General features: G+C 38.7%; 3 protein-coding genes across 3 annotated transcripts; all 3 read left to right on the forward strand.

The window, feature by feature from the left end:
- Positions 1-15,990: 15,990 nt before the first annotated feature.
- On the forward strand, positions 15,991-21,193 carry LOC107824290 (ribonuclease 3-like protein 3). The gene is made up of 4 exons (XM_016651038.2): positions 15,991-16,289; positions 18,123-18,511; positions 19,625-19,771; positions 20,888-21,193. The coding sequence occupies exons 1-4, from the start codon at positions 16,217-16,219 to the stop codon at positions 21,167-21,169; spliced, it is 891 nt and encodes a 296-aa protein (XP_016506524.1). The 5' UTR covers positions 15,991-16,216; the 3' UTR covers positions 21,170-21,193.
- Positions 21,194-25,781: 4,588 nt separating this feature from the next.
- Positions 25,782-26,948, forward strand: LOC142165476 (ribonuclease 3-like protein 3). Its single transcript, XM_075224022.1, has 4 exons — positions 25,782-26,031; positions 26,153-26,334; positions 26,711-26,857; positions 26,910-26,948. Exons 1-4 carry the CDS (start codon positions 25,782-25,784, stop codon positions 26,946-26,948), a joined length of 618 nt encoding a protein of 205 aa, XP_075080123.1.
- A 92-nt stretch (positions 26,949-27,040) lies between these two features.
- Positions 27,041-29,341, forward strand: LOC107824288 (ribonuclease 3-like protein 3). The gene is made up of 4 exons (XM_016651037.2): positions 27,041-27,536; positions 27,652-27,833; positions 28,542-28,688; positions 28,901-29,341. The coding sequence occupies exons 1-4, from the start codon at positions 27,365-27,367 to the stop codon at positions 29,198-29,200; spliced, it is 801 nt and encodes a 266-aa protein (XP_016506523.2). The 5' UTR covers positions 27,041-27,364; the 3' UTR covers positions 29,201-29,341.
- The last annotated feature ends 42,748 nt before the right edge of the window (positions 29,342-72,089 follow it).

Consider the following 72,089-nt stretch of genomic DNA (forward strand, 5'->3'; position numbering starts at 1 on the left):
GATTTGCCACTTGGCTAGCTTGCCAGTGGGCATGGGCTCCTAAAAGATGTACTTCAAAGGATCCATCCTTGATATGAGATATGTAGTATAGGCATAGAAGTAATGCCTCAGCTTCTGAGCTACCCAAGTCAAAGCACAATAGGTGTGCTCCAACAGAGAATATCGGGCCTCGTACAGGATGAACTTCTTACTAAGATAATAAATGGCCTGCTCTTTCCTCCCCGTTTCATCATGCTGCCCCAAAACACAACCGAAAGCTCCATCCAATACTGCAAGGTAGAGTAATAAGGGTCTCCCTGGCTCGGGTGGGACCAAAACTGGTGGTGTTGACAGGTACTCCTTTATTCTGTCAAAGGCTTTTTGGAAGTCATCGGTCCATTTGGTAGCGGTGTACTTCTTCAACATCTTAAAGATTGGCTCACAAATAACTATAGATTGCGATATGAACCGGTTGCTGTAGTTGAGTCTTCTTAAGAAACTTATCACATCCTTCTTGTTCTTTGGTGGTGGTAGTTCTTGAATAGCTTTGACTTTCGACGGATCCAGCTCAATCCCTCGGCGGCTCATAATAAACCCAAGCAATTTCCCAGCAGGAACCCCAAATGCGCACTTTGTGGGGTTCAGTTTTAGGTTGTACCTTCGCAATCTATTGAAGAACTTCCTCAAATCTTCCATGTGATTAGTGGCCTTTTTGGACTTAACGATGACATCATCTACATATACCTCAATCTCCTTGTGTATCATATCATGAAAAATGGTAGTCATTGCCCTCATATATGTGGCCCCTACATTCTTTAGGTCGAACGGCATCAGCTTGTAACAGTACAATCCCCACGGCATAATGAAAGCCGTTTTCTCAGCATCTTCTTCATCCATCCAGATCTGATGATAACCAGCGAAACAATCTACAAAAGACTACAGCTCATGCTTGGCACAATTGTCAATCAGGATGTGTATATTTGGCAAAGGGAATTCGTCTTTTGGACTGGCCCGGTTGAGATTCCGGTAGTCGACATAGACTTTGACCTTTCCGTCCTTCTTTGGCATTGGCACGATGTTCGCTAACCATATCACGTATTCCACTACCCTGAGAACCTTAGCTTTGACCTGCTTATTGACTTCTTTCTTGATCTTCAAACTCATATCATGCTTCAACTTTCTGAGCTTTTGTTTTACCGGCGGACATGTCGGATCGATTGGTAGTTTATGAGCCACAATAGACGTACTCAGACCAGTCATGTCATCATACGACCAGGCGAATATGACCTCATATTCCTTTAGAAATTCTGTGTATTCTTTCTTTTCTGATGGCGATAAGTAAATGTTGATTCGTGTTTCCTTGACGTTTTCTGCATCTCCCAAGTTAACAAATTTTGTCTCATCTAGGTTAGATTTAGGTCTGTTCTCAAAGTTCTCAACTTCTCTAACAATTTTATTAGGTATGTCATTGTCCTCTGAATCAATATCTGTTTGTTGCATTGTCTCATTGCATGTCACAGTCATTAGTTCATCAAGATAAGTAATAGTAATGTTGTATAAGTAAAGTAATGAGAGAAAACGATAATGAGAGTTGATTCATAAGAAAGGTCAAAATGCTTTTATAAATTGCATAACTGTTTTGAGCATTGAAGATCTTATTGCGGGAATTAAAATGCAAAAAATCATTTAGTAAAAAATAGTGCATGATGCTTGTTTTAGCCTTGCTACCCCGAGGCTCGTCGGGCTCTAGTTGTCCTGATGGTCCAATTATTGAGGCGTACCCTTCAACTCACAGCCTGTACGGAAGGGCCTTCCTCCCCCTCCTCCTCGAGAACAACACAACAATCCATGTTATTGTCTTCTAGGAACAAGCTCTTCATTGCGGCCAGTGCTTCTTCTTCGTCTGACCTAAAAACAATGTCGTCCTATTAGAAAGTCTGCTCCAAACACGGTATTGGCTGCTCTAGTGGATAGTAAGGACCGCGCCATGGTGGCGACCAGTTATTGAATTCTTCCCAGGTGTAATCATATCCCAGACCGAAAGTAGTGCCATGTTTCTTGAGTTTTATGGGCTTATATATTCCTTGAAGGTTCTTGCCGAGTCCCTTGCCAGGTTCGTATCCACTCTAATTCAGTATACTCTCGATTTTGTTATCCTACCATTTATCTTTGTTAACAGCATTTACCCGTTTGATGTGATGGTAAGTCTCTCCACCTAGCTTCATTCTTCCTTCGATTGCCAGAATGGTCTGGAGACTGTATATAGGGTTGCTACCGTCGCCGTGAATGATCACCTCTTGGTGATTCCATTCAAATTTTATTGCCTGATGCAGTGTTGATGCTATAGTCCCAACAGCTTGAATCTATGGCCATCCCATTAGCAGGTTGTAAGATGTTGGCACGTCTATCACCTGGAAATCGACATCGAACCATGTTGGTCCCATTTGCAAGCATAGGACAATCTCACCATTGGTGGACCTCTGGGAACCATCGAAGGCTTTCACATTGATAGCTCCATCTTTTATCTCGTGTAGTCCTCTACCCAACTTCTTGAGTGTTACTAGCGGACAAATGTTGAGACTGGAAGCTCCATCGATCAGGATTCTGGTGATAAAATAGTCCTCGCATTGCACGGTGATGTGCAGTGCATTGTTGTTCGCCAAACTTCAGGTGGCAGCTCGTCCTCATGAAAGGTGATCTTATGGCTCTCCAACACTTTTCCTACCATGTTAGCCATTTCCCTACCAGTGATGTTTCTTGGTACGTATGCTTCACTCAGCACCTTTATCAGAGCATTCTTGTGTGCCTCAGAATTTTGTAGCAAAGCAAGAATGGAGATCTGCACTGGTGTTTTATTCAACTGGTCGATGACCGAGTATTCCTTGACCTGTATCTTCCTCCAAAGGTCGTTTGGTCTTGTCTCAATGATGGGTGGCCGGTTGGAGGCCTGCTTGCTAGACTCAACTAGATGTTCGGGGGTATAGACTTTACCAGTTCTTGTCATACCATGTGCTGCAACGGTCTCTTCGAACCTGACCTTGCCTTTCCTCCTTGCCTCGGCTGTATAATCCTAGGGTAAAGCCTTTGTATGGAATGGTGTCATGGTCGATATTGCCACTAGATTCGGTGTGGCTATCCTTACTCCGAACGGAGCATGTGCCTTGGGTGGTAAAACTGCAACCTCAAATGGTGCGGGTGCATTTGCCGGAGACACGAATTCAACCTCAATTGGTGCTGGTGTTTTTGAGGACGATGTTTCTTCAAATTCAAGTTGTACAAACAAGTTCACCTCAGCATCCTCAGATGGTTAAATCTGGACTATGATTAGATTGAGAGTAACTATTGGCTTTTTTGGTTCATCACCTCATGCGATCAACCTGATTGATCCCTCGGGATCCCAATCATCATCTATTTCAATCACGTGGATACCTCCACACTTATGGTCTGGGAGGGGGTTGTTGCAGATATTTGGAGCGGGTGCCTTTGCCACATTAATCTTGTTATCAATTAAAGACTAGATCTTGTCTTTCAAGGAACAACATTTATCGATGGTGTGCCCTTTCATGCCGGAGTGGTATGCACAAGATTTGTTTGGGTTAACCCACTGAGAAGGGTTCTCAGGGGTCGCAGCAGGGATGGGGGTGACATAACCAGTATCTTTAAGTCTCTCGTACAACTGGTCAATGGGTTCAGCAATGGCCGTATATTGTTTTAGAGGTCTGCGATCAAAATTAGGTCGGGGTCTAGGGAAGTTTTGACGTGTAGGAGGTGATTGATAGTAGGATGGTTGAGCATTATAGGTTTGGTAGACATGAGCGGGTTGGGAGTATCTGGGTGAAGTAGGTTGATATGTGGGAGGTGGAGGTGATTGATAAGTTGGTGGTGGAGCTTGGTAGGAGGGTGAGGGTGATTGATAATTCGGAGTTGGATGATATGTGAGTGGAGGTGTTGGGTAAGTTTGGTATTTGAGGAGAGATTTGGTCCTTTGTGCAACCATCACGGCCCCTACGTCCCTTTCTTGGAAACACCGCCGAATTGTAAAGCCTTATTTGTAGCTTGCAAGGCCTCGAAGTTTGTAACCATACCACTTTTGATACCCTCTTCAATTCTTTCACCCAATTTGATAATGTCGGAAAATTTGTGGCTCTCAATCATCATTAGTCATTCATAGTATTGTGGGTCATGAGCCCGGACAAAGAATTTGTTCATCCGTTCCTCTTCTAAGGTAGGTCTGACATTAGCAGCTTCAGACCTATAGCGAGTAGTATACTCACGAAACGTTTCTGTAGGTGTCTTCTTTAGATTCTGAATATAGAACACATCCGGTGCATTTTCTGTATTAAATCTGAACCTGTCCATAAAATCGGAGGCCATGCCTACCCATCTTGACCACTTCTTTGGATCTTGGATGATGTACCAGGATAGAGCATCTCCTTTCAAGCTCCTCATGAACAGCTTCATGCGGATTCTCTCGTCTTTCCCTACTCCAACTAGCTTGTCGAAGTACGTCCTCAAATGGACCCTTGGATCACCTGTACCATCAAACATTTCAATCTTCGGAGGTTTGTACTCCTCGGGCAGTTCGACATCGGGCTGTATGCAAAGATCCTCATAGTTCAGCCCTTCAATTCCCTTACTTCCCTCAACGCCCTGAATCTGGCTAGTCAATTTCTTAAGTTCCTCAGCCAGGTTTCTGATAAGCAGATCTTTTTCATCAGACTCAAATGTGCTTGAGATAAGTTATGTGGAGTGTGGCATGGTCTCCACGTAAATATGGGTGTTATGGTGGGTGTGAAAGTGGTCATTTGTGGATTTTTGGGGTTTCGAGATGAGTAACGGAGTATTGTTTGGGGTATGGCAAGTGTTGCATTGGGTCTTTGGTGGAATAGTGTGATGGTGAGGAACGGGATGATTCTGTTGCTTTGGGATATTTTGAGGATGTGTGGGGTTTTGAGTGTTGGGAAAGTTGATATCTGGGGTGCTGAGGGAAAATTACAGGCTTGCCAGATTTCGAACCTGATCGAGATCTTCTTGGAATTTTAGTAGTTTCTGTTCAAGTTGAGATACATTCTCCTTAGAAACCTGAGTACCATGGCCATTAGTGGCCTCTATCCGTTCAGTTGAATTCTCTTTTCTGACGTTGTTCAAATCTTCCATCTGGCATTTGTTCTTGTTTTTGACAGGACTAAGAGGAGGAGTGGGTGGAGGGCCCCTGGATCTCATGGAATAGGATGATGTTGCCAGAGTGCACGAACTAACCTTTGGGGAGGGGAATAACATAAACAAAAATAAAAACAAAAGGTAACCAAGTTAGTGAGGATTATAGGAAAGTATTGCAATATTTAAACACATAGTGCGGGAACTTAAATCGTGTCCTAATTGGGGGACCTCTTTGTGCCCAAGGTAGGCCTAGCGACAAATTAATTTGGAGAGCTTAGGATGCTAAATGCCTTATTTTATTGATAAAATAGACGAATCCCAAATTGACACTAAATAAACAGGAAATAAAAAGTCACCAATGGCTATTGACCTTATTACAATTTATAAAGCGAAAAGATAAACTCATATCTACTTGATCCTCAAAGGATCTTCCTCAGGTTGAATGCTCTCATTGATTAAATCTTCCAATTCACGTAGGTTCACCAGTAAAAATGCCTTTGCCAGGTGTTCTTCTTCGTTTCCCTTAGTGTTCTGGCAGTCGGTAACTCTCTTCCTCACTTTTCCTTCCAATTCCAGCAAGTTGTATTCCAGATATTCTAGCTTTTTTCTAGCTTTGACAACCCTCTCTTTCCACTTATTGATTTGGTTATTTGATGGAAGACTCCTCCACCAGTCTAACAAGAGTGGGGGTGTGCTAATCATACCAAAACTGGGGACCTCGTGCCTCATTTTTCTGCAATGTAAACAAGGTTAGGCCCTTACCCCACCAGACTCGGCTATTAATATCAACAATTAGCATGAAGCATTTAGTTCTCTAAATAAATGCACAGAACGTGATGACGTCCGTTTGGGTACCCAGTGGACTCCGGACAAGGCTATCTTAAAGGATCATTATGTGGACAACATAAATGACCGGGCTAGGTTTGACCATGATGCATGCACAATTTGAACAGAGTAATATTTCTATGGGATTTTAGACTGGTACCCTTGAGCGGACAACTCAAGGGGGAAGGCACGGAACTGTCGACTGCACCGCTGATCGACTAGTTTTACCGCAAATATGCCTTTCCAAATTTAGGGGGTAATGATATAGGAAGAGCGCGAACACTCATTATAAGCATTGCTATAGTATTTGTTTAACACGAGTGGAGTATGATGTTAAGCATGATTATGCAATAATTAAAACATGTTGACATGTATTTTCACGTTAAGAAAGCGATAAGTACAACAATTTTATAATTTAAAGCAGCAATAAAGGAAGGAAACAAAGAAGATGTGTCAGTCTTGCTTTTGAAAAGAAAAATTAAACTCTTAAAGAAATTTAAACAAGTAATTGCACATAAGGAGGTACAAATTCACAAGAACAATCTGAAACGGTAAAAGCCTAAATATCCCCAACAGAGTCGCCACACTGTCGTGCCCCCCTTTTCCCTCTTTGCATCGAAAATTGGGTTTATAACATTTTGGGATAGGACAACTCATTCTTTTGGGAACTGGGTTTGCATTTGAAGAGTCGTCACCTAATGATTTAAGGTGCATTAGGACACCTATAGGGTTCATTTCTAAGTTTATTTGATAACCGGAGATAGGGTAAGGGCTTGAAATTATCTTAAGGGGAAGGTGTTAGGCACCCCTCAGAATCCGCTAGCGTGGTTCCCGGCCAGACAGTTTTGTGAATTTTGTACAATTAGCAAATAGACAAGTATAGGCTCAAATAGTAGGGGATTTAAGTTTGAACACATAAGAGTTTGAAAGCAATTACTAAAAGGCGAATTTTGAAAAGGAGTTACAGTTCTACAAATACTTGAGAATGTAAAAGGAAAGGGGGTCCTAGGTTTATTTATAATATGGATCACATCAATGCGATACCCGGTATGACACTCCTTAGAAGAGGGGATACACGTGGTATTAGTGCACTGGTCATCATATCCATATCTACCCTTCCCACCCTGTTAAGGTATTAAAGCGCGAATTGGTCTCGGTCTCTATTGCATGCTATTACTTGTCCCATTCCTATCAGTCCCGGAGGAATTTAGGACTACTATTCCTATGAGAGGGAGTTTTTTTAGGTTGACTCTTAGGTTTAAAGGTAAAAAGACTAGGCGACATACAAAATACGTAGGACTGCATTTAGAGGGAAACATATAAGCAGTTATAAGGCTCATGTATACCTCCTCAAATAAAGCACATAAACAGCATGACTTAAATACATTTAGGGCCAGAATTTAAAGGTACTAAAGCAGGGTGTTTTAATTGTTGAAGCAGACCAATTTATTATATAACTCAGATAAGAAGTTTGAATCAAGCCTGCCTGCTGGTTATTGCAGTTGCTAATTAACAAAGGCGGATTCCGTTTTGTCATTATTACCTAAGGCTTGCTTAAGTGTGTGTTGGTGATGTCCTATAAGCATGATATTTATCACTGATTAGGAATGCAACAGAACAGTAAACAATTTTAAACAAGCGATTTGGATCCTATAGGCATGCTTTCTAAATTGTATTAATAAAAAGGTTAGGTTGTTTAAACTGATTCAGAACAGTACGAGTCAAACTAATTTTTAACTAAACTGGTTTCAGATCCTATAGACATGATTTCTATTATAGCTGATTTTAATTCCTACAAGCATGGTATCTAAATATCAAAGGCTGTTTTGGGTCCTATATGCATGGTATCTAGTTGAATGTGAAATGAAGCAGGCATGATTTATTTGATCGCAGTTAAATTCCTATAGGCATGATTTCTATGAAAAGTCGATGTTAATCTAATAGGCATGACATCTAATTTAAAAGTCGATTCCAACCTTGTAGGCATGATGTCTAATTATGGCCATTTAGATCCTATAGGCATGGTGTCTAAGTATGGAAATAAAAACATGAAATATTTATTAGACAGATCCTATAGGCATGTTATCTACCCTTTTAATAGCTAAAGCATGCATAATCACCCCATCCCTTTTCACTAGCCAACCCTAATATTTGTTACAAATTATTACAGACCAAAAATGAATAAATTACATCAGAAAAGTGCCAAAAAAAAAAAGAGTTACAACTATATGAAGCCTGATTCTTGACTTCCTCTCTGAGTTATGGAATAAACTACCTCAAATGCCAATGTTCTCAAAGCCTTTCTCAGACCTGGGTGTGTCAAAGTTCCCTAAGGGTCTCCAGGGACCCTGGGTAGTACTTACACCCAGTTTGCATAACCAGACAGAGATGAGTGCAGTGTGGAAGGGCCAACCCTTATGTGTCCAAGTTCAGAGGGAGCTCAAGGGTCCCAAGGCAAGGCTCACATAAGAGGGACAGAACCTAGGTTCTAAGAATATAGTGGAAGTGCAGAACATAGTTGAAAGAGATTTATTTAAAACTGGGTTGGAAAATAGCAAGTGGTAAGGGTGATTTGAAAACAGCAGTAGTAAAGCTCAAACTACACAGAATCAGTAGTTACATAAAGGGGTCAAGGGGTTTTGGGAATACATTGTATGAAGCATATGAACCCCAAAAAGGGTCAGGTTTGGGTCATGCACAACAATAGATGGTGCTGGCATGCCCACAAACCGACCAAAGAACACAAACACATAGAGGGGATGTGGGGTTTGGGATTCATACGCATAGGAGAGCATTAATTTAAAAGGGGAAGGGAACATATTTCAACATGCTAGTAATGTAACTTGATTGTAGAAAGATAAGCAAAAGTAGACAAGAATGAGAGAAATTGGAACAATTAAAGAAACATGTTGTTGTTTATTCTTGAAAATTAACTAGGACATACCAGTAATGAAGCAAAGTGCAGAAAGGAAAAGTAAGCAAATTTCCACAGCCTAGCATTGGCTTTCAGCCGGCTAGACAAAGTAGTAACACAGGTAGTAATAGAGAAAAGAGATTAAGTTTTGAGTGTAAGTGTGTGTTCTTGAACTCAAATTGTTTTAACATAAACATGGAAACAATCACAAGTCAGAATCAATTAATACAAGTGATTCCCTTTAATTAAGGAATCATTGTTTAACGGGTAGTAGCAGGTTTAATTAAGGAAAGAAATCAGTTTGGGGACAGATTGATTATTGTCATATAAGGGGCAGTAAAAGTATGAAGTAAACAATCAAGTCTAAGTACGAAATATGCTTATTTTGGGAAAGGATTCAGCAAGGTAAAACATCACAGTAAAGGGAAAGGAATCAATTAATTTTAAACAGGCGAGTGAAATTAGGGTTCATAAAAGAAAAGCTTTTGCAATTAGTCCCAAGATCAAGATCAATCACGGAAGAAACATAATTCTGCACTTTAGTATATAAATAGAGTGAACAGAAGCATCAGACATGCGAGGCCAAGCATATTGGTAAAAGAGATAACACAAACATACAATAGTGGCAGAAATAAGCTAGGATTCAGTAGTAAGAAAATATTCGAAGCTCAGTAGTCAAGTAGGTCAAGTAGTCACATAGAATTAACAGTGAAGAAGAACATAGTATCAGGTAAGATAAATCAGAAACAAGTAAAGGTCTCACAATAGTAATACGTGAGAAAAAAAACCCTTTTAAGAAATTAGGGCTTCGACAGTAATCGAGTTTAAGAGATGAAAAGAACTCAAATCAGATAAGTCAAACAAGGAGAAGATAGTCAGAAACAAAGAACTTAAAATAAGCACACATTAGGCAAACAATTTCAGAACTCGGATAAAAAAGGAACTAAGGTTTTTAACATGCTGAAGTAGATAAAAGAACAACATGAGCAGGTCGTTTTAAACATAGCAAAATCACCAACAACATTAAAATCAGAGAGAAGATCTTTAAAGAACTTAAAGTAAACCCTAATCATTGAAAAATGAAGAGTTGTTTTGAAAGAAAATCGAGAGACCTTCACGAAACACTTAAGAAGTTCGTAGTAAGCACAAATCTAAGATAGATCTGAAGAAAATTGAAAGATCTTAAAGATTAGGGTTTCGAAAACTCAGAAAAGGTGAGAAAGACCTTGAAAGTTACCGATCTAACCAGGAAGGTCAAGGATCTACCTTGAAAGGCCATGAATGGCCGGAAAAAGGTCATGGATGGCCGGAGAAAGGCCATGAACAGAAGTCGAGCAAGGACTGGACCAGATCCCTTCGAGGTCTGGACATGAGACCATAAAAACAAACACACAGGAGCCATAGGAGGCTGATACACATCTCCAATGGCCATGAGAGGCCATGGATTAGGTAGGGGTTGAGATGGATTAGGGTGGGATTAGATGGCAGTGGCTAGGGTTCGTGTGAGGTTTCAGAGAGAATTGAGAGAAGAGGGATTCAAGGGCGGCGTTTGGTGAAGAATGAGGTAGGTTTAGGGGTCGTTTAAGGTTAAAAATGGAAAGGACGAATATTGGCCGTTGATCTGAATGATCAATGGCCTGGATTAAAGAGGGTAGATGGGGAATCCGGGTTGGGTTGTTTAATTGGGTTAGGGGTCGGGTTTGAATGAGAATTGGGCCGGGGAAATTGGTTTTAATTTGGGGTCAAATTTAGGCTAAAATTGAAATGTAATTGGGTTATTATTTAAATAGCCAATTTTCCATTTTTTAAATTATAAAAAATAGTAAATTAATTTCTAAAAATATATTGAAAGCACAAAAATGATTTATGACATATAATTAACAATTTAAAAATATAGGACTTAATCTTATGAATATAAAACACAATTGAATCTTAAAAGGGCTAACATTGCAATTATGTGCAATTTAGTTTAAAAATATTAAATAAATTTGTAAAAATATGCAAAAAATTACATTAGCTATATTTTAGCATAAATATAAAAGTCCAACAAATGAATTACCAAAATAATAATTTTTGAAGCAATTATTGGGTTTTTATGGATAAAAAAGGGAAATAAATTAGTTTAAAAACCTTTAAAAATTATGAAAAAATAATAAAACACTTGGATATGCTTACATATGCATATATATATATATATATATATATATATATATATATATATATATATATATATATATATATATATACACACACACACACACACACACACACACACACACACACAAAATATATAGGGAAAAATTGGGTATCAACAGGTGCACGCCGCAGCGAGATATTGAAGATGCCTTCATTGGCTTGTTATAGCGCTTGGGCTAAGAGATGCCCCTCTAGAGTCTTTACACCCCTAGTTAGCATAGTTGATATTATTGAGGTATGGATCTTCCCTAGACATGGATCTTGTCCGAAGTACTTATTATTTGGAGATGGATCTTTTCTATGATGGCTGGATTGGCCTATTCCTCGGTATTGGAGACTATTGGTCTGTGATGTGTATATATTCTGGGATGGATCTTCCCCGGTCCTTGTGAGTCATATACAATACCGAGTGATTGTAAGGTTGTTATTGATATTATCTGGAGATGGATCTTCTCCATAGGCTTGAATGGCCTTCCTCAGTATTAAGTGACTGTTGTCAGAGATGTATATATTCCGGGATGGATCTTCCCCGGGTCGTACGCTCCATACACAGTACTGAGGGGGCAAGCATTTGAGATTTCGGGCACATGAGGCACTCATCATGGTGCATTTCATACAGTATGTGCATTGACATGTAGATGTAGTAGAGTCACACTTCTTTACCTTGTTCATACTTGCTTTATTTTAGTGTTCGAGCTGTTCTATTTAATTGAAAGAATGCCTATGTTTCTGTACATTATTTTTGTTATCCTTGAGGAGGTTGAGTTCGTCACTACCTATTAGTCCAAAGGTTGGACTTGTTACTAACTGAGCTGGTGTACTCTCGTTACCCTCCGCACCTCGTGTGTAGATTCAAGCACTTTGGATTCAGTGGCAGTGGTTGATCGAGGCTTCTGACTTAGGAGATTATTGAGGTACCTGCATGGCATTCGCAGGCCTTGGCTCTCCACCTTACTTTCTAGTTGTATTTCAGTTGTTTTCTTAGACATTTATATTAGACTATGTATTTTCCTTAGACGCTTATGCACTCAGTGACACTCCAGTTTTGGGCTGGATTGTATCTATTTCAGTAAATTTCTTATGTTCCAAATAGTTCCTTAACTTTTAAAAGATTCTGTAAATGTTTTCAAACTTATTATTATCGTGTTGATTGTTGAGTTGAGGCTGACCTAGTTTCACGATAGGCGCCATCATGACGGGTCGGGTTTTAGGGTCGTGATAGTAATACTGAATATGATAACCACAGGGTAAATGTAAAAACTATAGCTTCTCACTTTAAGACAGGGTTGCAAGATAATCCTAAAATTAAAATTAAGGAGATGATGGCAACTGTAAAAGCTGCATTTAACATCAATGTTAGTCATTCAAAGTATAAGAGAGCCAAGAGAATGATCTTGGAGAAAATGGAGGGTAGTTTTGCAGATGATTACAACAAGCTTGAGGCTTCTGCTAATGAATTAAGGTCTAGTAATCCAGGAATAGATATGGTGATTAACATATCAAAGGATGCACTTAGTGAAGGAAAAAGGAGATTTTTAAGAATGTATATATGTTTTCATGCATTGAAAATGGGGTTTAAGAGTGGGTTAAGACCATTTATTGGCTTGGATGGAACCTTTTTGAAAGGGAAATACAAGGGTCAACTGTTAGTAGCTGTTGTTCAAGACTCAATAAGGCACTTTTATCCCCTAGCTTGGGATGTTATTGATAAAGAAATCAAAGTGACATGGAGTTGGTTCTTAAGACTGCTACAACATTCATTGGACCTCAAAATGGGAGAAGGGATCACATTTATATCAGATATGCAAAAGGTATGAACCTAACAGTTTAATTGATTTATCTCTTTTACTGATGCATCTCTTTTTATGTTTTCTCATTTTCAGGGTTTGATTGATTCAGTCCACTTGGTTATTCCTGAGGAACACCACAGATATTGTGTAACACACATAGAGACAAATTGGTGCAAAAGATGGGGACATGGGCAATATAAGAAGTACTTTTGGTGCGCTGCATGGAGCACATATGAAGAAGATTTAAAGACCAATTAAGAAATATGGGACAAGTGGATGAAGATGGTAAGGATGTTATTGAAGATTTGATGAAGTACCCACCCCAAAGTTGGAGTAAAGCATACTTTGACACTGTTTGCAAGAACTACTCAGTAGACAACAACCTAACTGAGTCCTTTAATTCATAGATCACAGAAGCAAGATTCAAGCCAATTATCATGGTGCTTGAGGATATTAGAGTAAAAGTTATGAACATGCTAAGGGAACATGAATATACTGTAATGACATGGAGCAATGACTTCAGTCCCCAAACTATGCAACAGTATGGCCAATACTTGAAGATTGCAAATAAGTGTCATGTTCATTCCAATGGTCAAGAAGGCTGTGAAGTGAGTGAAGATGGTGACAGACACACAGTGAATATGGTGGTGAAGAGATGCACATGTAGGATATGGGACCTTAATGGAATCCCATGTCCTCATGCAATCAAAGCAATACAACACAACAAGATGAATCCCGTGACTGAAATACACTGGTGGTACACCTATCTCCTAGCCTATTCACATAAGCTTCAAACAGTAATGGAAGAAAATTTTTGGAAGGTAGAAACTTCTCATGCAATAGAATCACCAGAATTTGTGAAGATGGCCAGCAGGCCTAAAGTCAAAAGAACAATAGAAAAAAATGAAACAGTCAACAAACAAGGTGAATGGATGCAGTCCAAGAAGGGGAGGATAATGAAGTGTTCCACATGTGGTAAGCCTGGACACAATGCTAGGGGCCGTGCAAGGGTAAGGTTCTTTATTTTCAAATACTGTCTATTCTATTTTTTACTTATTTACTCCAACTATGTCTATTTTGTTTCTTTTGTTAAATAACATTCTAAGGGAAAGCAACCAATGGAAAGTAAAAAAAAGGGCAAGCAAGCAAAGAGACAAAGATGTTTAAGAGATGAAGACGGTAATGATGAACAACCTATGTCACCACTTGCTACAAATACACTAGCTGAGAAGGAAATGCAACTTTCAGCACCACAGTTAAGTCAAGGAAGTCAATCAACTCATCCAGTTCAAGACACAAACTTTCGGTTTATGCCAACTCCTTCAGTGCAAAGGAAACATCCCAACAACAGTGTCATTTCAGATTTTGAATTTCCTGATTTTGAATCAGATTCTGCCCCAGATATTAGGCCAAGGAGTTTCTCTGAAGAAAGGACAAGATTGCTTATGAGACAACAAGGAACCTTACCAGCTTTAACAAGGACTATCAATTTTGTTGGTGACTCGTCTGGTGTGAGTGTGCCCTCAAACCTACCATACTCAGCTAAGAATCTCACCTGGAATGGTAAGAAAGCTATAACATGAAATCAGCTTGACAAGATGGCCAAAATGAAGACAAGAAAAGGTAATGGCAAGTCGCAAAAGTAATGTGACTTGAACTGAAGGTGGAAAGTCATTTAAGTGGTGAAAGTTTTTGTGAATTTTAAGTTTAAAAGACTTGTAATTACTGCTATGACAGTATAATTATTATTTTGCTGGTTGATGTAATTACTACTATGACAATACATTTATTTTTGTGGTTGGTGGTATGGACTTCTATGAAATCCATTATGTGAATGTTATGACGGCTGATGTTATGAAGTAGGTGATGTACTATAACAGTTGAAGTTATGATTTCTGTCAATGTTAATAAATTCTGAATAGTTTGTGGTAAGAATTTTCAAGTTCGTCTTGTTCCCTTTATTCTAATGTACTATTACATTATCTAATTGTTAATACAGATTGAACACATAAGGATATGGTAAATATGTAACTGCGGCTATAGCAAGTATTTGTGCATATTAACACCTACTAATTCAAAGTGGAGAATGATAAAAATCAAAGCCTCATATTCATTCACCATTTCATGCCAAAAACAGAAGCATCATACTATTACATCTCCAATTGGAGTATCATTCTAATTGGAGATACTCCAATTCTTAAGAAACTAGTTCCTTACTTCACTAAGCAATACATGTCAATTCACTACACAAAAAGAGGGCTGAATTAACACAATGTTAATCAACTAAATAAGGAAGAACCATAATGAAATGTACTTCGTTATCCAGGCAACAAAGAATCCAACAAACAATGCCCAAAAGCCAATTATCATCATTATTAATTGTACAACTCTTTCTTCCAACTTTTTGACTTTAGTAGCTTCATATTTATTCATGGCTTCCATGGCAATTACTTTTTTCTCTCAATTTGTCTCTTTCAATCGTAACCACATTCAAAGACGACTTGAATTCTCTTATTTCAAGCTGGGAACCATCCGCGGATATTTCATCTTCCAATTCGAAATAACCACATGAATTATTCTGCCAAAGAACCATTTAAAAGATTTAATTTTTAAATCAAAACATCCAGATATAGTAGAAAGATTAGATAAATTCACATATAATACTTACCTTAGGCCGTGCATATTTATAAAATTTCCTACCGGGGTTAGCGAGAGTGGTTGATGTGAAATGGTTGACAATAATACCATATCGACACATTATTTGAGAGGAAACTCCGCGGCATTGAATCTCACCTGAGAGGACAGAGTAGAGCAAACGAGAGAAAAAGGAATTTGTGCCTGAACCCTAGTTTTTCATCGACTGAATAACGTCTTATTTAATCGATGAAGGAGACTATTTAACGGGTTATAAGGGTGGGGCAGGTTTCTAAAAGAATGGTCAAGAATTACCTAGTTGGCAAATTATTATGGGTCCCGGTGCCACATAGCAAATCTGTTAGGGTTGGGGACAAACTTATATACTATACTAACGGTAGCTATGATAAGTAGAAACGGGTATAAACAAGAATAACTTTCGATAGTATATGTACAATTTTGGCCTTTTTGGCAATGAACATAGTATTGTATTCAATTGGAACAAAGCTAAGTTCAAGTGTTTAAACGACATTTTCTGGCAACTTTAAGGGTGTTAATATGTATTTGGCCAATTTACAAAGAGAATTCAAAGGCTCAAGCTTGAACTTCTTCAACCAGATAGTTAAATTGCTACCATTCCAGTCTACGGCGTAGAAGTGGAAGGAAACGAAGGGAAGAAATGGCTCAAAGAACAAATCAATAGATGCTCTAATTACAAATGGGATCTTGGTTACGTTCCTTTTTCACTCCAGCCGTGAATTGGGTCCCCGTTCAAAACCTCCAAAAATACGGTTAGCAATTCTAATATGTGTTTCCTTTTTTTTATTTTTATCGAATATGCACAGAGATTTTAATCTGCCTTTTAAAATGTATATCTGAGCTTAGAAATTGAATCTTCACGGCAGGTTTAGTGTTTCTTGTTTGATTGACGGGTGTCTAAGGATATAGGAGCAATATGGAAAGTTAATTGAAAATTAAAATTTTGTTCAAAGCTCTTTGGATTTTTTTTTTTTTAATAAAATTCCCTCCCAAGCAATATTTGAATGCTATTGTTTCTAGTGCTGAAATGTAACTTTGGAAGCTGAACCAATCGATAACTGGAATTTTTTTTGGTTGACGGTGGTGCTAAGGCCAGCTTACACGCGCCTTGACTGACCACAAGCACAGTTGTAGCTACAATCCATATTTTGAATTGTCATGAAACAATGACTTATATTCATAAATTTGTTTTTGTACTAGAAGCGTTTGCAGCACTTAGACTATTTGAAGTAATATCTGATTAAGCAGAATGTGAAGGAGCTATGCAGATGTTCCGATATTTGTGTTTTGGGTGTCACAGTCCGTAAATTAGATGGTATGATCAGTTTGTGAAGCTCCAACTTCTTCAAAAGTAGAGTAGAACGAGAAAAATGATATGTATATTATGGCAATGGTTTCAATGCCCGACTTGGGTTATCTCATCATTCTCTATGCTGTAGGCTCCTCTCTGTCTTTAGGAGAGAAGGATGTTATATGAGTTGCTAGTTGCAACTATAGGTTTTTCAAGCAGTTAGTTAAGTCATTCATTGGCTTTGTTTAGCATAGCATAAGTTTTAGAAATTTCTACTTTTACTAGCTTATGCCACTGCTCCATTATTATTAGTTTTACCATTTTTTTTTTAATATAAGACAAAAAAGTTTAGGTAGTTACTAGTAGTTTGGGCGTCTCATAAGGCCCAAACGCTAAAAGATGGTTTTGATTCGAATCAGGTGCAACTGCTGTACTAGTAGTATCAGAATGATTCATGAACCTGATACATTCTTCAACAGACTAGTTAGTTGCAGTGGAAAAAGTAGGAACGCAGATACATGAGAAGAAACAATGAACTGTGGTATGACTATCTCTGTTGCATCAACTAGGTTGGGATTGAGGTGTACGTGCTGTCGCTGTTGCTGTTGCGGCAAACTTTGAGGAGATTTTGTAATATCAAGTGATATGAGTTGAGCTTTAAGAAAGATGTGATGATTCATATAGCCGACCCCAACTTGTTTTGGACTGAGGCACAGTTGTTCTTGTTGTTCTTGTTGCATAAGTGACTGTCAACTATCTTTATCTTATTCTGCTGGTTTACTTTATGATAGGTCTTTCCACCTTTGTGGCAGAAAATAGGAGTTCCAGCAACTTTAAGCTTTTCTTATTGACATTAATACTTTTAATAATCAACTCAAATTTCTGCAGTTAGGTGGCCTTGTATTTAAAATTGACAAAAAAAACTCATATAGTTATCTGTATGAGCCAAAGAAAAGCTGCTATTTACCAATTTCAAGATCCAAGTAACTTCTGGTGAACTTCTCTTTTACAAACACTCATACACCACAGCTCTTGGAAGCACTGTCTCACCTCCCCATAAAGTCTCCTTTTAGGTGCAGATAGGATTGAAATGGTGTGGCTTTTCAGGCAGTAGAACGTGGGAATAAAGATATACCAAACAACAATCATCCTGCTTTTATTTTATTTCTTCCAGTTGATTTTATATTTACGCTAGTGAAATTGTTCTACTGCACTTAATGCAATAGACATGATAGAACATTTAATATTGGCTATAGTCATGGCTCTTGTTTGATTTAAGCTGCTATTCTGGTAGGGTCTGTTTTGAATAGCTTCCTACCAGGCATCCTGGCAAATGAGGAGGCAACAAAAAGGTCATTGCAAGATGACACATCACAAAACGTTGAAGACGTACAGAAAATCATAGGGTACCACTTTAATGATCATAATTTACTGTGGCAAGCTTTTACACATCCGTCGTATGATAGGGACTGTATATCTTATGAGCGGCTCGAGTATGTGGGTGACTCGGTTCTTAACCTTATGATCACAAAACAACAGTTTTCCAAATATCCAAATCTCCCACCTGGGTTGTTGTCACCTCTACGTGCTGCAAATGTTGACACGGAGAAGCTTGCACGTGTTGCTGTTAAGCATAGCTTCCACAAGTATTTACGGCATGGAAGGCCTATCCTTACACGACGAGTAAGTGAGCTAAGTAATTAAGGGCATTTGATTTGTCTTTATATTTTTCTTGTATTACTTGTTCGGCAATAACCAGCACGGTTCCTATATTTTAGTATTTGTTTGCTAATTAAGATAGCACGTCGGCATTTGGCTGTTCCGTGTTTCTGTACCAGTGCAAATTGAAGCATTTTCACGTACATATACATGTGGAAGTAACTCAGTTTTCCATGTATTCATAAGAAGTTTTTTCATCCTGATTATTTTTGTAGGGTTTGGAATAAATGTCTGAAGCATAACTATTTTGTTATAGAGCTGTTATGCTTTCTGCTTAATCCTTTCAAAATATCCAAAAAAGTGATTTTTGCCTTATACTTTTCACTCTAAGATCTTTATCATTGACGAAACCAACAGGTAGTTTGCTACTAACCTAATCTGGAGCAATATGAAGGCTCGTACCCGAGTCACAATTATTCACTGCACGACAAGTGCCCGTATTTGTGCTGCTGGCTAAGCAAAGACGCGTGCCAAGAGCTACTTAATAAAATGTATCCATGACCCCCTTACCTAGTTTACCTAGTTCCTTTATCTTATTGAATATTATAGGAATGGAGTATGTAGTAAATTCATTTGCTGATTGGCTTCTCTTATATTACTCGTTAGATGGCTTTCATTTGAACTGCTACTCTACTCTTCATTTCCTTTTAGAGAAAAGAATTTCGAAATACCAATTTCTAACCTCCTCCTGCTATCTCTGCAAAAGTCTCTAGGGCTGAAAAAGAAGTCATAAAAGAAAGCAAAAACAACAGTTAGTGGAATAAGAGGAATATTTAACATAGTTGACCTTAGATTCTTTAAACAGGACTACACTCAAGTAGAGTCTAATACTTCTTGAATTCTTTTTTCCACCTTGACTGTGTTTACTGAAAGTATCTATTAACCTTTGCGATCAAGACGGATGAGAAAGTCTCACTTTACTTCCTTTGCCTATTCTCAATGTCGTGTGGAATTTTTTTTTTCCCATTAGTATGGTTCTCCTTCTTTACTGCTTTACCTTTTCTTAGTGTTTCATTTTCAGGTTCTGTATGTGCCCCTGATCTTCTTCTTCTTGACAAAAGTTATCTATATTCACAGATTCAATCATTTATAAATGTTCTTCCGGAGTATCCATTGCATTCCCATGGATTAATAAATGCTCCGAAGGTGCTTGCTGATGTTGTTGAATCAACAATAGGCGCAGTATTCATTGATAGCAATTCTTCAATTGACACTACCTGGGAGGTATGTTCTTTTTCTCCCCTCAAATACCTAATTCTAAGAGCAGTTCAAATTATTAGCCGTACATGTACCTCTTCATATGTGAAGGCATTGATCACGAGTCATTTAATTGTTTTGTAATTATAGCTTATATAGGTTGCTAGGAGCTAAGGTTCCTACTTGAACCTCTCACCTCGCCCCTCCGCCCTCAAAAAGAAAGCGTAAATAAAGAAAGAAAAGGAAAGAAATAAAGAGAACCGGCAACAGAAAAGGAAAGAGGCCTACCTTTTCCTTTAACTAAATTTTACATGTTGTAGCATGGAAGTCCACTTAGAGCCTATGCAACGCTAGGTTTAGCTTTGGCTTCCATTTCTAGCCTTCTATTGTCTCAAGCATGGCTAGAAAGTAGGCACAGTTTTGTGAATTTATGGCATATAAATTTTGTTAACTTTAGAAAAAAGGAGGAAATTAACAGGGCTCTTTCGCTGAAGCCACTCATCTGATGAATCATACCACCAAGTATGGATAAACTATATATTATGTTACTATCTTATGACTGAAAATTCATGAAGAATCTTGTATGAATCTCTGTGATTGGATGCTGAAGTAGTTACTTTTACTTAACAGAAAAATATGGGAAAAAGAGAACCATTTGAGAATTTGATGAGCTTGGGCGCTAATTTCTTTACTTTAAATTATATCTCCACATGGTCCCATGTAATGTAATTTACAAATAGAAGGTGGCATTGAGGAGGACAAAGATACTTTAAGGGGTCGTTTGGTTACCAGGATAAGGATATTAATCCCTGCATAAAATTTGGGATTATAGTTGTCCCATGTTTGGTTGTGGGTATTAGCTAATACCGGTATAAATTAATGCCGAAATGGTGGTATTAATTATCCTATATAAGAGGTGAGATAGATAATCCCATGGGATATCCCAGAACTGAACCAAACGACCCCCAAGTAGATAAAGAATGTCATTTTGACTAATGAGAAGATTATCATGTGAAGGTTAAGTTATTTAATTTCTGTCTGTGCTTTGTTCTTGATTGTGACTTAAAATGCGTTGCTTGGACAGCATTCTTCTCTTTCCTCGCCTCTTAACGTAAGCTGCTTCTGGTTTTGGACGACCTGTAGGTAGCGAAGACTCTATTAGAGCCCATAATTACACCGGAAATGCTTCAAACAAATCCGGTGAAGAAGCTCCATGAGACCTGTCAGAAGCATAAACTTAAAGTTCGGGTAGTCGATATGTGGTCACATGATGGGAGTTTTGAAGTTTTTATTGACAATCAACTAAGGGGAAAAGGCATGTGCCATGTAAAGAAAGAAATTGCATTGAACAGAGCAGCAAACAGGGCATATAATGAAGTTATTAGAATGCTTAGTGTTGACAATATGAAGATTGCTAATACTTAGCTAATAATCTGGGCTTAGAAATAGAATTATTTGTCTCTATTTTGTTCTTATTGCTCCTCTACAACTTGGGTTACCAAAGTTGAAATACAGACTCACCAACGAGTTTTTGGTAAGTACAGAATTTTTAAAATCTCATCTTAACGTGAGTTAACTTCTATACACTGACAGTATGTAGTTTTTCAACGCCATTGGGTAAGAATGACTTATTATGAAAGGCAACTGTCTATATTATGCCTAATTTGGTAGCTCGCCTAAAAAGTAATATAAAGAACCTATCCCTCTGTATATAAACTAAGTCTTTTTTACTTGCGCATTGGATTGAACACATTAGTTCAAATACAAATTTTCCAACCAAAGGACCCTTGGATTTTTTTTTGCAGCCCGGTACACAAGGCATCCCGCATTCGTGCAGGGTCCGGGAAAGGGCCGTATCCTAAGGGGTATGATGTAGACATCCTACCCTAATACAAGCATTAGTGGCTGCTTTCACAGCTTGAACCCGTGACCTATAGGTCACACGAAAACAACGTTACCGTTGCTCCAAGGACCCCAGGATTCTTAGGGGCTTTATATCATCCAGCTCTAAATGAAGGGCTCGACGCACCCTTGTATGGTCTGGAGAGGCTTATTTACCTTATAGTTTAGGGGCTTTATATCATCCAGCTCTAAATGAAGGGCTCGACGCACCCTTGTATGGTCTGGAGAGGCTTATTTACCTTATAGTTTAGGGGCTTTATATCATCTTTGATTTCATTGCTTGTTGTTTTGTCTACTTCGATAAGATAAGAATATCCTTTTTTGTCAATGGACAAACAGACATTGTGTTGCTTGGTACACAAGGTTTGAATAGTACAATAGTTGAACTCATTTGACCTGTCAGCTAAGGATCTGGAAATGAAAGAAAAAAGAACTAGCCCAAGACAGAGAAGTTATTATATGGAGAAGTTATTTTGGTATTTAAGTATCCTTTTTTTCCTTTTAACTGACCAAGTCAGATCATTACCTAGTCAAGACATATCCTATGGACCTATGTCTTTTGCTTTTTTCGAAATCCAACGGCTTAATTAATTTATACTTGCTTTGCGTATGGCTCATTTAAGAAAAAAATACGTCTTAACAAGAAGTTTTTAATTTTTATAGCTCGAACCGAAAACTTTTAGTTAACGATAATGTAAAGTATATTCGATAACTTTGACATATACTAATCGATATTCTCGAATTTTATGACTATGGAAGAATTGGCTTCTTTCGTGGAGTATGTCATCGGAACGGTTAATAAAGCTTCATAGGTTATTTCACTTCTTCTCAGTTCCAACCAAAATTTCAGTTTAAAAGCATCTATTATATTACTTCTTCCGTTTCAATTCTTCCGTTTCAATTTAGATGAGGTAATTTGACTCGATACAGAGTTTAAGAAAAGAAAACTTTTGAAACTTGTGATTTTAAAAGTCTAAGGGGTAAAAACTTTATAGGGCTATGATATTTGTATGGTTATAAAAGCTTCTCATTAAGTTTAAAATAAGTAAAATAAAGAGTTTAAAGTTGAATAATTTTCAAATTTAGAAATATTTCATTTATTTTGGAACAAACTAAAAAGGAAAGTACCTCGTCTAATTTGAAACAACGGGAGTATTAGTTCATTTATCTGTTTTTAGTCATGAGAAATAAACAACTAGGGAAAGCTCCTATTAACACAGACAAAAATTTAGCTAGGTTAGGCACTAAAATGTCTTTATATATAAATGGTGGTGAGAATATGTTGATATAGCTGATATTGGGGATAATAAAATCAAGGAAGATAAGAAGAAGATGGATCGAGGAAGATAAGAAGAAGAAGGCTGGTGCATTATCTCAACTGATATGAACGAGGTTCTGAACAATGAAGAAAGGAAAATGAACTGGACAGCCTTAAGCTATTTGGGCCTAATATCATTTGGGCCACCCGGTTTTGGGCGGCTGCTGCTGGAAGAGTCCATTAAAGTTTATACACTAGTTATACAGTCAATATACAACTTGTAATGTTTGTTATGGAGTAGACTACTTTTTCTCTTGTATATATATACGTGTATGTACAGAATGTTCAACAATGAATATACTGAAAATACTTTCACAGATATTCTTCAAATCTCTCAAAATACTCCCTCCGATCCATATTAATCTTGGTGGTTGCTAAATATATCTAGTCAAAATAGTTGTCGTTTTGGAAAATCAAGGTATAATTAACTAATTTTTTTCTTAGTATCAAATGTTCTTAAAAATAAACATTGACCAAGTACATACCATAGAAAACCCAAAAGTGAAGAGTATTAATTATTTTTCAAGAAACGTATAAAAAAGAAACACGACAACTAAAATAGACTAGAGGGAACTAAAATAGACTAGAGGGAGTAATAATTTGAGAAGAGGCCGCAATTAAAAGGTCACAAGACATTGAAGACACTGTATTTGCTTCGAGTGCAAGACTTTGGCTTTGACTTTTGGATTTTATACGCTCTGCCCAAAGTCATTTGATTTTTGGATATTAGGTTGAAAACGTGCCCACTCTCTATCCTGCTACTTATCCTCAAATGGACCGGCACTCTAGTCCTTTGTCTAGTCAGGCAATTCTTTCTCCACTTTAATTTGTTTCCTTTTTCTTTTGAAGAATCCACTTAAACAGTTATTCACTCAATAATGTACGTATAACTCTATACTTTATGTATATCAGCTAAATAATTAGCAGTTAATCGCCATTTGTGTGAAGATTCCTCTTCTTGTTTGGCTTTTACGGGGTCAATTTGGATGTGTTTATTACTATGATTATTTTTCAAAATTATTAATATACTATCAAAACATCAATTACTTTTAGCATTTTCTAGTTTTATCAATTTAATAATTCATATGATAAGTGAATTATCGGCTCACATGCCCCAATTAGCTAAAAAGGCAATTAGCATGCTACAGTCGGTAGCAAAATTATAAGTATTAAGCATTTAAAGAAACATATTTATGCATGCTAATTGTATTTGGAAAGCATGAAACTAAGCAGCATTCCTTAATAAAAAAAAAAAAATTGGGTGTGTTTGGTACCAAGGAAATCATCTCGCAGAAAATAAGACATTTTTTTTATAATCAAACACTAAAAGATATTCTTTCTAAAAATATTTTTTAATTTCCTTCAAAAGGTGAAAAGGAAAACGACTTTTTCCTCTTATATTTTTCTTAGTTGATCCATTTGGAATAATTTTTAAACTTTTAGAGTGTTGGATGGTGAGACAAATTTTCTTTTTGAAAATATTTTCCAAAACATTTTTCGAAGAATATCTTTTTCTTCGTATCAAACCTCAACCGAAGAATATATATAATTCACATTGGACAATAGTCATTTGATTATTTCTCTAATATTTAGAAATAGTCATTTAATTAATTCTTTACTATTTAGGAATATTTAATTAATTCTCTACTATTTAGAAATAATCATTTAATTAATTTTCTATCACTTAAAAATAATAATTTAGTTATTTTCCTAATATTTATAACACTTTCCTAATATTTAGAACTTTAAAATTAACTAAAATATTGGTTATTAAATCATTTCCATTTAAATTAGATATGAAGTCTTAATATTTAAATATTTAAAATCGATATGGTATGGATAGTTAATATATTTTTGTTTTCGATGAGGCAACTCGCCGAATTTTTTTTTTCTTTACCATAAGTGTGACGACATTAGAGATTCTTATTTGTTTTTGCATGATTTGGAATAGGAGCGAAAAATACATGATTTACTTCAAAATCTTAAATAATATTTTATTTAATGTTTACATTATAAGTTTAACCAACACAAATTGTAGCTTAATGTAGTTTCTGGATACTGTATTGCACCATAGTTCTGTGAATCATCACTTAATTGTTACACAAAAATAATAAATTTTTGGTACGTGTATATTTATAACATATGTTTTTTATATGAAGTAAAAAATAAAGCATAAATTAAAATCTTTATAGAATGACTAAGGTAGCAAATATCTCTTAAATTAAAATTGTGCCTGATTATTCCATAGACAAAGTTAAACTGGTGAGAAAACAGATCACTAACTTTTAATTTAGACACAAAGTAATCATAGGCTACTTTCGTTCTTTAATTTTTATTTCAAAACTCAAATACGATATTTAATATTATAGTCAAATAGTTTTAAAAATTATGTTTTTCCTCGGATCTTGCATGGATTCAAGATGCTTTATATATCACACTGTCCTTCTTTAATTTTAAAAGTTATATATTTATTAAATTATGGTTCACGCGCAAAAGGTGTACCTGAAGACGCTTTTCTTTGATACTACGTATATGATTTCTAAAGTCAACTCCTATATATTGTTTAGGTTTTTAAATCTAACCAACTAACAAGTTATTTTCTTATTTAGACATTAATAGGAAACCTTAACGTCATGATTTCAGTTCACACCATCAGGATCTTCTAATCTAATTAAAGAAAAGAAATTAAAAAAAATCCTTATGTTCTCATCTCACCCTACTTCATGTCATTATCTTTACAATGAAAATATATTCTATATAAACCTACTCAAAAAGATGGCCAATACAAACTCCTTACTTCATATGATATATATAGCCATGGAAAATCCAAAACAAGAGGAAAACCTTGTCTCTCTTTATACTTCATCATCAGAAAACCTTCATTTAACAGAAGAAATGAACCAAATTACACAGAATAATGAAACTCATATAGTTTTGGAGAGGTCAGTGGAGGAAGTAGAGAAAATAATAGCATACAAATTCAAGAACCCTAATTTGTTAGAACGAGCTTTTACTCATTCTTCCTTTGAAGAAAACTGTGCTTCGTATGAGAGATTGGAGTTTATGGGTAAGAAGGGGATCTAGAGAAAGTTCTATGTATTCACTTTGCTTTTTGCTAGAACTATATATAATAAGATTAAACTTATTCCGAATTCATTATCTCTGTTTCTTGAATTCACTTCCTGTAGGTGATGCTGCTCTTAATCTGTTGATAGCAACGGAGCATTTTTTGAATTACCCTGATTTACCTCCTGGGAAACTCACAAGGTTGAGAGCTACCAATGTAGATACAGAGAAACTTGCTAGAGTTGCCATCAAATATAATTTGCATGATTATTTACGTCACAATAAACCTTTACTTAAAGGACAAGTAAGTGACAACAAAGAAAACTAGTTTTTTTTATATCTCTTTCTTACTTGTTTTTTATATTCACGATGTTCTACTAAGCAAGTCTGTAAATTTATATTTAAAAAAAATATAAATTTATTTATTGGTTGGCTCGTAAAAATTTTCTCACTCGTTACAAAGAGTTGACTGATGAATGTGGTAAAAAAGAAGACTGTCTTCCAAAGAAATGGTGCATATAACACCCGAGGTATCAAAAAGATAGGAGAGGAAAGTGATATGTATAAAACAAAATACAAGTTGACATGATACGTGTGTTTATTAGTTTATTGTAGTAACGTACTAGGGTAGGGTAATTCAAAGAAATCAGTTTTGGTGAAAAACTTTGATGTGCCCATAGGTGGAAGAATTCAGAGATGCAATAATGGAGTACCCATTGCATTCAACAGGTCTCGTTGATGCCCCTAAAGTTCTTGCAGATATAGTTGAATCTTTGATTGGTGCCATCTATATTGATGGCAATTTCTCCATGAATATAATTTGGCAGGTACTTTTAACTTTTTTCACTTTGAAATATTATACAAATATTCTTTTTCTAGTTTAGTATTTTATGGGCTCATCTGAATCCTCTTCGCTAGAAAATCACTATATATATATTGATGAACCTATTTGGTGAAAATCATGCGTTCACTTACACGTTGCTAACACAACCCGATGTGTATTTTGATGATAGGTGGTAAAAAATTTGTTGCAGCCTCTAATTACTCCAGAAAAACTCGAAATTCATCCAGTTACAAAAATTATCGAGTTATGCCAAAAGAATGGATTGAAAGTAAAATTTGTTGATTCATGGGAGGAAACAGGAGAGGTTGAAGTTCATGTTGATGGCAAACTTGTTGGAAAGGGGAAGTTTAATGGAAAGAAATTAGTTGCAATAAATAGGGCTGCACACAATGGTTATCTTCAAGTTGTCAAAAATTTGAGTGTGAAAAAAACTACTCATGATTACCCTTGTGATGAAAACCTTGTCTCTCTTTATACTTCATCATCAGAAATGAACCAAATTACACTAAATGATGAAACTCATATTGTTCCAGAGAGGTCAGTGGAGGAAGTAGAGAAAATAATAGCATACAAATTCAAGAACCCTAATTTGTTACAACAAGCTTTTACTCATTCTTCCTTTGAAGAAAACTGCGCATCATATGAGAGATTGGAGTATGTAGGTAAGATCTAGAGAAAATTTTATGTATTCACTTTGCTTTTTACTCGAACTATATATATAATAAGAATACACTTATTCCGAACTCAGTATCTATATCTTGAATTCACTTCTTGTAGGTGATGCTGTTCTCAATCTACTGATAGCAACGGCGCATTATTTGGATTACCCTGATTTACCTCCTGGGAAACTCACAAGGTTGAGAGCTGCCAATGTGGATACTGAGAAACTTGCTAGAGTTGCAATTAAATATAATTTGCATGATTATTTACGTCACAAAAAGCCTTTACTTAAAGGACAAGTAAGTAAGAACAAATTTATTTCAGTAAAAATCCTTATAGTGTCCCTTTTCTTACTAGTTTCTAGCTACATTCATGATGTTCTACTAGTAGGTCGGAAAATTTGATAAAAATAATAATACTATATACTCCATCCGTTTCATATTAAATGACGTACTTTCCTTTTTAGTCTGTTCCAAAATAAATGACACATTTCTAAATTTGGAAATAATTCAACTTTAAACTCTTTCATTTTACCCATTTACGCTTAATGAGAAGCTTTTATAACCACACAAATGTTATGGTCCCACAAACTTTTTATCCCTTAAGCTTTTAAGATCACACGTTCCTAAAATCTTTTTCTTTTTTCTTAAACTCCGTGCCGAGTCAAACTACCTCATTTAATATGAAACGGAGGGAGTATATAAATTTATGTAGTGGTTGGTGCATAGAATTTTCTTCCATTTACATGTTAACATTTATTACGGAGAGTTGACGAATGAGTGTGGTCAAAAAGAGGACCGAGTCTTTTAAAGAAATGGTGCATATAATACCTTAGGTATCAAAAAGGTAGGAGAAGAAAGTACTGAAGTATTAGATATATGTGAGACAGAACACAAGTTTATATGATACTCGTGTTTTTTTGAGTTTATTGCAGTAACATTCAAGAGTAGAGTAATTTAAAAAAAAAAAATAATCAGTTTTGGTGACAAAGTTTGATGTGTCCACAGGTGGAAGGATTCAGAAATGCAATAATGGAGTACCCATTGCATTCAACAGGTCTCATTGATCCCCCTAAAGTTCTTGCAGATATAGTTGAATCTTTGATTGGTGCAATCTATATTGATTGCAATTTCTCCATGGATACAACTTGGAAGGTGCTTTAGATTTTTTCACTTTGAAATATTATACAATATTCTTTTTCTAGCTTATCATTGTATCTTTGGAGGTATAGGCGAAGCTAGAGGACATAAGGGTTCATTTGAATTCGATTCGCCGAAAAATGACTCTATATGATGAACCTTTTTTGTGAAAATCCTGCATCCATCTGCACATTGCTAACACAATACTATGTGTATTTTGATGACAGGTGGTAAAAAATTTCTTGCGGCCTCTAATTACTCTAGAAAAACTCGAGATTCATCCCGTTACGAAAATTAACGAGTTATGCCAAAAGAATGGATTGAAAGTTGAATTTGTTGATTCATGGGGGGAAACAGGAGAGGTTGAAGTTCATGTTAATGGCAAAATTGTTGGAAAGGGGAAGTTTAGTGGAAAGAAAATAATTGCACAAAATAGGGCTGCACACAATGCTTATTACCAAGTTGTTACAAATTTGAGTAAGGAAAAAACTACTGATGATTACCCTTGTGATGAAACACAAAGCTGAAATAAGCATTAATTTGCATATTTCATATTTATTATCTGTCATTTAAATTTCGATTTTAAAAAAAATGTTTTTTTGCATGTAATTTCATAGTAATCTCGTGAAAGCGAGAGAAAACAAATATTGCTTTTTGGAAAGCATTTTAACGTGTTTCAATCCATAATATTTTGTGTTCTTGGTTACATCACCTTTATTATTTTACTGTCAATACTATTCTTTTTTACCCCTATTATCATCTAAATTTATTTATTTCTGTATTTTCCAAACCTGCTTTGAAAATGCTTTTCTTGAGTTGAGAGTTTATCGGAAACAACTTCTCTACCTCACACAAGGTAGGAGTAAGATACATCGCACGCTCCTCGGACCCAGAGGCGGATCCATGATTTAAGTTCTATGTGTTCAATCTTCAAGATTTTTGGCATTGAACCTATTATATTTTTAAAGTTATGGGTTCATATCAATTATTTATTGCAATTATAGTGATTTTTACTCGTAAATTTATGCCCCACGATAAAAATATTGGGTTCAGTTGAACTCGATAACTTTAAGCTCCATCCGCCCCTGCTAAGACCCTACTTATAGGATCACATTGGATATGTTATTATTTTTATTGATTCTGTCACCTAGATATAATTACAATATGTCGTATCAAAAGGAAATACAAAGTAGAAGACGTGCAAACTGAGAATAATGAAGATTTGGATGGTTAAACTCGGATAGTAAGGTCAGTAATACTCCATAACAATAAATCAAAATTGAAAGATGGACGTAGAACAATAAAAATTTAAAATAGATGCTTAAACTGTATTAACGGAATATATTGTTTCCATTAATTAAAAAGAGTTTAAGTTGTATATTAATGGCATAACGATATTTGCGGAGTCATATTGTGATGACCCAAAAGGTCATCATTTGTTTTAGAAATAAATTCTGTGTTTCGAGGCCTTAAAAACCTCTTTCTGTCTCACATCGATTTGCGTGCGCAGTTTGGGCGCGTATCCGGTAAGCCATTATATAAAAATCTGTGAAAAATGATAAATTTTGCATTTAAAATAAATTTATGTTGACTTCGGTTAAAATTTTGGGTAAAAAGACCTGGACTTATGATTCTACGGTCCCGAAGGGTCCGTAGGAAAATATGGGACTTGGGTGTATGCCCGGAATCGAATTCCGAGGTCCCAAGCCCGAGAAATGAATTTTTAAAGAAATATATTTTCTGGAATATATATGAGTATTTGGAAATGAAATATGTTTGGAATTCGATGGTATCGGGCCCGTATTTTAGTTCCGGAGCCCGGTACAGGTCTTATATGTGATTTAACTCGAGCCTGTAAAATTTGGTAAGAAACGAAGGTCATATGACGTGATTCAGAATCTTAGTTGTAAAATTTGAAACTTTGAAAGTTCTTGAGATTTTCTTTGATTTTGATGTTAAATTCATAGTTGTTGATGTAATTTTGGTGATTTGATTGCATGAGCAAGTCCGTATGATATTTTTGGGCTAGTGTGCATGTTTGGTTTGGAGCCCCGAGGGCTCGGGTGAGTTTTGGTTAGGCCACAGAGTGAAATTTGGACTTAGGAAATTTCTGGTGTGTTGCAGGCCTGCAGGCTGCGCAATTGTGAAGCCTGGCTGGCAAATGCGAACAATATGTCGCAAATGCGAATTTTGGCCTGGGTTGCCTTGGTCGCAAATGCGAAGAGGACTGGAATCCTCAGGGTTCGCAATTGCGAACCCTGGTCGCAATTGCGACATCTGTAACCTACAAATTCATGACTTAACCGAAAATCTTTCATTTTTCAAACTCTTTCAAAACATAAACCCTCTTGGGCAATTTTCCAAAGAAAAGTTATTCTTCAAATCGATTGTAAGTCATTTCTAACTCGTTTTCTTCAATATTTAATATCTTTTCACATGATTTCAACTCAAAATCAAGGGTTTTCATGGGGGAAATTGGGTGTTTTGGGTAGAACCTAGGTTTTTTCAAATTTTGGGGGGTTTTGGACCTCGATTTGAGGTCCGATTTCAAACCAAATTATATATTTGGGTTTGTGGGGAAATAAGTAATTGGGTTTTGGTTCGAACCTCGGGTTTTGACCATGTGGGTCCGGGGGCAATTTTTGACTTTTTGGGAAAAACTGTAGAAAACCCATTTTCATACATTAGAATTGATTCCTCTAGTGTTTATTGATATAGTTAAATTACTTGTGGCTACATACGAGCGAATTTGTGGTGGAATCAAGAGGTAAAGCGGTAATTGAGAATTGAATTGTATTCGTGGCATCAAGATAACTGTTTGGTCTAACCTTAGCTTGAAGGATTAGGAGTTGTGTCCTATTTGCTATGTATTATTTGTTGAGTATGACGTATAGGCATGATGACGAGTATCTATACGTTGGTGTCAAGCATGCTCCTGAGTCTTATACTATATTAATGTGACTCCGTTTGTATTGTTCAAACCTTATGTGATGATTTCTATTGTTGAGCAAAACTTGTGGAAGTAATATTGGTATTTGAATATTGAAGAGCGTTGACTCAAGTTGTAAAACGAATTGTGGAAGTATTATTGGCAATTGAATCTTATATAGCATTGGCTCAAATTGTGAATTGAGTTGCGAAGTAAATGTAAAAAAAAAAGAAGAAAAGAGAATTATGAAATTGTCTCCCTTGTCGGGATGTTGTTGTTTAATGTTGTCTCCTTTGCCGGGATGCTATTGTTGATATTGTTTCCCTTGTCAGGATATGACTGTGGTTCTATTGTTCCCTTGCCGGGATTTAATTGTAAATTTATTGATCCTCTTGCCCTTATTACTTTGTGATTGTTGTTTGGGTGAGGAAGAGTGTTAAAGCATGAAGGGTGATGCCGTGCATTATTTTGGTGAGAGAGTGTTAAAGCACAAAGGGTGATGCCGTGTATGATTTTGTGAGTAAGAGTGTAAAAGCACGAAGGGTGATACCGTACCGCACGATGTACAATTCCGTGCCGATTATATTGATTTTATGGTGAGGACGAGAGTAAAAGCACGAAGGGTGATGCCGTGCAGATTATATTGATTCTTATGGTGAGGACGAGAGTAAAAGCATGAAAGGTGATGTCGTGCACTTGTTTGATTTCTGATTCTTGTTGATAATTGAGTTATGGTATTCCTTATACTTTCCTGATGTTCTTTTGTTATTAATTGATGTTTCCCCGCAGCATGTTTCCCCCTCCCATCCTTAACTGTACCTTCCTGTTTTTATTTTCCGCGGTATATGATTTAACTGCACAGGTTTATTTGGTAGTCTGGTCTTAGCCTCGTCACTACTTTGCCGTGGTTAGGCTAGGCACTTACCAGCACATGGGGTCGGTTGTACTGATACTACACTTTGCATTGTGTGCAGATCCCGGTGCAGTAGCTTTTGGACCTTAGCTTTGGGGTTGCTGGCTTCAGTCCATTCGGAGATCCGAGGTAGTGCTGCAGGCGTCCGCAAGCCTTGGTGTCTCCTTCTATCCTTTTATCCTGTTTCTTTTATGTATTTTAGAGACAGTATTGTAATAACTCTTTCGGACCTTTATTTGTAGTATTCCTAGACAGTCTGTGAAATTATGACACCGGTCTTGGGTAGTTTATGTATGGATTGGTATTGGTGTCAAGTAGCTCCAGACTCCAGTAGCTCAACCAATTAGAGCAATTCAGCCGGGTGTGGTAGCTCAGACCGGTGATGGAGCAGCTATGTCTACTGATGCCTTGTGGAGATTGGACAGGTTTACCAAGCTCTTCAGTACCACTTACAGCAGTGCATCTTTTGAGGATCTCCAGGATTATCTAGACAACTGTCATGAGGTTCTCAGTAACATGGGGATATTGGAGACCAACAGGGTCGACTTTGCTACTTTTTGCTTGTCTGGATCCGCCAAGACTTGGTGGAGATATTATTGTTTGGCTAGGCCAGTTGGTTCACCAGCTTTGACTTGAGATCAGTTTTCTCAGCTATTTCTGGAGAATTTTCTTCCTATTACTCAGAGGGAGATCTATCGGAGGCAGTTTGAGTGTCTCCAGCAGAGTTCTATGACTGTTACTTAGTACTAGACTAGGTTTATTGATTTGGCCCATCATGCTCTACTTATACTTCCTACTGAGATAGAGAGAGAGAGTGAGGAGGTTTATTGAGGGACTCATTCAGCCTATTTGACTTCAGATGGCTAAGGAGACGGGGAGTGAGATTTATTTTCAAGAGGTGGCCAATATGGCTAGGAGAGTTGAGATGGTTCTATCATAGGGAGGTGGTCAGGGGTCTGACAAGAGGCCTCGTCATTCAGGCAGATTTAGTGGTGCCTCGTCTAGAGGCAGAGATTCGTATGGTAGAGGCCATCCTCCTAGGCATTTTCAGTCAGCACTTCAGGTTTCTCATAGTGCTTCAGGTGGCCGTGGTTCTCATATGCAGTATTCTGATTAGCAGTCCTATAGTACACCACCAGCTCCTATCAGTGCACTGCCGCTCCAGAGTTTTCGGGGTGGTCATTTAGGTCGTCAAGGTCAATAGTCTCAACAGCCGAGGGCTTGTTATACTTGTGGCGATATGGGGCATATTGCTATATTTTGCCCTTGAGCATCGAGTAGCTCTCAACATCAGGGTTCCCGTGCCATAGTTCAGGAACCGAGTGTTCCACAGCCCGCTCAGCCAGCTAGAGGCAGAGGTAAAGGTGCTAGAGGTAGAGGTACAAGTATTAGAGGTGGAGGTCAGGCTGCTAGGGTGGAGGCCAGCCAGTAGCAGGCTGTCCTAGAGATGTAGTTTAGAGTGGTGGGGCCCAACCACGATGTTATGCTCTTCCAGCTAGGCCTGAGGCTGAAGCTTCCGATGTAGTTATCATAGGTACTGTTCTGGTTTGTAGTAGAGATGCTTCAGTTCTATTTGATCCAGGGTCTACATACTCATATGTGTCATCTTATTTTGCACCGTATCTGGTCATGCTTAGTGATTCTTTGAGTGCTCCTGTATATGTGTCTACACTAGTGGGTGATTCTATTGTGGTAGATCGTGTCCATCGTTCATGTATAGTTGTGATCGAGGGTCTTGATACTCGAATAGATTTGTTACTTTTGGACATGGTTGATTTTGATGTCATATTGGGAATGGACTGGTTATCACCTTACCAGACTATCTTGGACTGTCATGCCAAGACTATGACCTTAGCCTTGCCGGGTTTACCTCATTTAGAGTGGAGAGGGACTCCTGGTCATTCTACCCGTAGTGTTATCTCATATATGAAGGCTCGACGTATGGTCGAGAAGGGGTGTTTGGCTTATTTGGCATATGTTCGTGATTCTAGTGACGAGGTTCCTTCTATTGATTCTATGCCTGTTGTTCGTGAGTTTCCTGAGGTATTTCCTTCAGACCTGCCAGGTATGCCAACCGATAGGGACATTGACTTCTGCATTGATTTGGCTCCGGGCACTCAGCCCATTACTATTTCGCCGTATCGTATGGCCCCGCCTGAGTTGAAAGAATTGAAGGAGCAGTTGCAAGACTTACTTGATAAAGGCTTCATTAGACCTAGTGTCTCGCCTTGGGGTGCGCCGGTGTTGTTTGTTAAGAAAAAGGACGGATCGATAAGGATGTGTATAGATTACCGGTAGTTAAACAAGGTTACAATCAAGAATAAGTATCCATTGCCAAGGATTGATGATTTGTTTGATCAGCTTCAGGGTGCCAAGGTATTTTCGAAGATTGACTTGAGATCTGGCTACCATTAGTTGAGGATTAGGGCATCTGATGTCCCTAAGACAGCTTTTCGCACTCTATGTCATTCGGGTTGACAAATGCCCTAGCAGCTTTTATGGATTTGATGAACCGAGTGTTCAGGCCTTACTTGGATTCGTTCGTGATAGTCTTCATTGATGATATTTTGATCTATTCCCGCAGTCGGGAGGAGCATGAGCAACATCTGAGAGTGGTTCTTCAGACTTTGAGGGATAGTCAGTTGTATGCAAAGTGTGAGTTCTGGTTGAGTTCAGTACCATTCTTGGGTCATGTTGTATCAGCAGAGGGTATTCAGGTAGATCCGAAGAAGGTAGAGGCAGTCAAGAACTGGCCTAGACCCGCATCAACTACAGAGATCTGGAGTTTCTTGGGTTTGGTAGGCTATTATCGTCGGTTTGTGGAGGGGTTTTCGTCTATTGCAGCCTCGATGACCAGGTTGACCCAGAAGGGTACCTAGTTCAGGTGGTCAGACGAGTGTGAGACGAGCTTTTAGAAGTTTAAGACAGCCTTGACTACGACGCCAGTGTTGGTTTTGCCCACAAGTTCAAGGCCATATACAGTTTATTGTGATGCATCTCGTATTGGACTTGGTGCAGTATTGATGTAGGATGGCAAGGTCATTGCTTATGCTTCGCTTCAGTTGAAGATTCATGAGAAGAACTATCTAGTTCATGATTTGGAGTTAACAACCATTGTTCACGCATTGAATATTTGGAGGCATTATCTGTATGGCGTGGCATGTGAGGTGTTCACGGATCACAAGAGTCTTCAGTACTTGTTCAAGCAGAAGGAGCTAAATTTGAGGTAGAGAAGATGGCTGGAGCTGTTGAAAGACTATGATATTACCATCTTATACCATCTGAGGAAGGCCAATGTAGTGGCTGATGCATTGAGTAGGAAGTCAGCCAGTATGGGCAGACTTGCGTATATTCCGGTCAGTGAGAGACCGCTTGCTTTGGATGTTCAGGCTTTGGCCAATCAGTTTGTGAGGTTGGATGTTTCGAGCCCAACCGTGTGTTAGCTTGGATAGTCGCTTGTTCTTCTTTATTGGAGCGTATTCGAGATTGGCAATATGATGCTCCTCATTTGTGTGTCCTTAGGGACACGGTGCAGCACGGTGGTGCCAAACAGGTTACATTGGGAGATGATGGAGTTTTGAGGCTGCAGGGTAGAGTTTGTGTGCCTAATGTGGATGAGATTCGAGAGTTGATTTTAGAGAAGGCCCATAGTTCCTGGTACTCTATTCATCTGGGTGCCGCTAAGATGTATCAGGATTTGCGGCAACATTATTGGTGGAGGAAAATGAAAAAGGATATTGTTGCATATGTGGCTCGGTATTTGAATTGTCAGCAGGTAAAGTACGAGCATCAGAGACTTGGTGGTTTGTTCCAGAAGATTGAGATTCCTGAGTGGAAGTGGGACCGTATCACTATGGACTTCATTGTTGGACTCCCACGGACTCAGAGGAAGTTTGACGCAGTGTGGGTTATTGTTGATAGGCTGACCAAGTGAGCACATTTCCTTCCTGTGGCAGTCTCCTATACTTTTGAGAGGTTAGCTGAGATCTATATCTGGGAGATTGTTACTATTCATGGTGTGCCCATGTCTACCATTTCAGACCGAGGTACGCAGATTTACCTCACATTTCTGGAGAGCAGTTCAGCGGGAGTTGGGCACACAGGTTGAGTTGAGCACAATATTTCATCCTCAGACGGACGGGCAGTCTGAGCGCACTATTAAAATTTTGGAAGATATGCTCCGAGCATGTGTCATTGTCTTTGGAGGCTCGTGGGATTAGTTTTTGCCTTTAGCAGAGTTTGCCTACAACAACAGCTACCAGTCGAGCATCCAGATGGCTCCTTATGAGGCTTTATATGGTAGGCGGTGTCGGTCGTCGGTTGGATGGTTTGAGCTAGGAGAGGCTCGGTTGTTGGGCACGGATCTAGTACAGGACGCCTTGGACAAGGTCAGGATTATTCAGGATAGGCTTCGTACAGCTCAGTCCAGGAAAAAGAGTTATGCCGACCGTAAGGTTCGTGATTTGGCATTCATTGTCAGTGAGCAGGTGTTGTTTCGTATGTCGCCTATGAAGGGCGTGATGAGGTTTGGGAAGAGGGGAAAGCTTAGCCCTAGGTTCATTGGCCCGTTTGAGATTCTTGATTGAGTGGGAGAGGTAGCTTACAAACTTGCGTTACCGCCGAGTTTATCAGCTGTGCATCCAGTGTTTCATGTGTCCATGCTTCGGAAGTATCACGGTAATCCATCCCACGTGTTAGATTTCAGCACTCTCCAGTTGGACAAGGACTTGTCCTATGAGGAGGAGCGGGTAGCTATTCTAGACCGGCAGGTTCGTCAGTTGAGATCGAAGAGTTTTACTTCTGTTCGTGTTCAGTGGAGAGGTCAGCCTGTTGAGGCATCGACCTGGGAGTCCGAGTTCGATATGCGGAGCCATTATCCCCATCTTTTCTCCGACTCAGGTACTTTCTTCTTATGTCCGTTCGACGACGAATGATTATTTTAGAGGTGGAGAATGTGATGACCCAAAAGGTCATCACTTATTTTAGAAATAAATTTTGGGTTCCGAGGCCTTAAAAACCTCTTTCTGTCTCACCTCGATTTGCGGAAACAATCCGCGTGCATATCCGGAAAGCCGTTATATAAAAATCTGTGAAAAATGATAAATTTTTCCTTTAAAATGAATTTAAGTTGAATTCGGTCAACATTTTGGGTAAACGGACCCGGACCCATAATTTGACGGTCCCGAAGGGTCCGTAAGAAAATATGAACTTGGGCAAATGCCCGAAATCGAATTTCGAGGTCCCAAGCCCGAGAAATGAATTTTTAAAGAAAATTATTTTCTGGAATATATATAAGTTTTTGGAAATGAAATATGTTTGGAACTCGATGGTATCAGGCCCGTATTTTGGTTCCGGAGCCCAGTACAAGTCTTATATGTGCTTTAAGTCGAACCTGTAAAATTTGGTAAGAAACGAAGGTCATATGACGTGATTCGGAACCTTAGTTGTAAAATTTGAAACTTTAAAAGTTCTTGAGATTTTCTTTGATTTTGATGCTAAATTCATAGTTGTTGATGTTATTTTGGTGATTTGATTGCACGAGCAAGTCCGTATGATATTTTTGGGTTAGTGTGCAATTTGTTTGGTTTGGAGCACCGCGGGCTCAAGTGAGTTTTGGATAGGCCATGAAGTGAAATTTGGACTTAGGAATTTTCTGGTGTGTTGCAGGCCTGCAGGCTTCGCCCTGACTCGCAAATGCGAACAATGTGTCGCAAATGCGAATTTTGGCCTGGGCTGCCTTGGTCGCAAATGCGAGGTATTTATCGCAAATGCGATATCGCAAATGCGACAGTAGTATCGCAAATGCGAAGTGGACTGGAATTCTCAGGGTTCGCAAATGCGATGTTAGCAGGTTCTGAAGGGTTCGCAATTGCGACATCTGTGACCTGCAAATTCATGACTTAGCCGAAAAATCTTTCATTTTTCAAACTCTTTCAAAATATAAATTCTCTTGGGCGATTTTCCAAAAGAAAAGTTCTTCTTCAAATCGATTGTAAGTCATTTCTAACTCGTTTTCTTCAATCTTTAACATCTTTTCACATGATTTCAACTCAAAATCAAGGGTTTTCATGGAGGAAATTGGGTGTTTTGGGTAGAACCTAAGTTTTTTCAAATTTTGGGGTTTAGGACCTTGATTTGAGGTCCGATTTCAAAATAAATTATATATTTGGGTTCGTGGGGGAATGGGTAATCGGGTTTTGGTTCGAACATCGGGTTTTGACCATATGGACCCGGGGGCAATTTTTGACTTTTTGAAAAAAACTTTAGAAAACCCATTTTCATGTATTAGAATTGATTCCTCTACCGTTTATTGATATAGTTAAATTACTTGTGGCTAGAGACGAGCGAATTTGTGGTGGAATCAAGAGGTAAAGCGGTAGTTGAGAATTGAATTGTATTCGTAGCATCATGGTAACTATTTGGTCTAACCTTAGCTTGAGGGATTAGGAGTTGTGTCCTATTTGTTGAGTTTGACGTATAGGCATGATGACGAGTATCCATACGTTGGTGTCAAGCATGCCCTTGAGTCTTATACTTTGATTAATGTGACTCCGTTTGTATTGTTCATACCTTATGTGATGATTTCTATTGTTGAGCAAAGCTTGTGGAAGTAATATTGGTATTTGAATATTGAAGAGCGTTGCCTCAAGTTGTAAAACGAATTGTGGAAGTATTATTGGCAATTGAACCTTATAGAGCATTGGCTCAAATTGGGAATTGAGTTGCGAAGTAAATGTGAAAAAGAAAGAAGAAAAGAGAATTATGAAATTGTCTCCCTTGCCGGAATGTTGTTGTTTAATAATGTCTCCCTTGCCGGGATGCTATTTTTGATATTATTTCCCTTGCCGGGATATGACTGTGATGCTATTGTTCCATTGCCGAGATTTAATTGTAAATTTGTTAATCCCCTTGCCCTTATTGTTTTGTGATTGTTGTTTGGGTGACGAAGAGTGTTAAAGCACGAAGGGTGATGCCGTGCATTGTTTTGGTGAGAGAGTGTTAAAGCACGAAGGGTGATGTCGTGTATGATTTTGTGAGGAAAAGTGTAAAAGCACGAAGGGTGATGCCGTACCGCACGATCTACAATTCCGTGCCGATTATATTGATTTTTATGGTGAAGACGAGAGTAAAAGCACGAAGGGTGATGTCGTGCAGATTATATTGATTTTTATGGTAAGGACGAGAGTAAAAGCACGAAGGGTGATGCCGTGCACTTGTTTGATTTCTGATTCTTGTTGATGATTGAGTTATGGTATTCCTTATATTTACCTATTGTTCATTTGTTATTATTTGATATTTCCCCGCAACATGTTTTCCCCTTCCATCCTTAACTGTGCATTTCTATTTTTATTTTCTGCGGTATATGATTTACCTACATAGGTTTATTTGGTAGTCTGGTCCTCGTCACTACTTCGCCGGGGTTAGGCTAGGCACTTACCAGCACATGGGGTCGGTTGTGATGATACTACACTCTGCACTGTGTGCAGATGCCGGTGCAGAAGCTTTCGAACCTTAGCTTTGGGGTTGCTGCCTTCAGTCCATTCGGAGTTCCGAGGTAGTCCTGCAGGCGTCCGCAGGCCTTGGTGTCTCCTTCTATCCTTTTATCCTGTTTCTTTTATATATTTCAGAGACAGTGTTGTAATAACTCTTTCGGACCTTTATTTGTAGTATTCCTAGATAGTCTGTGAAATTGTGACACCAGTCTTGGGTAGTTTATGTATGGATTGGTATTGGCATCTTGGCTTAGTAAATTTTGCTGATTGATAACTGTTGGTTCTTAATTGTTAATGGATTTAGAATGGAAACAAGGTAAATAATTCAATTGATTGGCTTGCCTAGCTTTCACTAATAGGCGCCATCGCAACTCCCGAGGGTGGGAAATTCGGATCTCGTGACAAATATTAGATTGATCAATTTCTTTTACTGTTTTTCTTTTGCTTATTTAATCATAAGGTATCTGAAGTCCACTAGTTCACGTCTTGTAAGCTTATTAGGAGGTTAAATCATTTCTTATAAAAAAATTCTTTCTTTTCAAGATTTGAACATGAGACTTTTGGATAAGAATAAAGTAATTTCAATCATCCCACCACCTTTTGCTAATAAACTTAATAAATGTTTTTACGTCTTCTATTATCGGAGGAAGATCCTCATCACAAGGATAAAAAAAATGAAACTCCCATTCTTTTAAATTTTATGATCTTTCAAGTTCATTTCTAATCTATCTTGGGGAAAGATTTGAGTTATATTGGGATAATATAGTAATATTTGCCCGCTTTGGAGCAAATATGCACGTATATTGAAAATTTTAAAGCGGGAAAATATCAAAAGAAGTATTTTCATACTTTATATATAACTTTTATATTAAATTTTAATGTGCGAATTTTTTGCACACCCAATATATCCAACCTACAAAATTAATAGATATGCAACATTTTAGTATTTTACCACATACGTAAAACCTTGAGATCAACCTGAAGACAATGTTGAGCCGTTCACGAGTTGTAGAAATGACATCAGGTAGCCACTTTGAAAGGCTGTTATTTATGAATTAGTCAGTGCGTCTTGAATTTCAGTTTTTCAATTCAATTATTTAGGATAAATTTGTCCTGAATTGTGCCGAAGTAACGATTATTAGGATAAAATTTTAAGACAAAATAAGTACCGATCGCTAATCTCTAAATAGCATCCCTGAAAATGGCTACCTGAATGTTGAGCCGTTCACGAGTTTGACATATTGAGAAAATTGCTTGTTTTTAATTTCTTTCCTTTTTGACATTGGGGAGAAAATTACTTAATGCATTTGTTGCACCCCGGTTTCTCACGAAAGCGGGTTTCGACGTGTGGCAACTCTTTTAAAAGAGGCATTAAAAGAGAAGAGCCGCCACCTAACAATTTTAAGGTGCGTTAGGGCACCTATTTGCAAATAACTCTGTTTGACTAGTCAAAGCCACCAAAGATCGGGTAAGGGCTCAAATTACCTCAAAAAGAAGGTGTTAGGTACTCTTCGAGGTCCACAACTGTGGGTCCCTGTTGAACTTTAAAACTATGTGGATTATGTAATTAGGCTAGGTGATCAAATAAACAAAGGAAAATATAGAAGTCGAAGAGTCTTATCATAACACATGATAATTGGTACAAATCCTTAGATTACAAGGGTACAAATACATCGATCTATGTTAAGTGACTAAATGTGAATAACAAGTATATAAAGAATGGGGGGTCCTAAGTTTTTTAGCCTAAAGGATCACCCCATGCAATATAAATAATACTTCGCAACTCTCTTGGGGTAGGGTGTTGCTCATATTATTCAGCGGGAACAGACTATCATCTCCTGCTACCCAATTACTATGTTAAAGTTGTTTACTTAAAGGCGCTCTAATTCAATTCTAAGCCGTATCCTACGCATGCATTACCCGTCCCATGCCTATGGTCCAAGAGGCTTTAGACCTCTATTTGGGTAGTTCTAGACTTATTTAGGTTGCTCAAAAATAATAAAACTAATTGCGCAATCAAAAACAAATAGGACTGCACATAATAGTAAAGAGTGGCTCACGTTAGCAACCACACATAAACAAGGAAAGCACGCCGACTGATTTTTAGTACTAGGCAGTATATATTTTAGGGAATTAAGACATATTAGAGTTGTCAAACCCTATAGGCATAACTTTTAGGCGATTCTGATTTTCCGCATCATACAAATATCATTGTTATTTCTGACCAGTGAATTCACAAATTATAGGTGTTTAAAAAGCTCCTATAGGCATGATCTCTAAATTATTTATGTGATGAGGCAGTAAAACTGTTTGAACGCTCAGAATTAACAACGTTTGATTTATAAACATGATTTCTAGATGAGTAATAATATCCCATAGAAAGGATTGACAATTGAACTTGATTTTATAATACTTCATTCCTATAGGCATGTCATCTAGGCGGAGCAGTGTAATGAAAATGATGGAAATAGTCAATTGATTTATTAAGATCCTATAGTCATGATGTCTAAAGGAGCAGCGTGCTAAGAACAGCAGAAGCAGTTGGTTGATTAATTGAAACTCTATAGACATGGTATCTATATGGACATTGGCAAAACATGTGTTATTATATCCTATAGGCATGCTATCTAGAAGCGTTTAGTAGTACACATGAAAACAAATATAGTAATTACTTGAGCCAATATGTTTTGACAAGTTAAGTAAAGTGTGTGCGTGATCCCTATATGCATGCTTCCTATTAGTGTACAACACATTAAACTAAATAACGTATAAGACATGCTGAACGGAATAACAAATAGAATACATAGACCCTATAGGCATGTTTTCTACCCTTTTTTATGCAAGCATTAGAATACCCCAGCCCCCCTTTTAATTAATCTCCCCGCATTCAGTTTACAAATCATTACAGGCCCAGAAGTAAAGAAAATAAACCCTAGTATTACAACATTGAAATAACTATAGACTCTATGAATAGAGGAGGCCCAAAAGGAGATAACTCAGTACTGCCTGGGCCTTCAACAAGCTTATTCTTCGCACCAGCAGCAAACCCAGATCCAAACTCAACTCAAGTATTAGAGTATGCTAATTACAAGATTCAAACTCATGTATAGACTCATGCCAAGCAAATTTAGAGAATTCACTCAACCAGTAGTGACAGATGAACAACTTGACCAAACAACTACTTACTGAATTAATTAAGAAAACTCTAAATCCACACACTCAGTTCTTAAGGCTATAGCTATCAGCAGTCATAAGCCAAAGGCACATAGATAAGACAACATTAAATTTAAAGGCTCATGAGACATATATGAGGCATATTCATGTTCGTATTTCCAAAATAATGTTTGAAGTGACAGTATCAAGAAACATGAGCTAGCAGGCCACTCCATATAGAGTTTCAAAATAAAACATGATTCAGAACCAACCTAAAGAACTTCAAATGACAATCTAATATAATCATAGGCAGCAAGCAAGTAGAGTACAAATTTCACATAGAAGGTTTTAACATTATAGTTTAATGAGAATATGGCTACAAACATCATAACAACATACTAGTGGCACAGTTTGGTCAACATATCATTTGGTTGAACATGAAACTTAACATAATGAGAACTAATCATAGCACAAAGATTCCAAAGAAACTTATGGTAGGTAAAAGAATAGATCTGCTAACATGACAAGCAGACATCAGGACTCCTGTCAGTCGATCACATATAAGAGAAGAAGCAGGACATTTATCCTAGGAGTCTTAGGTAATGCTAAAGTCTACAATCATCAGGGTTACAAATAGCAAAGAAACATATTTAGGCTAGGTATTAAGACAATGTTGTAATAGGGGATGTTCGAGAATTAATTTGCAAGGTAACATTAAATTATTCATAAACGATTCAACAAAAAGAGAGTTATTAAGGAGAATTCTAGGCAGGTATTAATTCCATAGGAGTTTCCGTACAAATGTTTAAAGTAAGGTATGAGAAAAGGTTCGATACTAAACGATCAATGTAGGAATTTAAGCATACATAAACATGACAGTATCAAACAAGCATCACAGTCCAGAATTCCTCCAACACTAAACATGAGTGAACATATACAAACTTATACAAGCTATGATGAAGGATCGCAGAAGAAAAGCAAGGTTGACACAATATCCTATTGGCTTAGAAGATCCACATAACACAGATGTTCAGAAGCATGAACACAAATAGGGAAGAAATATAATTGTGAGGGTTTGAACACTTACCAGTATGTAGATTTAACAACAAATGGAGGAAAATCACCAAGTTCCAGTAGCAAAGTAATAACAATAGAAAAAACTCCAAACCCTAGTGCGTAAGAGTTCGCAGGAGCTTCAAATGAACCCCAAGCAGTGCTCACACTAGGGAGGTGAATAAAGGGGATTCTGGTGGCCTTGGCTTTCAGCTAGCCAAATGCCAAGTTTCAGAATAGTATAGAACGAGTGAGAGTGAGAGAGTAACATTGATTAAGGTCCCTTCAAAGGGAATCAATGAAGGGGTTTATATAATAGTAAAGTTGAACGAACAAACAAGGAAACATAATTAGTCAAACACAGAATAAGGAAAGAAAGCATGCAAAATCAATTCAGAATCAATTTAGGAGAAAAAATCGGGTAAACTCTAGTTCAAGAAGGAGAACACAAATAGTCAGAGATCTCACTGAATCGGACCCATATAGCTTGGTAATGAGTTTATACATACAAAATATCGTCTGGATCTAAATAAAATGGAGCTTGATTCCCTTGATTCAGAGCCTGGCACTTGCCAAAAATAGGCGAGTACCAAAATCGTGTAAGAAATGACGAGTCAGAGCATAAATGGAAAGGGAATCGTGGAATGATTTCATGAGTTGATCGGATTCAGAGGAGATTTGGAGGTGGCCGCTAGGGTTTGACAGGAGAGGAGAAGAGAGGATTTAGGGGCAGCAGTCTTAGAGAAATGGTAGGGTTTCGGGCGGGTTTGGTTAATTAAAAGTGGAGGGGTGATTGTGGACCGTTGATCTTGAGAAATCAACGGCCAGGATTTAAAAATGAACGGGGCGGGTCATAAAACAGGTACCGATCGGGTCTATTAAATGGTCGTTTGGTTTGGGATGGGGGCTATTGGGCTAAGGATTTGGGCCAAATTTGGTCCGAAAATTACTTAAAACTTGGCCATAGATTAAATACACAAAATTATCTAAAAATAATTTATAAAAGTAATTAAAAAATTAAAAAATATTATTTATGCAACAAAATTATTGAAAATAATAACTTAACATTATAAAAAATATAAAATGCTATTTTGGCGCAAATAATGTAATAAAAACGTAATTAAGCATGAATATAGGCTATTATTGAAAAATTACATAAATAGCTAAAAATAATAATGTAATTATATAAAATAAAGTAAAAATGAAGTAAATATAGTTTATTTCTTGAATATTTTAAGACCTCCTGACATTTGTTATTTTTTAAACCTGACATATATATATATATATATATATATATATATATATATATATATATATATATATATATATATATATATATATATATAAACTAGGCCAACAAGGCTGTAACAACAGTATAACAGCTATCCAGAAGGTCGATAGGGCGATGCGAAAATAAATGAAATTTTTAATGATTATGTCATCACAAAATAATTTAAAGGGGTAACTAATAAATATTAAAGTAATTTAAATGCAAGAAAATAATTTTAAAGCTCTAAAAATCATGAAAAAATTATAAAATATTTTTATAAATCTTGTAAATTAAGTAATGATGCAAAATGAAAATTTAAAAATATATATACTTTTTGGAAAAATATGAGGGCAAAAATGAATATCAACAATATTCTACACACAATTGGTTAAGTAATTTGTCTTAGGAGATTTTTTTTATTTGAAGCCAACATCTTCAGGCTAGAGCCTTTAGTGTGTGTGTGGGTGGGTGGGTGGGGGGATGTTAGGCAAAACCCCTACCATATCTATATATAAACAAAAGAGTGCAAAGTAGAGGGGGACATGGACCTTACCTCTACAACCAAGAGAAGAAAGAAAAAGTAAGTTCCTTTCAGTTATTCGATCTATACAAATCAACTTATAAAAAAAATTACATTTATCATATCTTCTTCTCATGGAAGGAAGTTTCCATCTATCTAGTTGAATTAGCCCCTTGGCCTATCTTGGAAGAGAGTGATAGAAGGTGCTAGTTCCATCAGAAGATGCTAACTTAGTAAGGAAGTTCGCCACTTGATTTGCTTCTCTGAAGCAATGACAAATCTGTACAATAGCTTCTCTAAGAGAAGCATGTTGGCAATAATATGACGAGCGCAAAACACAACATGAAATTGATGCTTGCTAGCCAACGATATTATAGTTTAATTATCGTCTCCATAGGGATTGGATTTAAATAACGCTCTAGTAATTTCTTGTCACTACCCTAACCCCGAACCCGGTCGTGACGGCGCCTCTCATGAAGACAAGGCCAGCCAGACCAAAACAGAACACCTCATTTAAACAGTTAAATATCATAAATAGTTCTAAAACATGATATAATAACCATAATTTGCGGAAATAACGATAACAACAGTAGAAACCATCCCGACACAGCCCAAACCGGGGTGTCACAGGTCATGAACAACTAATAAATCTGGATACCAGTCTACTAGATACGAAATCCGATACAGAAGTTCAAGGACATGAAAATTGTAAGATAAGGGAGGCACAGGGACTGTGGATGCCAACAACTACCTCGTAGTCACCGAAAACATTGCCTGGACTGGAAGGATCAACACTCAGGTGCGGACTCTACGATGTCTGAATCTGCACACATGGTGCAGGGAGTAATGTAAGTACTACGACTCAGTGAGTAATAATCATAAATAATGACTGAAAGCAAGAAAACACGTAAAGGCACAAAGCAATTCTATACCAAGCAGTAAAATCACTTAAAGTAGTAGATCAGTGAGGAAGTCAAATGAAATCCCATTAAACCAAGTAAAACATGTAATTTAGCAGGTATATAACAAGTAGAAATATGCCCCTCGGGCACAGAACAGTATCAGCCCCTCGGGCTCACTCTCAGTACAATATAAGCCCCTCAGGTTTACTTTCAGTACAGTATCAGCCCCTCGGGCTCACTCTCAAATCATGATGGGTACCCGCGCTCATTGTGGGGGTGCAGATTCCAGAGGGGCCCCTTACGGCCCAAGCGCTATATCAAGCCACCTCGTGGCGCATAAAAGTATCTCAGGCCCTCGACCTCATATCACTCAGCATATCCTCACATATGGCCCTCGGCCTTACTCAGTCCGAAAATCATCACAAGCCCCTCGGGCATTACCAAAATAGTAGTTCTCAGCCCAAAACATCATTTAGAAATATCATTTAAGTTTCAAATATGAATAAAAGTGGCTGAGTTTGTAAAACAGTAGATACCAATAGGACTGAGTTCAAATAATAAGTCAAAATAGTGATAAAAATCCCCGAAGGATTCAAATAGTTGGTACGAAGCCCAAATCATGATGATAACAAATAAATTTCAGTCAAATATGCGGTAAAAACATCAGTCGGGACGGACCAAATCACAATCCCCATTAGTAAATGACCCCACACTCCTCATCAAGCGCGTGTCTCTCCTCAATATAGCACTACGATGTACAAATCCGGGGTTTCAAACCCTAAAGACATCATTTACAATCATTACTCACCTAGAACCGGCTACAACTCTAGCTCACGATGCCTTTGCCCTTCGAATCGGCCTCCACGCGCGTCGAATCTATCCAAAAGCAAAACGAATACATCACAATATGCTAAGGGAACCAAACCCAAGCGAAAACAATCGAAAATATCAAAAATCCCGAAATTAACAAAACCCGAGCCCCGAGCTCACTTTTTGAAACTCAGAAATTTTTACACCAACGAGTTCCTTATCTTTCCACGAGCTCATACATATCAAAAGTTCTCAAATCCGACCTCAAATGGTCTTTCAAATCCCAATTCAAAAGTTCAAAATCGCAAGCCCTCGTTCTTCCATTTTTAACTTAAGTTCCATGAATTTCTAAGTTAATTTCACAATAGAATCACGTTTTAGGTTCAAAAATCTTAGCTCCAATCAATTCTCCTTGAATCCCTATTTAATCACCTTCAAAAAGCTCTCAAAATAGTCAACTATGGAGGAAAAATGACTCAAAATCGCGGATGAAATAACTTATAAACTTTCTGCCCAGTTTTGATATTCCTTCCTTGCAAACGCGGTCAAACACTCGCGTTCGCGATACACAAATTTATCTTGACCAGATTTCCTTCTACGCGATCGCGACCAAGGGCTCGCAAACGCGATGCTTTAGACTTCTCAACCTACGCGAATGCGGCCTTACACTGCGAACGCGATGTTTCCTTTTTCCAAACTATGCGAACGCGAGACCTCAGCTGCGAACGCGAAGAGCAATGACCCCTGAACCATAAATCCTTATATGCGAATACAGGAAGTTTCATGCGAACACGAAGAACCATTTCACAGCCTTACGCGAACGCGATGCCTCAAACGCGAATGCGAAGGCTTAAATTCTTGCCTTACAAATTCCTCCTACGCGATCGCGACACAACCTACGCGATCGCGAAGGCCAAAATCTCTGCAACACCTGAACAACAAATCTGCAACTTCTCAAAGTAAAAATATGGTCCGATTGACCATCCGAAACTCACCCGAGGCCCCCGGGACCTCAACCAAAAGCACCGACACATCCTAAAACCTCATTCAAACTTGCTCCAATCATCAAAATACCTCAAACAACACCAAATCCATCAATTCACATCGAATTTAAGCGTAAGTTTTATAAAAACTTCCGAAATACGCTTTCGATAAAAAATCCAACCAAACCACGTCCGAATGACTTGAAATTTTACAAACACATCACAAATGACATAACGAAGCTATAACAACTCTCAGAATTCCATTCCGACCCTCGAATCAAAATCTCGCCTATCAACCAGAAATTGCCAAAATACTAACTTCGCCAATTCAAGCCTAATTCTACACCGGACCTCCAAAACCAATTCCGATCACACTCCTAAGTCATAAATCACCTCCCGAAGGTAACCAAACCATCAAAACTCACATCCGATCCCTCTAACACATAAGTCAACACCCGGTTGACTTTTCCAACTTAAACCTTCTTAAAAGAGACTAAGTGTCTCATTTCTTACCTCCGAACGCAAACTACCCAACTCGCTTACATAAAACATGGATAACGAAGCATAATGAAGCAGAAATAGGGGAAACGGAGCGGTAATTCATGAGACGACTGGCCGGGTCATCACATCCTCCCCAACTTAAACAAACGTTCGTCCTCGAACGAGTCAAAAAACATACCTGAACCCTCAAATAGGTGAGGATATCTGCTCCGCATATCTAGCTCAGTCTCCAAGGTAGCCTCCTCCACGAGCCGACCTCTCCACTGCACCTTCACTGAAGCTATATCCTTTGACCTCAACTTTCGAACCTGACGTCCCAAAATAGCTACTAGCTCCACATCAAAGGTGAAATCATCATCAAACTGAACCGTGCTGAAGTCCAAAACATGAGACGGGTCCCTAATATACTTCCGGAGCATAGAAACATGAAATGCCGGATGCACGCTAGACAAGCTGGGTGGCAAATCAAGCTCATAAGACACCTCCCCGATCCTCCGAAGTACCTCAAAAGGCCCAATGAACCGTAGACTCAACTTCCCTTTATTCTCAAATCTCATAACACCCTTCATGGGCGAAACCTTCAGCAAGACCTTCTCACCAACCATGTAGGACACATCTCGGACCTTCCGGTCCGCATAACTCTTCTGTCACGACTGCGCTGTACAAAGCCTCTGCTGAATCACCTTCACCTTCTCTAAGGCATCATGAATCAAATCTGTCCCCAATAGTCTAGCCTCGCCGGGCTCGAACTAATCGACTGGAGATCTATACCGCCTCCCATACAAAGCCTCATATGGAGCCATCTGAATACTCGACTGGTAGCTGTTCTTACAAACAAACTCTACAAGCAGTAGAAACCTATCCTATGAACCTCCGAAATCGATAACACAAGCACGCAACATATCCTCAAGTATCTGAATAGTATGCTCGGATTGCCCGTCCGTCTGAGGGTGAAAAGCTTTGCTCAACTCCACCTGAGTACCCAACTCTCGCTGAACAGACTTTCAAAATTGGGAAGTAAACTGAGTACCCCGATCTAAAATGATAAAAACTGGAACACCATGAAGCCGAGCAATCTCTCGGATATATAACTCTACTAACCGCTCTGAAGAATAGGTAGTACTGATAGGAATGGAGTGCGCAGACTTGGTCAGCCGATCCACAATCACCCAACTAGCATCAAACTTCTTCAATGTCTGTGGAAGTCCAACAACAAAGTCCATAGTGATCCTCTCCCACTTCCACTCAGGAATAACCATCTGCTGAAGTAAGCCGCCCGGTCTCTGATGCTCATATTTCACCTGTTGACAATTGAGACACCGAGCTACAAATCCCACAATATCTTTCTTCATTCTTCTCCACCAATAGTGCTGCCTCAAATCCTGATACATCTTCGCGGCACCCGGATGGATGGAATACCGCGAGCTATGGGCCTCCTCCAAAATCAACTCTCTAAGCCCATCTACATTGGGCACACAAATCCGGCCCTGCATCCTCAACACCCCATCATCACCGATGGTCACATCTCTTGCATCATCGTGCTGAACTCTGTCCTTAAGGACAAGCAAATACGGGTCATCATACTGGCGTTCTCTGATGCGATTAAATAAGGAAGACCGAGAAACCACACACTCCAACACCCGACTGGGCTTCGGAATATCCAACCTCACGAACCAATTGGCCAAGGCCTGAACATCAACTGCAAGAGGTCTCTCCCCAACTGGAATATATGCCAAACTCCCCATACTTACTACCTTTTGGCTCAAAGCATCGGCCACCACATTGGCCTTTCCCGAATGGTACAATATAGTGATATCATAATCCTTAAGCAATTCTAACCATCTCCGCTGCCTCAAATTAAGATCCTTTTGCTTGAACAAATGCTGAAGACTACGATGATCGGTGAATACCTCACAAGATACACCATACAAATAATGCGTTCAAATCTTCAATGCATGAACTATGGCAGCCAACTCCAAATCATGAACGAGGTAGTTCTTCTCATGGGGCTTCAACTGTCGAGAAGCATAAGCAATAACTCTACCCTCCTGCATCAATAAACAACCAATCGCAACTCTCGAAGCATCACAATATATGGTATATAAACCTGAAGCTGATGGCAAAACCAATACTGGGGCTGTGGTCAAAGCTGTCTTGAGCCATAGTTATGGCAAAACCAACATCCCTCACTAACGCTAGATATGAAAGGCAACCCTTCCCAACCATATGCTGGGCCTTCAAAAAAGATATCACTCTACTAGGAACATAATTAGTAACACCACGCTACTCGATCTGCGGTATACCCAGCATAGCCAAAGTGACTGTCTTAGCATGACAGTCTAGAATAGCACGACACGAAGATAGCCAATCTATGCCCAAAATGACATTAAAATACACCATGCTCAATAGCAATAGATCTACTCAGGTCTCCAGTCCCCCAATAGTCACCACACATGACCGGTACACACGGTCTACAACAACAGTATCACCCACCATGGTAGATACATGAACAGGTAAAGCAAGAAACTCACAGGGTGTACCCAAATAACGAGCAAAGTATGATAACACATAGGAAAAGGTGGAACCGAGATCAAATAATACAGAGGCATCTCTATGGCAGACTGAAACAATACCTGTAATGACAACATCTGAAGTAATAGCGTCGGGTCTAGCTGAAAGTGCATAGAAACGAGCCTAGCCACCTCCTGATTGACCTCCCTCTCTGGGGCGACCCCTGGCTGCCTGAACTCCACCCCTAGCTGGCTGGGCGGGTGGTGAAGTAACTGGAGCAGAAGTCGAGGGCTGACCCCTCAGCTGGGACAAACTAGAAACACGACGAGGACATTGCCTCCACACATGTCCAAACTCTCCACACTCAAAACAACTCCCAGGTGCTGAAAAAGGGGATTGAAGGGAACCCCTCGCACCAGAATGACTAGCTGATGCACTCGGCATAGAAGAACCCTAAGCAGACGAGGCACGAGATGAACTCTGAGCTGAGAGGGCACTGAGTGAAGGCTGGCCATGCTTAGACCCATGATAACCATGACCTGAAGATGCCCCGCGATACTCTGGGCAGGCTGACTGAGCAGGCCTAAAAGAACAACCTCTACCATGCTAAAACTGGCCCCTTGAAGTAGAACCACCATAACTGCCCGATCCTTGAGGCCTCTTGGCCTCCCTCTCCTCTCGATCCTAACGGTGAACTGTCTCAATATCGCGAGCGATATCAACCACCTCCTCGAACGTAGCACCCAACACCCTCTCTCGGGTCATAAGAATACGGAGATGATAGTTAAGGCCATCAACGAATCTCCTGATCCTCTCACGATCTAACGAAACCATCCAAATGGCATGACGAGCCAACTCAAAAAACCTCGACTCATATTGTGACATAGTCATATCCCCCTATTGCAACGACTCAAACTGTCTACACAGCTCCTTTTTGCAAAACTGCGGCACATACTTCTCCAGGAAGAGAGCGGAGAACTCATGCCAAGTAAGGGGCGCTGCACCTACCGGCCTATGCCTCTCATACGCCTCCCACTAAGTGAAGGCAGCCCCAGTAAACTGAAAGGTGGTAAATGCCATACCACTAGTCTCAAGAATCCCTGTTGTACGGAGCATCCGCTGATACTTATCTAGAAAATCCTAGGCATCCTCGCCCTCAGCACCACTGAATGACGGAGGCTGGAGTCTACAAACCTCTCAAGACGAAGCTGCTCATCATCTGGCATAACTAGCATAACAAACTCTTAAGCTGGTGCAACCAGCTGGGCTAGAGGTGCCCCCGGCGTCTGAAGTCCCTGCACTACCTGCTCAGTTGTGCGAGCAGCGGGGGCCTAATTGCCTCCCCTGGCCTGTGAAGTAGCTGCTGCTGCGGTGGCTGAAACTGCTTGAGCCAGGCTAGTGCAAACTGATAAGATCTGTGCCAAGGCCTTGTGAAGACCCGGAATCAAGATGGGCAAAGCTGGTGCCTGAACTGGTGCTACTGGAGTATCCACAGTTGGAGCCTGATCCGGAGCTAGGGCGCTGGTGGATCTACAGGTTCTGCCCTCGCTGCTCTGCCACGACCACGACCGCGTCCACGGCCTCTGGTGGTCTCCATTGGTGGCACTGGTGGTCGTCCACCTCGTCCGGTAGCTCGCGTCCTCACCATCTGTGAGAGAATGGAATAACAGAAGTTTAGTACTCGGACCAACAAGTTCGCACGACAAGAATTTCAAGAATATGAAGTTTTTCCTAAGGGTTCTGCAGCCTCTCGAGGATAAATACAGACGTCTCCATACCGATCCACGAGACTCTACTAAACCTGCTCATAACTCGTGAGACCTATGTAACCTAGGCTCTGATACCAACTTGTCACGACCCTAACCCTGAACCCGATCGTGATAGCGCCTCTCGTGAAGACAAGGCCAGCCAGACCAAAACATAACACCTCATTTAAACAGTTAAATACCATAAATAGTTCTAAAACATGATATAATAACCATAATTTGCGGAAATAACGATAATAATAGTAGAAACCATCCCGACACAGCCCATACCGGGGTGTCACAAGTCTTGAGCAACTAATAAATCCGGAAACCAGTCTACTAGATACGAAATCTGATACAGAAGTTCAAGGATATGAAAATTGTAAGATAAGGGAGGCACGGGGGCTGTGGACGCCAACAGCTACCTCGTAGTCTCTGTAAACACTGCCTGGATTGGAAGGATCAGCACTCAGGAGCGGACTCTGCGATGCCTGAATCTGCACACACTGTGCAAGGAGTAATGTGAGTACTCCTACTCAGTGAGTAATAATCATAAATAATGGCTGAAAGCAAGAAAACACGTAAAGGCACAAAGAAATTCTATACCAAGCAGTAAAATCACTTAAAGCAGTAGATCAGTGAAGAAGTTAAATGAAATCCCTTTAAACCAAGTAAAACAGGTAATTTAGCAGGTATATAACAAGTAGAAATCTGCCCCTCGGGCACAATAACAATCACTCCGAATAGTATCAGCCCCTCGGGCTCACTCCCAGTACAATATAAGCCCCTCGAGCTCACTCTCAGTACAGTATCAGCCCCTCGGGCTCACTCTCAAATAATGATGGGTACCCGCGCTCACTGTGGGGGTGCAGACTCCGGAGGGGCACCTTACGGCCCAAGCGCTATATCAAGCCACCTCGTGGCGCATAAAAGTATCTCAGGCCCTCGGCCTCATATCACTCAACATATCCTCACATATGGCCCTCGGCCTTACTCAGTCCGAAAATCATCACAAGCTCCTCGGGCATTAGCAAAATAGTAGTTCTCAGCGCAAAACATCATTTAAAAATATCGTTTAAGTTTCAAATATGAATAAAAGTGGCTAAGTTTGTAAAACAATAGATACCAATAGGACTGAGTTCAAATAATAAGTCAAAACAGTGATAAAAATCCTCGAAGGATTCAAACAGTTGGCATGAAGCTCAAATCATGATGATAACAAATAAGTTTCAGTCAAATACGCGGTAAAAACATCAGTCGGGATGAACCAAATCACAATCCCCAATAGTAAACGACCCCACGCTCATCATCAAGCGCGTGTATCACCTCAATATAGCACTACGACGTTCAAATCCAGGGTTTCAAACTCTCAGGACATAATTTACAATCATTACTCACCTCGAACCGGCGACAACTCTGGCTCGCGACGCCTTTGCCCCTCGAATCAGCCTCCACGCGTGTCGAATCTATCCAAAAGCAGAACAAATACATCACAATATGCTAAGGGAACCAAGCCCAAGCGAAAACAATCGAAAAATATAAAAAATCCCGAAATTAGCAAAACTCGAGCCCCGGGCCCACTTCTCGAAACTCAGAAATTTTTACACCAACGGGTTCCTTATCCTTCCACGAGTTCATACATATCACAAGTTCTCAATCCGACCTCAAATGGTCCTTAAAATCCCAATTCAAAAGTTCAAAATCCCAAGCCCTAGTTCTTCCATTTTTAGCTTAAGTTCCATGAATTTCTAGGTTAATTTCACAATAGAATCACGTTTTAGGTTCAAAAATCTTAACTCCAATCAATTCTCCTTGAATCCCTCTTTAATCACCTTCAAAAAGCTCTCAAAATACTCAACTATGGAGGAAAAATGACTCAAAATCACGGATGAAATAACTTTTAAACTTTCTGCCTAGTTCTGATATTCCTTCCTCGCGAACGCGGTCAAACACTCGCGTTCGCGATACACAAATTTATCTTGACAATATTTCCTTCTACGCGATCGCAACCAAGGGCTCACGAAAGCAATGCTTTAGACTCCTCAACCTACGCGAACGTGACCTTACACTGCGAACGCGATGTTTCCCTTTTCCAAACTATGCGAACGCGAAACCTTAGCTGCGAATGCGAAAAGCAATGACCCCTAAACCACAAATCCTTATATGCGAACGTGAAGAACCATCTCACAGCCTTATGCGAACGTGAAGGCTTAAATTCCTGCCTTCCAAATTCCTCCTACGCGATCGCGAAGGCCAAAATCTTTGCAACACCTGAACAACAAATCTGCAACTTCTCAAAGTCAAAAATGGTCCGATTGACCATCCGAAACTTACCCGAGGCCCTCGAGACCTCAACTAAAAGCATAGACACATCCTAAAACCTCATTAAAACTTGCTCCAATCATCAAAACACCTCAAACAACATCAAATCCATCAATTTACATCGAATTCAAGCCTAAGTTTTCTAAAAACTTCTGAAATATGCTTTCGATCAAAAACCCAACCAAACCACGTCCGAATGACCTGAAATTTTGCACACACATCATAAATGACATAACGAAGCTACAACAACTCTCGGAATTCTATTCTGACCCTCGGATAAAAATCTCGCCTATCAACCGAAAATCGCCAAAATACTAACTTCGCCAATTCAAGCCTAATTCTACACCGGACCTCCAAAACCAATTTCGATCACACTCTTAAGTCATAAATCACCTCCCAAAGCTAATTGAACCATCTGAACTCACATATGATCCCTCTAATACATAAGTCAACACCCGGTTGACTTTTCCAACTTAAACCTTCTTAAAAGATACTAAGTGTCTCATTTCTTACCTCCGAACGCAAACTACCCAACTCGCTCACATAAAACATAGATAACGAATCATAATGAAGTAGAAATGGGGGAAACGAAGCAGTAATTCATGAGACGACTGGCCAAGTCATCACATTTCTGGTTTAACTGCTATTCAGGATGATCAAAACTTAATTTGGATTTATTACGAACTACGATTAACTACTAACGTAAAGCAATTGACAATTCACTCCAAAAACTAGAGATTAGGAAAGTCGGTTTCTTATCAATGTGAGAAATAAGGGTGTTGATAAGTTATGTGCAAGATAGCTATTTGAGATCCATCTCTAGATTAATTCACTCTAATATTCTAATGATTCTCACGAATTCACTCGATGATTAGTTCAAACACGTAGTCAAGAATCCTTTCTTAATTAAATCTTAACTTTACGAGGTAAACTAATAAAAGCACTGTGAAAATATGCAAGGATGTATTAATGGATTGGTCTTCAGGAAAACTTCTCTCGAATATTCTCCTAACTTGATGTAATCAACTCCTCAAGAAGCTCTTTCGATTACTTAAGAGAATCACTGAATTAAACAAAAAAAAATAATGCAAGGATAATTACCAACATATTCCTCTTTCGATTAAATAAACCGGTGAATAAAGTTGCAACAATTCAAAGCTCCATAAACAAATTCAAGAAAAGAACTAGAGATAAAATCCGCAAATATCAATAAAAAAACCATATCCGTAAAACCCTAAGGGAACCTACTCAATAATCATGGAGGAAGTCATCACAAATATAATTAAAGAATAAGAAAACATCAATCTAATGTTACAAACCAAACTTTCGTATTGAGTTGATGGAAAGATGATGAAATCCTGTGTCTTGTAGCCTCCAATGCTTTCCCAATGCTTCCAAGGTCAAAAGTCCTCTAAAATTCGTGTTTTTGATGTATTTATACCATGTCGGGACGGGCTCAGATGAAACCATCCTTTCCAAGCCGAAGTAGGAGAAATACTCAGTAAAAATTTGCACATGTGTAGTGCATGGCGCGCCGCCCACGCGGTGTGCCTGTGGAAAAGTTTTGAGAGTTAATTTTTACACTCTGCAAAAATTTTGAACTAGCATTCCGCGCTCCGCTACACATGGCGCAGCGCGGTAATGTAATTTTCTCAGAGTAATTCTTTTTCTCACTTTTTGACATCTAGACTTGGTCCTCGACTCCCGAACGTGATCCCGACTTAATTTCTTGGGATTTTACTCAGACTTCAAAGCTCCAACTTGTTCAAATTAGCTCTAAATTATCTTAATAGCTCGGAATCATTTCCTACAAGGCATAAAATATGTAATAAGCACAACTTACCATTATTTAAGCTCAACCACATTTAAAATGCAGTGATTAGAGTGCAAACTATGAATAAAATTACTAGATCATTATTTACCATTATTTAAGCTCAACTACAATCAAACTGCACCTCACATAGAGACGACTTTCTTATTAGATAACTTCCCTAACGCATCATGCCAATAATATTTAATGCATATTAAGCACCCTATCATAACATCCTAGCCTCAATACTCGACTCAAAAGCACCACACATCTTTCACAACCTGCTCACTTACTCTAACACAGAGGTTAAAGACTTTACCTTACCTTCGCAAATCATGTACCCTCACATAGACAATAGAGAGTAGTTCTACACATAATAAAATTCATGAACAATTAGGAACTCAAGATAGAAAGAAGTAACTCACTCTCAGAAATAAAATTCATGCGCCACAGAGAATGTACCATAGGCTTTCCCGTAGTGTAATACTCTACTAATTGAGCTCATTCAGTCAAGGATCAAGTAGGACTTTATTTTGGTTGTACTGTAGGCAGCGGGACGGGTAGGATCCATATGGATATAGTGACTACACCTCCCTGAGCACTTTAATACATATACATTAACAATTCAAACCCTACACTTGTGTTGAACCAAACCCCAACCTTCATACATAATAGCATCAAGCTCCTAATATCTTTAAGTACAAACAAGTTGAGAACTACCACTAGCATGAAATCCATTCTTTTTCTTTTCTAAGTTCTGATTTTTTTTTTCTTTTTAAGCACATTCATTCTTTTTTTCCTTTCAATTCCCTACAAGTGGCTCTCACATTTTTTTCAAATAATGCACCTTTCTTATTTTTCAATAGTTTCACTCAAAAACTCAACCATACTTGAACTTTAGCTTTCACAAGCTCATAACAATTCCAAGTGTTCAAGAGAGGTAAAAGGTTCAAAAACAGATAGTCAATTCCAACAAAATGGATCAGGCTTGTAGTGTGGTTGCCAAAGAAGTAGGATTACAAGCTCAAAAAGGCTAACTAAGATACACAATAATTAGGTGGGTCACAGACATATAATTGACTCAACAAAGAAATACCTATATCACTTTCTAGATTGAACAAGACTGTTATTTCACTTTGCAAATACACGGGGCAAGTTCTAGACATCAACTGATATGCATAAAATATCACAACAACCTCACACGCACATTGACACATAACTTACTCAGGATCGGATCTATTCTGACTCTCTAGTCAAAGCATTTAAGCAAAATCAAAATCAAATAATTTAAGGCACTTATCTATGTGTCAAGAACTGAGCCGAGTCAAAACAAAGGTACTCACTACTCTCATGTTACAATAACATCAAGAAAAGTCATCTCCATTTAATACATAACACAAGACTTCCCTATTCCTAATAAAAAAATTAACTATACCCCGTTCAAGCAAAACCTTTGGAAAAGAACCGCGACACAAAGAAAAACCAAGGGAGAATTATTACACTACCTAAGAAAAACAAAAAAAGTTCTTTGACTGTGATCCCTCAAGAAGACAGTCGAGGAAATTCATCGTCGGAAAAAGTCGAGGAACTCCATCATCGGGAAAAGCAAAAAAATAAAAATTCAATCAAAAGAAATAAAAACAAACGAACATTTACATCCCCTACCCCACACTTTAAAATGTGGCATGGCCCCATGAGACACAAATAAAAAGTAAGAGGTTAAGAAAACTCCCTTGAATTCTTTCTGTTTTTGAGAACTTATGAACTCCACCTCTAATTCTGAATTCATTCCTCGTTTTCTCTCATTGGGATTCTTTAAGGAGCTCATCAGGCCAAAGTCCTCTAAGGATATCTGCAAGCCCCACTCTTTTCTTTCTTTCTTTCTTTCTTTCTTTCTTGGCCTCATTTTAAGCGGTGGATTGTTCTTGTAGGATCATCCTTAACTTGTTTCTGCATCATTTCACAGGATTAATCCATGCATATTCCTGTAAATCCTCAAAAATTAAATTCACATGATCAAGGTTAGAATAAGAAAACAAAGAAGAAATGTCATGTGAATATTTCTGTGGTATGTCCAAGACCATTTGTTCCTCATTCTCTTCTACTAAAGATTGTAAATGTGGGAAGGTGGATGAGGGTTTGAACACTTCTTTTATTACTTCACAATCAACCAACGCCTCATTTTCAGTTATCTCAATTGAATCAGAGTCCTCTTGCAGAATGGAAAACTCTCTCTATAGATGTTCATCCTCTCGGCCAGGCTCATTCTCACAGGATATCTCCATATATTCACCATTACAATGCAATGAGATTTCTGAAAGTATACTTACTAATTGACTCACTTGCGTTGTTAGGTTCTTAATGGAGTCTTCATTTTGTATAAATCTTTCTTCAACACTATTCATGAACTTGTACATAAGCTCTTCAAAATTATCATTCTCCTCTTTAGGTGGTTGTATCACTCCGCTCTCATTCCAGTCATAATAAGGTTATTCATTCCATTCATAGTTAAAATGAAAAAGGGCCAAAACTATCCCTAGACTATTAGAGTTGGTACAATAATACCCTCCATCTACCTATTTTGCAAAAATTACCCTTACCGTTATCTTTTTGGCTCAAGACTGCCCTTACGACTAACAACTCTGTTAGGTTAAAAAAAGACTTAATTAATTTTCACATGTCATCATCTCATTGGCCTAACTTAAAACTCACCTAAATTAAAATAATAGAAAAGGGTCAAAACTGCCCCTAGACTATTGGAGTTGGTACAATAATACCCCCGTCTAAAAAAAATCTCTCCCCACCCTCTACCCCTTTCTAGCGTGTGTGCGTTCATATCTTCTTCTCATCTTTTTTTGACCTTGCACTCTATTTGAATAATCACTACAAACACCATTAAAGTTTTATTTTTAGACAACCAAAATTTTTAGTCACCAAGACTTTATCTCATACAACTTTCACCTAAATATATGAACACTAATAGAGTGTCAATGGTAATGGTCATTGAGCATTTGCAATATTTTTCGTTGTATATTTTCTGATAAATCCGCATCCAATTTTGATTATACCAGAGTTTTATTTGGTCTCTGCTTGGACCTCGACTTTTTTCTTCTACACTGGCTCACCATAGTCTAAACATCCTATCATGTCCATAAATTAAGCTATGGTACGAGGATGTTTTTCAGGTTATATCAACACCGCTAATTTTAAAAAAGAGATGGTTAAATCAAGAGGAATATTTGAGATCCTATGCCTGAGAATATGAGAGAATACTACCTATTGGAGAATGTGATTATAATAAAAACTTGATTGAGCTTATTGTATGAAGCAGTGAAGTGTAGTAAGAAAAATTGATAATGAATGGTATTTCAGTGATGGAAAAAAATAGGAGTATTGATGTGTATATTTAATAGAGAAATAAATAGGAAGTGGAAGGTGATTAACTATAAGATTGAGTTTTGTTTGCTTAGGAAATAAATGGGTGTATGAGAGTTCTACATGTTGGAATATTTTTGAAAAGAAAGAGGAGAAAGAAACGGAAGAGGGAAAGGAAGAAGTATAGACTAGGAAAAAATATTTTTGTTTATGGGTGAATGTGGATGGGTTTATTTTAATTTAGTTGAGTTTTATGTTAGGTCAATAGGATGATGACGCGTGGAAATTAATTAAGTTTTTTTACCTAACAGGGTTGTTAGTCATAAGGGCAGTCTTGAGCCGAAAAGATAACAGTGAGGGTAATTTTTGCAAAATAGGTGGATGGAAGGTATTATTGTACCAACACCAATAGTCCAGGGCAGTTTTGACCCTTTTTTGTAGTTAAAATTGTTCCCATATAAAATCTCATACCTGTACGGTGTAGAAATAGAATGACTCTTCAAAAGATGAATCATAATAGGAATACTGTCACGACCCGAAATTGTCATGAGCCAATCCTCCCCCGTGAGATATCGCGACGACACCTAGTCTTTAAGACTACGTAAGCCTAACATTTGTGGAAATAATAAAAATTAAAGAAAAACTTCAACAACTAACTGCAACAAATAATTAAATAACTGATAAAAATTCCACTCAGCATGTACAAGAACCAACGCTCAAGTATACACAGTATTTTTCCCAAAAACACGAAACATCATAAGTCACAATTTACAGAAGAAACTAGTATCTCTATACTCCAGAGTCTAAGAAAAAGTACGAGAAGGTAAATGACATAGGAGGGAATAGAGGGGGACTCCGAGGTCTGCGAATGCTGCAAATATACCTTGAAGTCTCCAAACTATCACTGTTAACTGATGACGTGGCTGATAAGAAGTACCTGGATCTGCATATAAACATGTGCAGATGAGTAGCATAAGTACACCACAATGGTACCTAGTAAGTGCCAAGCCTAACCTCGGTCGAGTAATGACGAGGTCAAGTCATGGCCCTACTTGGTATATATAAAATAAATAATGTAGAAAAATATTGCAATGAATAAGAGACTGGAATTAATAAAGAGAAAACCACAACAAATAACAGTACAACACTGGGAATAAACAGTAGGGGATCTCCCGAGATACCGTTTCGTAGTCCCAAAATTAAATATGCAGGGAGATCTCCTGAGGTACCGCCTCGTAGTCTTAAAAGCAAATATGCAGGGGGATCTTCTGAGGTACTGCCTCATAGTCCCCGAAATAAAAACATAGCCCAATTGATAAATACAACAATTAACAACAAGAATTCTACAGTTAGACTGATACAAATCAAGGAAAAATAGGAAATCAACTAGGCATGTTGCACAGAGTTCAAATAAGCAGTTAAAGCAAGTAGATATGCGATATTAGACTAAACATAATAACTACATATGCTGATATAACTCAATTAAGATGAAAACATGTTACTACTCAGTGAAATCGAATTTTACAACAAATAGCCCGTGTACACACTCGTCACCTCGCATACACGGGGCTCACATAACACAACAGTACCAACTCCTAAAGGGATTCCCCCCCTCCACAAGGTTAGGCAAGCCACCTACCTTGAACCAAACTCAATCAATCAGTAAGAATGCCATTTCTACGATTTTCTGACTCTAAATGGCCCCAATCTAGCCAAAAGAAATTACATACTATAAATATAACTATAAAAAATTAATCAATTAATGAAATCATGGCTTAAACAGGAAATTAGAAAATCGTCCCAAAAGGTCGACCCGGGCCAACGTCTTGGAATCAGGTAAAGTCACAAAATATGAATACCCATTCACTCACGAGTTCACTCATACCAAAATTATCCAAATCCGATATCAAAATCCAAATCAAAACTCAAAAACTTAGTTGAAGAACTTCTCCCATTTTCCAAAAGTTTTCAACCCAAATTCGAAATTAAAGGATTTAATCAACTATAGATTAATGGAATATAATTATAAATGAGTCAAGAATCATTACCCAATAGCTTTCTCTGAAAATCCCCAAAATTTCATCCAAATCCGAGCTCTCTATCTCAAATTATGTTAAAAATGGCTTAACCCTCGATTTTGAAAAGTTATATTCTGCCCAGTGATCCCTTCTTCACGAACGTGGAAGAACCCTCGCATTCGCAAAGCACAAACTTGCTTCAGCCTAGAATTACTGATCGCGAATGGGATGACTTGATCGCGAACACGAAGCATACTCAGGTCGCCCCTATGTGAACGAGGGACCAACATCGCGAACGCGTAGGCAAAACGGCCTGGAGACTCGGTTGACCAACTTCCTCTATGCAAACACGCGAACCTCATCGTGTACGCATAGACTAAATTGCCTTAGATCTTCACGAACGCGGGACCTCCATTGCAAACGCAAAGCATAAAATCCCTGTTGCCTCCAGTTCCTCTTCGCGAACGCGGAACTCCCCTCGCGAACGCGAAGAAGGAAACCAGAACTTGAAACACTAGAAAATCTTCAATTTTTCACAAGTCCAAAATGATCAGTTAACCTCACGGAATCAACCCGAGGCCCTAAAACTTCAACCAAACATACCTACAAGTCCTGAAATACCATACGAACTTAGTCGAGACCTCAAATCACATCAAACAACGCTAAAATCATGAATCACCCTCCAATTTAAACTTAATTCACTTTGAAACTTCAAACTTCTACAACCGATGCTGAAACCTATCAAAATCACGCCCTTATTGACCTTAAACTTTGCACACAAGTCATATTCGACATTACAGACCAGACCTACTTCAACTTCCGGAATTAGAATCCAACCCCGATAAAAGGTCCACTTCCGGTCAAACTTCCTAAAAATTCAACTTTCGTCATTTCAAGCATACTTCAGTTACAGACCTCCAATTCCTAATCCGGACACGCTCCTAAGTCCAAAATCACCCAACGAAGCTAACGAAATAGACGAAACTCCATTCCGAAGTCGTCTTCATGCAGTTCTGACTACGGTCAAAATCCTAGAACTTAAGCTTCCGTTTTAGGGACTAAGTGTCCCAAAACACTCCAAAACCAAAAACAGAACCTCTCGACCAGTCACATAAGCAGAAAAAGATATGGGGAGAGCAGTAAATAGGGGATCAGGGGTAATACACTCAAAACGACTGGCCGGGTCGTTACAGGAATTCCCACCTTCGGGATCGTGATGACACTTAACAATTCACTAGCTAGGCAAGCCAACGTTAGAGAAATTCTTAAACCAATTTTTAAATAGTTCAACTAAATAAACCAATTAAACTAAAATGAAACTGAAATGAAGTACAAAGAAGCATAATAACTAGTATATCTAAATACAACCCAGATCTAGAGTCACAAGTGCACGAGCTTCTAGAGGTCCTACAAATAGAGTCTAAAATAAATACAACTATTTGGAGCGAAATAAATAGTAAATGAGGAAAGCAGAAGGGGACTTCAAGGTCTACGGACACCATCAGATCTATCTCAAGTCTCCAAATATGCCAATCTGACAGCTGGGACCAGTACCAAAATCTGCACAAGAAATACAGAATGTAGTATGAGTACAACCGACCCAATGTACTACGTAAGTGTCGAGCCTAACTTCAACGAGGTAGCTTGCCCTTCTTTTCGAACCTAATGACACCCTTCATGGGTGAAACCGGGAGCAAGACCGGCTCCCCAACCATGAATGCAACATCGTGAACCTTGCGATCTGCATAACTCTTCTGTCTGGACTGGGTTGTGCGAAGTCGATCCTGAATCACTTTTACCTTCTCCAAAGAATCATGAACCAAGTCTATACCCAATAATCTAGCCTCGCCCAGCTCGAACCATGCTACTGGGGATCGATACTGACTACCATACAGATCCTCATACGGTGCCATTAGAATGCTCGACTAATAATTGTTGTTGTAGGCAAACTCTCCAAGTGGAAAGAACTGATCCCAAGAACCTCCAAACTCCATCACACACGCACGAAGCATATCCTCCAGTATCTGAATAGTGCGCTAGGATTGTCCATCCGTCCGAGGGTGAAATGTTGTGCTCAACTCAACCCGAGTACATAACTCCTACTGTACGGCCCTTCAGAACCATAATGTAAACTACGTACTATGGTCAAAGATGATAGATACCGGTACGCCATGCAGCCTGACAATCTCGCGGATATAAACTCGAGCTAGATGCTCGGAAGAACATGTAGTCATCACAAGAATGAAATGAGCTGACTTGGTCAGCCTGTCCACAATCACCCAAGCCGCATCAAACTTTCGCTGAGTTCGTGGAAGCCCAACAACAAAATCCATAGTGTTCCGCTCTCATTTCCACTATGGAATCTCTAACTTGTGAAGCAACCCACCTGGCTGCGGATGCTCATATTTCACCTGCTGGAAATTTAGATACCGAGATACATATTCCACTATGTCCTTATTCATTCTCCTCCACCAATAATGTTGCCTCAAGTCTTGATACATCTTCGTGGCACCTGGATGAATGGAGTACCGCGAACTGTGAGCCTCCTGGAGAATCAACTCACGCGAACCATCTACATTGGGTATACATAGCCTGCCCTGCATCCTCAATGCACCGTCATCTCCAATAGTGACCTCCTTAGCATCACCGTGCTGAACTGTGTCCTTAAGGACAAGCAGATGGAGGTCATCATATTGACGCTCCCTAATACGATCATAAAGAGAAGATTGGGAGACCACACAAGCCAAAACTCGACTCGACTCAGAAATATCAAATCTAACAAATTGGTTGGCCAAGGCCTAAACACCCAATGCCAATGGCCTATTTGCTACTAGTAAATATGCTAAGCTCCCAAAACTCTCTGCCCTATGACTCAAGGCATCAACCACTATATTAGCCTTCCCAAGATGGTATAGAATAATGATATCATAATCCTTAAGTAGCTCTAACCACCTACACTAATGTAAGTTAAGATCCTTCTATTTGAACAGATACTACAAACTCCGGTGATCAGTGTAGATCTCACAAGGGACACCATACAAATAGTGTCGCCAAATCTTCAAGGCATGAACAATAGATTCTAACTCAAGGTTGTGGACATGCTAGTTCTTTTCATGCACTTTCAGCTGTCCGGACGTGTAGGTAATCACCATATGGTCCTGCATCAACACCGTGCCGAGACCAATCTGCGATGAATCACAATAATAGTATAAGACCTCGAACCTGTAGGCAATACCAATACTGGGGCTGTAGTCAAAGTTGTCTTGAGCTTTTGAAAGTTCTCCTCATGGTCCTCTGTCTACTTGAACGGAGCACCCTTATGGGTCAGCCTGGTCATAAGTGTTGCAATATATGAGAAACCATATACAAATCAACGGTAATACCCCTCCAAGCCAAGGAAACTCCAAATCTCCGTAGTTGAGGACGGTCTGGGCCAACTCTGCACTACTTCCACCTTATTCGGATCCACCTTGATCCCCTCACTCGACACTACGTGACCCAAAAATTCCATGGAATCTAGCCCGAACTCACATTTTAAGAATTTTGCGTATAATTTCTTTTCTCTTAAGGTCTGAAGAACAGTCCTCAGGTGCTGCTCATGATCCTCTCAACTTTGGGAGTATAGTAGAATGTCATCAATAAACCCAATGACGAGTGAGTCATGATGGGGCCGAAATACACGGTGCATCAAATGCATAAATACTGCTGGGGTGTTGGTTAGCCCAAATGACATGATAAGAAACTCGTAGTGACCAAACTGAGTCCTGAAAGTAGTTTTCGGGATATCTGGATCCCGAATCTTCAACTGATGATATCCTGAACGCAAGTCAATCTTGTAGAACACTCTAGCACCCTGTAACTGATCAAATAAGTAATCAATACGAGGCAATGGATACATGATCTTCATTGTAATTTTGTTCAACTGGAGATAATCAATGCACATACGCATAGAACTATCCCTTTTCTTCACAAACAATACCGGAGCACCCCAAGGTGACACACTGGGACGAATGACGCCTTTTCAAGAAATTCCTATAATTGTTCTTTCAACTCCTTCAACTTAGGAGGAGCCATACGATATGGAGGAATAGAGATAGACTAAGTGCCCGACAACAATTCAATACCAAAGTCGATATCTTTGTTAGGAGGCATGCCCGAAGGATCAGCTGGAAATACATCGGGATAATCCCTCACTACTAGAACTGACTCAACTGTAGGGGTATCAATACTGACATCTCTTACATAGGCTATATACGCATCACACCCTTTCTCAACCATTCGTTAAGCTTTAAGATATGAAATAACTCTGCTGGAAGTATAATCTAAAGTACCTTTCCACTCAAACTGCAGTAATCCTGGCATAGCCAGCTTCATGGTCTTGGCGTGTCAATAAAGAATAGTATAATGGTGCGACAACAGTCCATGCCAAAAATAATATCAAAATTTACCATACTGAGCAATAATAGATCACCTATGGTCTCAAAACACTAAGAACAACCAAACACGACCGATACACACGGTTAACAACAATAGAATCTCCCACAGGTGTAGACACATAAATAAGAGAGCTCAAAGATACACGAGATATGCCCAAATATGGGGCAAAATAAGATGACACAATAGGAATAAGTGGAGCTTGAATCAAATAAGACCGACACATCTCTATGATAAATCGAAACAATACCTGTAATGACAGAGTCGGAAACAACTGCTTCTGTATGAGCAGGAAGAGCTTAATATCTAGCTTGGCCTCCTCTTCTAAGGCGACCTCTACCTCTCCGACCTCCACCTCGAAATGGATGAGCAGGTAGAGTGATAGCTGGTGCTATAATCATAGCTTAAGGATCCGGTGGAGCACACGGTGCCTGAGAAGTCTGTGGAGGTGCACCCCTCTAAAGTCTGGGCCAATCCCTCACCATATGGTGAGTGTTGCCGCATTCAAAATAAGCTCTAAGGTCGTGTCTGTTATGGCTAACTCGGGCCAGGTCTGCTGCGCTGATCGCTGAAAGAAGGTACACTAGATACTAGTAGTGCATAATAAGGCTCCTGGGGCCTAGGAGTAGCCGAAATACCACTAGTGACTGGAAGTGCTGAATGAACAGAGCGAATCACATAGCCCCTACCATGGTGAACTGTAGCTGGGGCACGAACCACCAGTATAAGTGCCAGACTCTCGAGACCTCTTGGCCTCCATCTCCTCTCACTCACAGGCAAGCATTCCCTCCACTCTGCCAGCAATACTCAAAACCTGTTGGTATGAAATATATGGTCTATCTCCCAGGCCATGCTTGTCATGCCCCAAAACCTGAAGAGCCTTGGTCGGCACTCGATGCCATACTCAGCCCGAGCGTACCACTCTATAACTATGAACTCTAGAGGGATAAGCCTCAACTTAGGCCGATGAGGCTATATTTTAAATTGTCTGAAAATAACACCTCTCTTATCTGTGCGGTAAACATACCTAAAAGCTGATATATATAATTGTGCAGGCCGATGAAGCCGCCATGAACATCTACTGATATACAAAATATACAGGACTCATCTACAAGCCTCTAGAGATAACTGAACTGTACCATGGTCGGGGACAGGGCCTCGACCTACCCATCAAACCTGTATATATAAAATGGACTCTAAGGTCTAGACCTGGTAACTCTGAGGAAGTGGAGCTTACCAACCAAGCTGATGTTTGACAATATCTACTAGGAGGGTCTGTCCTACTTTCAATCAAGACCTGCAGGCATGAAATATAGTGTCCTTGGCAAAAGGGACGTTAGTATGAAATAATGTACTATGTAAGGCAACAAAATAATTAAAAGCTAAAACTGAACTGATAATATAATAACTGAAAGTAACAGAAGCCGAAGATAATAAGAAGATATGATTACCCTGTTGATACAAACTCAAATCTCTCAATATAATACGTAAAATAGTTGTCTGGCCTTATAAGGCTCGGTATGTGTAACTACTCTACTACAGTAGGCTCGTTCATAGGCGCTCAACCATACTAGTCTCTATATCTCGGTTATTCTGGGCTCGCTCATAGGTTTTTGTCCACAGTAGGCTCGGTATATAACTTACCATCTGATCGGAGGTTGCCTAATAGGGTCCTTCCCATCGATTATAGCTCGATGGTAGTGAAAATGTTGTAATACTATATATAGACTCTCTGCTCTTTTGGATGAGAGAAGACAAAAGTAAACTAAGTATGAAGTCTCGATAAGGGAGAATGTTATAACTTAGGAGACTAGGACAAGGTACATAAATTCAGGAATATGAACTTCTCTTTATGTCTCGTTATCAAACACATGTAGTTACTGGATCATGCCAAAATGAAAGAAAGGTTTAGCCTTAACATACCTTAAATCTATTGAGTCCTTAATACCTTCCAAGAAATTCTTCAAACAACTCAACTCAATCTACCACAACATAAGGAGATTCAAAATCAGTGTTGAGTAAAGGCTAAGTCAGCAACTTAAACTAGTAGCTCGTTTACGTAAATTTGGGCAGCATCACCCCTGTAACAAGACCCTCCTCCAATACCATATACCAACAACAATAAGAAAACAAAAATAACAACATGTATGCATCGTGTTCCAACCTTATCTCCATCACAATATGCGAATAGCCCACACACCTTAATTACTTCATACGTAAAACGACAATCAAAATAGTGTTAAACAACCTTAAAAATATAATGACGAACGACCAGCCAATCACTTTGACATTATGTGGAGTTTCTCCACATCCTATATACTCCCAAAATCCATAAAAACAGTGGAAAAAGGGCCAACCCAAAAGCAACACAAAACAACCCTCAAAACAATCCCACAAGTTCAGCAACTCAAAATTGATTTTTTAGCTAACTTAAACACATTTTGACTTGTCTTTTCTTTCAAACTAAGTAACATAACCAACAATACATAATTAAGCCCATTATCCAATAAACCAGCTATGAGTTCAACTTAAAAATAAGTTTACAACCAGCCAACAGTGACGCAACAATAAACAACATAACACTCTTTCGAAAATCGCTAGATCTAGTCTTTACGATCGAGTTACAACTCCTACAAGTATAGATAATTGAAGAAGAAGCATAAATTTACCTTGGACTGACTATAACCCACGAAACCTAGTCATTCTTCATAAAAAATCAGTCCTCCAACATAGCTACAATAAGGAGAAAGAGAAACTAGCAAGCTGTCCGAGGGTTTCGACACTAGAATCACATCGTAACACCTGAAATAACTTATGGTTTGTGTCAGATTTTTGGAGAGGAGTTGCAGGGGCTCACTCTGGTTTTCATGGTATGAACTATGAGTGAAATAAATGAGTTAATTATCCCTTGAAATTCCCCTCTTGGCCGACTTAATTGAGGCCTCTCCTTTTGGTAAGTAGGTGATGCACCTACTTGTCACCTACTAGATTGCGCAGTCTCGCAAAAATATGAATATCTCTCTACTTCGACTTTCCATCGGCAAACGGTTTAATGCATTAGAAACTAGACTCATAGATATTCATCTTGGTAGGTAGATCATCCCTTAGAAGTAAATTGGGATAAAATTGCATCTACATTTGACCTAATTTTCAGAACCTTTATGAATGTAACTTGTGATGACCTTTGCCAACTTTTGTTCCACAACTTTCTTGACTTAAAAACATAACGTACGACTATCATACGACTAAAATAAATCATAGCATAACCTCCTTATCTTGTTAATAACCCTAGTCTCATCACAAAAGTACACGTTATAACATTCCCAACTTGTCAACATTCGACGAAACTTATTTTCTTCAATTTGTTTAGCTTCTTAGCCTTTCAACCCTCTTGGTACTTGTCATTTATGATCTTAAAAATTTGTAATCTCCAAGGTAACATGATTAAATTACTTTATGTACTCTCAATTATGATCTCATTTCTGATCTTACATCAATTGACTTACGAATACTCTTTCGTACGAAGATATGGGTTGTAACATCATTTCCCACCTTGGAACATTCGTCCTCAAATGTTGACTGATGTGCTTATCAGTCTTATAGCTCTGATACCAAGTTTGTCACTAGGGCTTACATTTCATCGGGAAACATCTAAAGTTATTTGCCTGATCCACCTAGGGGCACTATACTTCAATAATCGTATTTCATGGCATCCCAGTGTGATTCATATTATGGGGTTATTCTAATCATGTGTAATTCATGAAATCTCTTTTCTTTGAATCATTAACCAATCAAAGGCCTTAACGTCATCCTCTTATCTATCACATATGCACCATTATTCTACAACCGGGGCAACATTTTATCTCTTCAAATTGCTCATAGTATTAGACTCCTCTGAGTTCAATCAGGCTATACTGAGCTTTCTATAACTTACGAAATTCATCAACCCTCTTGTTTTGATGGGCTTAATCCCAAGGCCTTACTTATTCTCATCACCTTCTCACCTACCTTTTTCTTATTCTTACTCCTGTCTATCTAAAACCTTGTCACTCTACCATATTGTCACGACCCAAATCTACCATGTCGTGATGGCTCCTAACATGGAACTAGGCAAGCCGACTCATTTATCAAACAACACGACATTTTAAAAATAAAGATTTCTTTAATCTATTTAATTTATAAAAATTCATAAGATAATTCTGAATAACAAAGTGCGGAATTTAAAACTCGATATCGGGGTGTCACAAGTCATTAGCATCTACTAAGGCCTGTATGATAAAAATAAGACGAATACAGTCTGGAAATCACTAATAATATCTAAAGGAAGATAGGAGGGAGAAGAGCAAGTCTGCGATCGCCATGCAATTACTTTTCTAACTCCACAAATCCGCGACAGATGAAAATCAACACTTGCTAGCACGTCCAGCAAACCTTGGATCTGCACGCAAGGTGCAGGGAGTAATGTGAGTACGCCAACTCAGTAAGTAATAAAGTTAAACAAAGACTGAGCAGTAGGAAATGCATAGAATACATGTCATGAAATCTCAAAAAGTACAGCATGCTTTCAATCAATATATGAGTCAAATCATCTCGTTTTAAATCCAGTTTTCAATAAAAATCATTGAAGATATTTTTCAACAGTTTCAACAGAGACGCAATGCAAACGAGAGAAAA

Source organism: Nicotiana tabacum, chromosome 10, assembly GCF_000715075.1.
Source record: "Nicotiana tabacum cultivar K326 chromosome 10, ASM71507v2, whole genome shotgun sequence".
Lineage (NCBI taxonomy): Eukaryota > Viridiplantae > Streptophyta > Magnoliopsida > Solanales > Solanaceae > Nicotiana > Nicotiana tabacum.

What these genes read in the sequence shown, in the direction of transcription:
- LOC107824290 (XM_016651038.2), top strand. Translation starts at nt 16,217, where the DNA reads ATGGGATCTTGGTTACGTTCCTTTTTCACTCCAGCCGTGAATTGGGTC. An exon ending in GGCCTATCCTTACACGACGA is followed by an intron (nt 18,512 to 19,624) that starts GTAAGTGAGCTA and finishes CTATATTCACAG; the next exon opens with ATTCAATCATTTATAAATGT. An exon ending in CAATTGACACTACCTGGGAG is followed by an intron (nt 19,772 to 20,887) that starts GTATGTTCTTTT and finishes GACGACCTGTAG; the next exon opens with GTAGCGAAGACTCTATTAGA.
- LOC142165476 (XM_075224022.1), top strand. Translation starts at nt 25,782, where the DNA reads ATGGAAAATCCAAAACAAGAGGAAAACCTTGTCTCTCTTTATACTTCA. An exon ending in TGAGAGATTGGAGTTTATGG is followed by an intron (nt 26,032 to 26,152) that starts GTAAGAAGGGGA and finishes CACTTCCTGTAG; the next exon opens with GTGATGCTGCTCTTAATCTG. An exon ending in CCATGAATATAATTTGGCAG is followed by an intron (nt 26,858 to 26,909) that starts GTACTTTTAACT and finishes TTCTTTTTCTAG; the next exon opens with TTTAGTATTTTATGGGCTCA.
- LOC107824288 (XM_016651037.2), top strand. Translation starts at nt 27,365, where the DNA reads ATGAACCAAATTACACTAAATGATGAAACTCATATTGTTCCAGAGAGG. An exon ending in TGAGAGATTGGAGTATGTAG is followed by an intron (nt 27,537 to 27,651) that starts GTAAGATCTAGA and finishes CACTTCTTGTAG; the next exon opens with GTGATGCTGTTCTCAATCTA. An exon ending in AGCCTTTACTTAAAGGACAA is followed by an intron (nt 27,834 to 28,541) that starts GTAAGTAAGAAC and finishes ATGTGTCCACAG; the next exon opens with GTGGAAGGATTCAGAAATGC.